The sequence below is a fragment of the Lissotriton vulgaris genome, chromosome 2_1, assembly GCF_964263255.1.
Source record: "Lissotriton vulgaris chromosome 2_1, aLisVul1.2, whole genome shotgun sequence".
Taxonomy (NCBI): domain Eukaryota; kingdom Metazoa; phylum Chordata; class Amphibia; order Caudata; family Salamandridae; genus Lissotriton; species Lissotriton vulgaris.
Genome location: NC_141687.1, coordinates 487,868,117 through 487,940,205, shown reverse-complemented (window position 1 = coordinate 487,940,205; position 72,089 = coordinate 487,868,117).

The following is a 72,089-nucleotide window of genomic DNA, read 5'->3' as shown; positions in this document are numbered from 1 at the left end:
TTACATGGGTGGATATCATAAACTCCTTTGTTTAGTTCTAGATAAAGTGTATCTTGTTACCTTGCCACAGAGTGATGGCCCAGTAAACTCTATCTTACACTGAGGAATACACTGCCAAAGTATTAGAATGCCCATCGTTATTGGGGCCTTATGGATACTCTTGAAAAACTGAAGAGAGCTTTAACAATGGGAGGGATGATTACGCTGACAGAATATGCATTCTTGAACAGACTACATCCCGAAACACCAGTGATTTTCACTATGACTAAAATACACAAAAACAGCCAGGAGCCACCTGGACATCCAATAGTCTCAGATTTAGAATAATTATGCAAATGTGTGGATTATTTCTTAAAACAATATGTAGTAAACATTACTTCTTATGTCTAAGACAGCATGAACTACTTAAATCTTATTGAAGATAGCTATTTTGTGTATAAGATACAGATTCTAGTGACACTAGACTTATGTTATGTTATGTTATGGGTGGTTTTATAGCGTGCTCAATTACTTACGAGTATCCTGGCACGATGGGGGAGTTGTGGAGAGGCAACACTACAGAAGAGGAAAGAGAATTACAACACCATTTGAAAAGATGGGTCTTGAGTGCTTTTTTGAAGAGATTAAAGTTCTGAGTAGCAGGAAGAGCCAGAGGTAGAGAATTCCAGGCAACTGCTGCTTTCAATGCAATAGACTGTCCACCAAGAAAAAAAAACCTTTGAAGCATGGTACAGCCAGCCGATATTGAGTGGCAGAACGGAGGGGGCGAGTAGGAAGGTATAACAAAAAATGTTTCCTCAGGTAAAGTGGGCCCTGTTCATAAACAGCTCTGTGTGCCAAGGTAAGTGACTTAAATACAATCCATTGAGAAACTGGAAGCCAGTGCAAGCTGCGCAGATGGCAACGGATGCTGCTCATTCCTGAGATGTTAAAAAGAAGTCTGGCAGCCACATTCTATATTATCTGTAGGCGATTAGTCAGATATGCCGGGATGCCGATGAACAAGGCATTAGCATAATCAAGGAGAGAGAGAATGAGAGCTCCCGTCACTGTTTCTTTCGCCACTCTGGGAAGAAGAGGAAAAAATCTGTGGAGGGCTTTGAGAGTACCAAAGCAACTGCATGTGAGTTTTTTAATATGTTCCTCAAATTTTAAATCTTCCCCGAACCATACCCCCAGGTTCTTTGCCACATTGCCCACTGAGCTGGGAGATGGAATGTCCAAAGGCCACAGAGATTCTCTGAAATGGGGGGAAAACTGCCCGTAGAGTAGAATTTCAGATTTGTCTTCATTACATTTTAGCTGGGCAGAAGCCAGCCAATTGAAGACTGAGGAAAGACAGGTCTGGGCGGATGAGGTGTCTAGATCCGTGGCCGACCAGGTGAATAGCAGCTGCGTGTCATCAGTGTAGGCTATTATTTTAGCGCCCAGTTGTTCAGCCAAAGAAATCAACGGGGTCATACATATATTAAACAATAACGGACTTAAAGTCGACTCCTGGTGCACCGCGGTGGAAAGAAGCTTGGCCGATGACGAAAAAGGGGGTAGCCATACCTGCTGCATCCGGTTAAGAAGAAATGAAGTCAACCACTCTAAGGCTGAACCAGTAATGCCAATAGTTCACAAACGGGTAAGGAGAAGTTGATGGGGAACCGTGTTGAACGCGGCAGAGAGGTCCAATAATATTAGAGCCGCTCTGCCTCCCGCCTCCAGACACTCCCTGATAGCCTCGGATATTTCCACCAAGGCAGATTCCGTGCTGTGTGCATCGCGGAATCCGGACTGAGCAGGATGAGGGCATGAGAGGTTTCCACTTACAGTCAACTTATACAAATATACCACAGAGGGCATATCTTGATGTAATAAGACAAACATTGGAGTCTGATTCAGATAAGCAGTATTCCATTAAGTTCATCATACAATTAATGGAAACTGCCAGCCTTGAATAAAAGTTGTTTTATGTTTAAGAACGGAGTTGGCATGGGAGCTTATTTTGTCCCACATATACAGAATCTGGTAGTTGCCGAATTTAAAAAAAATCATAAAATCCTATACAATTTAAACCTTTATCGAAAGAGCAACTTGACCTGGAAGTGGATTATAAATGTTTTAATGATATGGGAGGGTGACTGTGTTTTAATGATTTTGTCTCATGGCTAAATGCCCAAGATCCTGACTTGGGATTCACCAGTAACTACAGTAAAGGACAGACTAGTCACATGGACATTTCAGCCATGAGAATGATAAGATGTATACAACATTATACTGTAAGCCCACTGATAAGAATTCCCTGTTGGCATATCCGTGATCACTGCATGACAATATTCCATATAGTCAATTTCTCCAGATCAGGTGGAACAGCACCCGCAGAAATGACTATTTCAGGGAAGCAGAAGAACTTACCTTTAAACTAGTAACATTATTGGGGAGAACACTAAAACAAGCCTGGTACTGTCCGAGAGACACACTCCTTACACCAAAGAAACATAATGACACAAGCACAGATTGCATGAATATGGTCTCCACTTTCAGTCCAATGAGCAGTTCTCTGAGCAAAACTATCAATAGACATTGGCATTCACTAATGGAAGTAGATATCAACCACCCTTTTTTTGCTTGGAAAGAGAACAAAAGCATAAGGTAATATGTTGTGAGAGCATATGCGGAACCAGAAAGGACAATGACCATAACACAGTCAAGTTTGGTGTGGGAATTGTAAGACTTGCAAATTTACAAATGACTCAAAAGTAAGTGAAGTACAAGGATGCACAATACTACTGAGGGGTCAGTCAAATGTAATAGAATTAATGTCGTAAATTTATTAGTGTGTCCATGCGAACTAATATATGTGGGTAAACCACACAAATGGTCAAATTAAAAGTTTGCCAACATCAAAGTCCTAAAGGATCTAAGACTGAAGGCGCAATAATGGTTAAGCATTATGCTGAGTCACAACATACAGCCGACATGCTACAATGGTACATCATGGTAACGGTGAGATCCGACTTAATAGGAGGGATTCTACAAAAACTATTGGCAACTCGAGAATGCAAATGGTTTGATAGCCTAAAAAGCATATAGAAGGAACTAAAGGATCTATGCATTACAAGAGATAGCAGCCACATTGCTGTATTACTCCCTACATACTTAGATGTTTTTTTTCTATCTATTCTATGGGAATCAACTGAGTTCTTTGGTGATACAGACACCATTCCTGGTGTACTACTAAGGTTGATCACAATATTTACACTGATACAGGTGCATCATGTTAGATTTGTATCATGGCATCATGTTGATGTATCGTAAACACTTGGAAGAAGATATACACTTATATTCACTATGCCATACAAACTTTACTACAGTAACACTAATATTGTCTGGAAAAGATGAATATGACTACCTGCCTTCATGAGGCAATATGATGACTCCACGAGGAGCGACATATGGTTCACTCTATATATAAAAGATCTGGTCTAGCGCTTGATATTAACTTTGCCTTAACAATGGGTATGTGGTACATGTATGAAACAAATATTGCTTATGAATACCTGTTAGGATATGAGTCATAATATATGCCCAATGACATGGGTCTTATGATCTCTCCATGAGAGGCTCCATGAGAGGCTCTCCTCTCCAGAGGTCGCTCTCTGTTTCAATTTTTATCTTCTTATGTGCTGTTTCCTTTCTGCATTGTTTTTATTTCATCCTGATCACCCTTTTATGTCCCTATTCTTGTCACTTGTTGGTCAATTCTTTGTCTTTATTATTTTACCTTCATATCCCCTATTTCCCCTCTGCTCCTACTCCGCTCCTTTTCCCTACCTCCCTCTTGTTTTTCTCTTTTTTCTCTCTTTATTCTTTCCTAGCACATCTCCCCTCTTTTCCCCAGTGTTTTTCCTACATTTTTTTCTACTTCTTCCTGGTTCACTGACAAATATCGCTACCCAAAATAGCCACATATCAAAATATTGTGAACAAAATATTGTCATCCTATAATTATAATGGTACATACAAAAATATCCAAAATATATAGTAGTTATAAAAAAAATCAATGTATTGAATATCGTTTTTTGAATATTTATTAATTAAAATACTGATGGGGGAACTTACAATGCAGTAGGAAATAGCTCCAACCCTTGTTCAGAGCGGTTCCTATGGCATTGTTATCTCCTCTATGGATTCATTTCTGATCAACTCATTTTGTTGGAGTTGGTCAGAAATAAATCCAAAAAGGGTTTCCGAATAGCTTACGATTGGCTCAGAGAGCCTGCCTGCCATCTGGAAACCCTCCTGTAATCCCAAGGGTGGCACTTTCCATCTAAGGGATTACAATGTCGGACTCCAATAGCCTTTCTGTGCCATCCTTTCCGACACAAAGAGGCTGGAGGAAAAACTTTGGGGGCCCTCTGCAGGGCTCCCATGGGTGCAAGGACATAGAGGCCGATTGGGCACCTATGGTACCCCCCTGTTGATCCCAGCACCCAGTGACAGGTACCTTCAGGTGCCTGCCACAGGTTGCAGGGATGAACTGCACCTCAGCTCTTTTCAATGACAGCATGCATTCCTATAGGAATGCATGCTCCCATTGTAAAGAATGGGAGTTTGACCGGACAGTGTTTGGTTGCATCCTAAATGCTGGTTTGGAACTACTAACACAAAGTCAGTTGGTCTCATTTCAGGTCATTATCAGACGGACTCAGGTGTGTCCCACAGTGAAATTAGCCCTTAAATCTTAAATATATGGAAACGTAACATAAAATAGATTTAATATATATTTTAACAAACATATTAAAAAAGTTAACACACATATACATTAATTAATAAATATTTTCATATATCTACTTTTACTAATAATTTTGAATTATATTATAAATATTTTTGTTAAAAAATATTTTCAAAATATGTAAAAAAGAAAAAAAAAAAAAAAGATATATATATATATATATATATATATATATATATATATATATATATATATATATATATATATCCTACTGGCGGTCGCCAGTAGGAAGTTATAGTTAGGACCCACTTTCCATAGGAAATCCACAACGAATCTTTGCGAATATCTACAAGAAAACTGCCTGCTCGGCTCCGCTCCTTCCCTGAAAATTTGGGGGTGATTTGTCAAGTGGGGTCCGAGACAAAAGGGGAGTCCCCAAACGTGTTTTCCCCATGCAGTTTTCCATAGGGACCTTTAGCCAGGGCTACAGCCCGAACGGCTGAACAGAATTATGCCAAATTCGGCAGAGAGGTAGAGTTTGGTTCGCAGATTGTGCTTTCTGTTAAATGGTGTAAATCTGTTCAGTAGTTCCTGAGACAATCAAATGGAAAATTATAGTGATATCTAAAGATGAAGTACGGTTCGTGTATGGAAATCCTTTCAATTACGAGCACGAGCTGCATGCTGATTGGATGTCAACTGTTGGTCAACACTCAAAACCAGGAAGTGTTGGCGGCCATCTTGTGCCTCGGTAGAACCGAGTCACAAGAAAACAGTAAAACAAAGTTGAGAAATAAGGAAAGAGGCAGGGTAGAAACATCCTGACCCTCTAAGCCTGCTCAGGGGGTCCCACATGGATTTTTATGCCCAAAATATATATATTTTTAGAAATAAGAAATCGCGGGGTACGTGTATCGTACGCGTATGCCGTGGAAAAGGAAAAACAAACTAGAAAATCCTGGGGGCAATTTTTTTCCATCCTGACCCTCTAGGCCTGCTCTGGGGGTCCTAAATGTATCTTTAGGCCCCAAATGTATTTATTTTCTTAATAAGAAATCACGGGCTACGTCTATCGTACGTGTATGCGGTGGAAAAGGGGAAAAAAACTAGAAGTCTGTTTTATTCTTAGTTATCCCCCGGGGGAGCAAATCCCGGGGGCTATTTTTTCCATAATGGCGGGCTTGTAAGGCCCTCTATTCCCCGGGGAACGCCACCCATGGAGTTTTATTTTGAAGTGTGCGGGGGAGCTCACAGCCCCACCTCGTTGCCCCGGGGAGTGCTACTCCCCCAAGCTTCTCTAGGGGCCTCGTCCTGCCATCGTCCTGTGTAGGCTCCTACCAGCTGCCCGCAGTTTCATGGACCTGACAATGAGTTCCACAGCGTAGCGTCCAATGCAGTGTTCTTAGCTTTTTTGTTCTTTTGCTGACTTACCAGTTTGTTTTCAAGGTTCGCTGTCTTATTTGTGTAGCTTTCCTTTGTGTATCTTTTGTGTAGCCTTGTTTGGTGTATCTTCTTTTCTATCTGACTTTGTTTATTCAGTGCTTGATCCAGTGTTCTGAACATAGCAATACATCTGTTGAAATGTAGTTTACTCCTTTCCTTTCCCTCCCTCCACCCTACTTGACAACGTAATGGGGGGAGCGAAAGTAAGGCACTCCTGTCATCACTGTTTTAAGTTTGCAACATAGTAGGTAGGAAACAGGTTAAAAAGCCCAGCCTCCACAACTCTTGGACCCTCCTGGCTCTTTTTGCCACCTCGGTTGCTATGTCTTAAGTATTTAATCTTTGCACTTGACCGTGGTCTTCCTACAGTGTTTTCTCATCATAGTCCAAGCACATACAATCCAATATTTTATCTGTTCTTGCCCATTTTGTGTGGTGTTATTGTCAGCACTTATTGCACAATATAGAATTCCTTGAGTGTACCCGTTTTTAAAACGTCTCCATTGGGCATTGTACATGGAGATCTTGGACCATCCTTTTCATCCATTCTTGCATCCTGAGATGGAACTTCTTACCTGTGTTCTTCACCTCTTACTTTACCCTTTTAAATAATCAAATGTTCTCGGAAAGACATTACTAATCCTTATCATTGAAAAAGTAACAAGTTTCTGAAATCATTTTATATCTGAGTTGTGTATGATATCCTAATACACATCATTCCAATGAGATGCTTTGTACCATTATGTAATGTGCTTTATTTGCAGTGTTCTATCTTGTTTTGGTTGGTATGTCATTGCAATCAAAGGTAACATATTCCTGTATATCCTAAATAAAGCACTTGACACAATGCATAGTTACATTGTATTTATTCAAATGTTTTCAAAATAATATACACTCAAGTACAAAATGTTGTTGCTTCATTTCCAACAAAAAAGCTTGATAACTGTCTAATAACTAATGTTGAGGACAGCCATGCTCCTGTTTCTTGTTTTTGATGAGGTTTCACGTAACACAAAAGTTCATCACAATAAATGCATAGAAATTTAAGTTTACCAATATCAAGATCAATATGTGAGTATGGACTGTTTGCTGAAGATGCTGTTGCAGCAATTGATGTGCTTGGTGCAGCAGCAAATTGGTTGTCCTGCAATCTCTGTGTTGCAGCTCAATCAAAGTTGTTGGGGTGCAAGTTGTTTACGTGTTGCACTATATTTGCTGTGCCAAAGGAATATGTTTTGAATTGATCACATCTTGAAAGGTTACTAATGGTTGGTGTGTTTCAGTTAGTATATGCTGGAATCTTTAAGGGACACGTTAGGGCTTCCATAATTCAGAAATACTAAGCACTTAGTCACATCCAATTCTATTTTATGAAGAACGGTTGAATTCTACATCCGCCTTTAGGACTAGTGGGAGGGTAGCATTTCAAAGTGTTTGACAGGTTACACTAAATGTGTCCATGCAGCTAAAGAAAACTTAGCATGGTTATGCATGAACATCCTCTCACACAAAACCCAGCACTCAGCATTCAGGATTGTAAAAGCTTGCCATTGGAGTGACTGATGAGTTTATGTATGTCTATAACAAAAGAAAAGAAAAACAAGTACGTTTGTTTTATATTAGAGATATACAGACCTGAAAGACTATGATGGTAAATCCATGAAATCTTTTGAAGGTATGGAAGAAAGCAAGCAGTGACAGGGTGTTTGGAAGCAATACTTTCCAGCATAAAATTTGCATAGTTGTTCTTTTTGTTGACTCTAAACACACCTTTTGGATTATGACCATGAAATAGTGGTGTAACTTTATCATAGATCTATTGTCAGATGTCTACCTTGGTGATAGTGGAATTTCCACTACTTTTTAGACTACCATTGAACAATAATGTGAGGAGGAGCGGTCTTGCTTGTTGACCTTCAAAAAGGAAGAAGATTTAAATTTGTACATTTGTAACCAGTAAAAGGTAAGCAGGATGTTACATTTGGTTTTTATAAATTCAAGGTTGATCCATCTGCTGCATTCGAAACATTAGACCTGTTGGGAAGATAGTGAAAAGTAATTTGTTATTAACATTGCATTGTTTAAAGGTCAATAGCTTTTTGAAATGAAAACTTTATATGTATTTACATATTAAACATAGTGACCTCTCAACACTCAGTGGGAAAGTGGTATTTAATCCATAAGTAGTAAGGGTGCATAGCCAGCTTTCCAACATGGCGGACGTAACTCTGAAAAGACCCCTGCAAATGCCTCAGTTATCTGAGTCATACTAATATACACCCTGCATCAGACAAATGTGAACTGGAGACTTAATGTGTTCTAAACACCCCAAGGACTTATATCACTTGATTTTGATCTTCAGCATACACACTCATTGGAGGTATTTACCATAAACCTTTGCACATATATTGATGAAGTATCTTGGTTGCAGACACCACAATACTTTTCAAAAGACCCTAAATGTAAAATAAAGATGTACATAAGCACATCATAACAGCAATGCTAACAATTTAAAACGTATTTTGCAATATATCAAGCATGTGTCTAGGTGTTTTCAGATTCAGGAATAGAGACAGTTACAACTGTTGCAAACATATTCAAATGGCTTCACTACAAACATTATTGCAAATTCACAAATATAGTGACAATATCCTACTTTACTATGTTAAAAAGTAATGATATGTCTTTATCTATTATTATTATTATCATGTTTCTTATATAGCGCCAGAATTGACCCTCGAAGGGGTATCTCCGCGCTCGCCTTGGGAACCCATCCTGGCTTTTCCCTGTGAGATAGCCCCTACAGGGCTTCCCCAAGGTGAAAGCCAGGCATCCCGCCGCAGGGGGCCGTTGTGGAGATTAAGCAAGCTTAATGCCCAGAGTTGCAGAGTGTGAACCCATGATTAGGTCAGGCACCGAAGCGAAAATTATCGAGTCAATGGACATTTGAGCTCAAGACCCTGCCGCGTCGGGAATTGAACCCTGGTCCCGGGTCTGACCTCTGCTTCAGGGTCTGCCTGCTCTAACCAGTGAGCCACACTTCTCCACAAAAGATCTTCTATGAAAAAATAAAATATAGAATAATCCAATGTTCAGGACAACACTAGAGTGTGAGATCTTATTTATCATTGAACTGTTAAAGTCAAACGTGATGACTCCATTAGGTCCATTGCAATTTTCTGACGATAATTCCCCAGAAATATTACATTATTAAAAATCTGGGCAACTGGCTGTTGAGTTGGGTAGCATTCTGCAAACTGAAAACATATAAATGTATATATTGAGCAAAAGTCGAACCTGAATGTTAAAGCAATCATAGGTTTCAGAGCAGAGAATTTCAGAACACACATTGATGAGAAATTACTTAAAGATAAGTAACTGTATTAGGAATGAAAATATACATACATTTGGTCTTGAGAAACATATTTTTGAGAGGAAGGTATCGATTACCTGATAAAATATATGAAGGACATGACCTTTTAAAGAGGAACCAACATGTACATCATTCGCTATTAAACAAAAGACAGAAGCAATCAGCAGCTGACCAGGGTTTCGCACATCCACTTCGTCTGTTTCAAAATTATTAGGCGGTGCGGCTACTCTCACCATCCGCTGCCAAGGATGTATATCAGACCAATGGTTGTATAAGAGCAGAGAGGCGCACACAGTGAAGTCAATAATGTAAGAGAGTCCAAACAGTAATTGTAGATCTTCAGTTCTTATTTATAAAAGTATTCTTTATTTTCATGTACAACGGTACATTATTGACTTCACTGTGTGCGCCTCTCTGCTCTTATACAATCATTCGCTATTAGCCATAGTACACACAGTTTACATGTAGTAGAAACTAAGTTTATCAACTATCCATTGGTCAGTTTTAGGTGACCAAAAATAACTGTTGTATATTTTAAAGCTCCACACTATTGCTTCTAATTGCTTTTTACTGGTTTCTTCTACACATTCAAAACTTTTTTCAGGAATATAGGTTGACTAGATGCTGCAGATGGATAACATAGTGTACCTGATACAGGTGCTGAAGATGGAACATGTGATGAAGATGGAACAGGTCCTGAAGATTGAACGAGTCCTGAAGATTGAACAGGTCCTGAAGATGGAACCGGGCCTGAAGATTGAACCAGGCCTGAAGATGGAACAGGTGCTGGGAAATTATCACTCGTCATGCTTCCTGCAAATACATTTTGAAATGTTTTGAAAAAGTAGTTGAACAACCTTCCACAAAACTTTCTCAAACACAAAAAGTTAATCAGAAATACCTTTCTTATATTAATGTAGTTTGTAAAATATGTTGTGTGCAGAAAGACATAATCACATACTGTTTTTCAACCTATTAACTTTTCACCTATATAGGAGAGAATTACACCAGCCAATAGAACATTTTTAATCTAGACATTGAAATTATGTGCCAATACTGAAAAAATTATATAACGGTCAACAGAGAATTTTTTAGATAGTCTACGCAATCCATGCTTCTGGAATTTACTGAAACCATACGGATACACATTATGGCTTATATAATCGAGAAGCTCTTGGAACTTAGTGGCATCCATTTCTATGGAAAATTAAGATAAACAGGAAAAAAAACATTAAAAGAAAGCATTGTAGATGTAAAGAACACATTTTACATGCTCACATTCAATAACAAAATACATAAATGACAATAAAGGTGAGTGAATATACAATTAGTAAAAGAACTGTCACCCCGTCTTCACAGCTCAATACGCTCACAAAGTTTAAGCGAGGGATATAGAGTACAGTCCATACAAAGACACGGGTAAGGTCTATCAAATGGATGCAGTTTGAAAACATGGCAGTTTAACAAAGGGCGCTCAGGTACTGCAGTGACAGGCTTGACTTTTATATTTAAGGTTACTTGTGTGGATGGCACAATAACTGCTGCAGGCCCACTAGTAGCATTTACTTGAGCATCCCTTGTATACATAATATACATAACTATCAAGACTAACATTTTTTTCATGGACAAACCCATTACCATTACACTTTCAAAAAAGGCAGAAATTGCACTTAAAGACTGATCATGAAGTGGTGAAGTGTCAAAAACATCTATTTTGGCAAAAGCATGTCATAAAAATATGTATGATAGAGGGAAAAATAGTTAGGGAACCTAAGCCAAATAAAGGGCCAGTACAACACCGTAGTACAAGGTTACAAATCCAGTTTTTATCATCAATTAAAACTATGCTAGTCTGAGGAGGCAAAACTTTCGAAGGCCAACTAGACCACATAAAAAACAACTATAGGTCACACGAAGAAGCAAGAAATATTAAAAGTCAGTGGAGGATTAAAAGGGAGCAATTATGATGATTAGGAAAGAATACGTACTTTGAAACACAAAGCACGTGGTGGAGCACAAAAATGCAACATATATTTTCATGAAAGCACAATATATAGGAAAACAGGCCTGGGAAGACCATGTGAGGCACTAATAAATATAAAAATTCATGGGGGAATTAAGAGGGAGCAATTACGATGAACCACAAAGCATGTACCCCACATAAATAAAGCAAAACAGAACTGGAAGGGCCACGTGACGCAGAAAAAAATACCATCAAGCACGTAAAATGTATAAGAACAAACACAAAAGCACGTGACATACTTCACAAATACGACCCAGAAATTCATATACGCATAATTCATTAAAGAAAGGCTTAGGAGAGCCCTGTGACGCAGAAGAAATTAAATATTAGAATTATACAAGTACGATCAATAAGAATAGAGGCCTAGGAAGACGATGTTAGGCAGTTATAACTATTAAAAATCATGGGAAAATTAGGAGGGAGCAAATACGATGAAGCACAAAGAATGTATCCCCTAAAAAATAAAGCAAAACAGATCTGGGAGGGCCACGTGACGCAGAAAAAACACCATCAAACACGTAAAGTTTAAAAGAACATAGACAAAAGCACATGACACACTTCAAAAATACAACCCAGAAATTCATGTACGCATAATTTATTAAAGAAAGGCTTAGGAGGGCCCTGTGACGGAGAAGAAATTAAATATTAGGATCATACAAGTGCGATCAATAAGAATAGAGGCCTGGGAATGCGACGTGAGGCAGTAATAAATATTAAAAGTCATGGGAGAATTAGGAGGGAGCACATACGATGAAGCACAAAGAATGTACCCCACAAAAAATAAAGTAAAACAGATCTGGTAGGGCCACGTGACGCAGAAAAAATACCATCAAACACGTAAAATTTAAAAGAACAGGGACAAAAGCACGTGACACACTTCAAAAATACGACCCAGAAATTCATGTACGCATAATTTATTAAAGAAAGGCTTAGGAGGGCCCTGTGACGCAGATGAAATTAAATATTAGAATCATACAAGTGCGATCAATAAGAATAGAGGCCTGGGAAGGTGACGTGAGGCAGTAATAAATATTAAATGTCATGGGAGAATTAGGAGGGAGCAAATACAATGAAGCACAAAGAATGTACCCCACAAAAAATAAAGCAAAACAGATCTGAGAGGGCCATGTGACACCGAAAAAATACCATCAAACACGTAAAAAAATGTTAAAAGAAGGTAGACGAAAGCACGTGACACAAAAATATGACAAAGAAATTCATGCACGCACATTTTATTAGAGAAAGGCCTAGGAGGGCCGGCCCTGTGATGCAAAAGGAAAAAACTATTACGATCAATAAAAATACAGGCCTAGGAAGGCCACGTGAGGCAGTAATAAATATTAAAAGTCATGGGAGAATTAGGAGGCAGCAAATACGATGAACCACAAAGCATGTACCTCACAAAAATAAAGCAAAACAGAGCTGGGAGGGCCACGTGACGTAGAAAAAAATACCATCAAGCACGTAAAATTTTTAGGAACACACACAAAAGCACGTGACACACTTCAAAAATACGCCATAGAAATTCATGCATGCATAATTTATTAAAGAGAGGCCTAGCAGGGCCCAATGATGCAGAAGGAATACAATAATAAGATCATCCAAGTATGATCGATAAGAATAGAGTCCCAGGAAGGCCACGTGAGGTAGCAATAAATAGTAAAAGTCACGGGAGGATTAGGAGGGAGCAAATAGGATGAAGCACAAATAAACCAAAACAGAGCTGGGAGGGCAATGTGACGCAGTAAAAAAAAAATACTATCATGCAGGTGTAATTTACAGTGGAGGCTGATGTTTTGACGGCTTCTCTTATCTTTGCTTCTGTCGTCTTTTGTCTGGTCTTCAAATGCTGGCACTTTGGCTGTGCCTGGGGTGGGCCGCGCATGGGCGTCACCCCTTCCGCGCCTATTGTGGTCTGGCTGGGCGGCAGCAGCATTGCCACCACGTCGAGTGTCACGAGTCCTCCTCCGCTCCGTTCGTAGTAAAATCGACGACGACAGGCTGCCTGTCACCGCAGCACAGGCAGTCAAAAGAGACTGTGCTCACGGCAGTGCCCGCATTATATGGGAACCGCTTGGGCTGACCAAACCAAGCCAAGGGCTGTCATTGGTAGCATTTTCACACTCTACAAGAATGACGGCCCTGGGGACCGCCCGTTGGCTAATGTACTGGCTTTGAGGCTTAGTGATAGCAAGCAAGCTAGGTGGTGGCATCTGGGGAGTGTGGGCAGGTGTGCACTGCGCATGTGCAAGTGTGAGTGTATGCACCAACAATTACCAACAGAGAGAGACGGGGGTGGGGTTATGATGTGCGCAGAGGTAGGCCCAGAATCGGATCTCCAATGAGTGACCACTTCTAATCATTCTCATTAGCGCGCCCTGTGCTCTTATTTGTCACTGAGACAGTGATCACACCATACTTTGTATTGCTAATCTTTATTATTGAATATCTTTATTCGGCAACTTGATCACCATAAAAGAATACATATAAAATACATTTCCAATACACAATAAAATATTAAAATACAGTAAAAGAATAAGGTGCAACACAATCACCAATTTGCTACCAGCAGATATGGCATCAGACCGTTGGGCCCCCCGACTGCAGTTTCAGTAAGCGGGATCGCATCATCCATGCACTTCCCAAGAACTTTGCTACCCCACAAATCATAAAGGAAGATGATGAGTCCGTGGAGAGTACACGAAGAGCCTGTCTATGGCACCTCAACCCCAGTTCCCTGCAGACAGGTTTCATCCAAAATTTCCGCGCCCCTTTATAAGCTGGGCAGGCAAAAAATAGATGGGCCACAGACTCTGTTGGTGCTACACAGCCAGGGCATGAACGCAGGGGGGCACCAGAGTTTGACCTACTCACCATAAAGTCATGCACCGGAAGCGTCCCATATCGCAGTTTTAGGTATAGTGCGCGATCAAAGGGTTTAGTTATCAGGTCGAGGAAGGGTTCCAATTTCCTCACACATTTAAATAACAAAAATTGGTCCGTGAGTGAGCCCCCATCCGTGGCCCTCATTGCTAATCATATATGGTACATATATGCTTTGACGTTATGCGTTGCATCAAAGCTTCCGTGTGACATCATGTACAGCGTCCTGTACGCGAAAGGCGCCAATGTTTCTAGTTGTTTAAAAACATATATTTATGTATTTAATGTACATACTAAGGGAAGACATTATCTGCGATAATTATGAAAATAGTTTTTTTAAACTTTTACAATTGTATATTACTTTTAAAAACAATTACACAAATCGCGGGAGAACATCATGCGTACTCGTATCGTAAGAGCACCGTAAGCACACCATAAGTGTATGCAAAGCCATGTGAATTTAAAAGAAGAGATTTGATTTGTTCACAACACTTCCTATTGCAACCGTTGAAAGTTCCGTCCCATTTTAATCATTCTACTTTGACTTTCTAAGAAGAAGCATTTCTTCTGAGAATCTTGTCAAATAGAAGGAAAATCACCATAATATCAGCAATGGACTAATCTTCCAGCTATTCTTCCGAGGGAGATTTATTTCCTTAAGAACCTCCAAAGAAGAGGAAAGAAGCTCTAATTTGGACGTTTTTTACTTTTCCAGAAGGGCAAAAAAAGGTTAATGCTCAAAAAGTAACCCGTAAAATTTGCCAAAAAACTCTTTCAAGGGGTGATCAATCTAAAAAGTACTCCTTTGGCACAGCAAATGTGGTGCGACACGTGAAGAACTTGCACCCCAACAACTTTGCTCGACATGCAAGACGGAGGTTGCAGGACAACCCACCTCCTACTGCACCAAGCACATCAACTGCTGCAGCAGCATTTTCAGCAAGCAGTCCTCACCTACAAATTGATCCTGACCTTGGTGAAGTTAAAATTGTATGCATTTATTGCGATAAACTTTTGTGTTATGAGGAACAGTCTATCGACCTGATAAGACGCAGGAAGCAGGAGCATTGCTGTCCTCGACATTCGTTTTTTTTTTCATTCTTTTGTTCCTGTTGGACAATTTTGGGGTTCCAGTTTCATTTTTTTGGTTTTAAAAAAAATTGTTGTAAAAACACAAAACAATAGAAAACTAAAAACTCAAAAAAAACAGTTCTTCTCAGAACTACCTCCACTAGTCAAAGAAAGAGGCACATTTCTATGATAGTGCATAAATGATGAATGAATACATTAATAGTGTATGGTGAATGTGAAAGTGCAGAACTATAAGGAACTGCTACAGCATAAATTTATAGGCAGTTTACCTATAGTATACCGTAGTCCCTCTGAAGCACTTGAATGTAACATATGCACATAAATATGTTAAAAGTCTATGCTTCAATTTACACTGCTGGTGAAACTACCTGTATGAATTTCTATGTGTTACGGATGGATTTACAACCCCCTTGTGCCTCTTTTAACACAGCCGTTGCGTCACTTTTGTGATGCACCGGTGGTGCAAAAGACAGAAGAAAAAATCCCATATTTCTATGTGGTCCCAAAGATGCATAAAAACAGAACACCACCTCCGGGTAGACCAATAGTTTCCGGAATAGGCTCACTCCTCGAACCACTGTCCAGATTCTGTGACTACTTCTTGAAACCGATTGTACAGGGGACCTCAACCTACCTGAAAGATACCAAAAGCCTCCTCAGAATCTTGGAAACCATCAAAATGGAGGATGACATGACCCTGGTCAGCTTCGATATAGAAAGTCTCTATACAAATATCCCCCAGGACGCCACCATCACTGTACTAAAAGAAACCTTGGAACACACCACATGGGAATACAGAACACCCAAAAGTTTCATCATTGATTGTGCCACCTTGGCCCTCAAAAGAAATTTCTTCGAATTCGAAGGATCTCTTTATTTACAAATAGGGGGCACATCAATGGGCAGTGTTTTTGCGCCTAGCATAGCAGGACTCTATGTCTTTGAGTTTGAGAAACAACACATACTCTCACCCAACAACCCTTATTTTGGAAACATAGTGTTCTGGCGCCGTTACATTGACGACGTGCTAGCAATCTGGAAGGGCCCGCATGAAATCCTCACAGCCTTTATCGCTTGGATCAACACACGTGATCAACATCTACACTTCACCCATAGCATAGATAAAGAAAAAATGGTCTTTCTAGACATTGAAATCCAAAAAAACTAAGAAGCCCTGACCACCAAGACACATTTCAAGCCCACAGCTAAGAATAACCTCCTTAGGTTTGAAAGTTTTCATCCCCGACCTTTACGGGAGAATCTTCCCTATGGTCAATATTTAAGACTACGGAGGAATTGTAGCAACCTTCAGGATTTCAAAGACCAAGCAGGGGATCTGACCACCAAACTGTCTCAACGCGGATATCCAACCAAGATCACCAAGAAGGGCCGGCAAAGAGCAAGAAACCAGCCACGCCAAGCGCTTCTAGAGGAGACCGTTAAAGACATTGGGAACATACCATTGACCTGTGTGACAACCTACAATGTGATTTCCAATGACGTGAGCAAAAGCATCAGAAAGCATTGGTCAATAATCAACTCTGGGTCATTAAACTGGGAGAAACCGCTCTTCTCATACAGGAAAGCGAACAGTCTGAAAGACACCTTGGTCAATACCAGACCCGAGTACAACATCAACACCAATGAACCAACACTAACTCAGATATGGGGTCTACCACCAGTCACTGGACATTCACGATGTGGGGACTGTAGTGTATGTCACCTCACAGAAAATACCAAGACCATCAATTTGGAACCAGGCAAAACATGGGAACAGAGATCCCATACGAATTGCAATAGCATCAACGTGGTTTACTTGATAACCTGTACCTGTGGAAAACCCTACGTGGGTATGACGACACGCAAGATAAAGCAACGAATTTGCGAACACAGGAGCACGATAAGATGCAAGAAGAACATGACTAAACTTACGGACCATTTCCGCTCTGCCCATCATACCATCAATGATATGAGGTGGACGGTCATTGAACAGTTACAAGCGGGCCCTAACATCCAGGCTCGCTTATTTGAAAAAGAACAGAGATGGATTTATAGACTTTCCACTCATATCCATGGGCTCAATGACAATATCCCGTGGAACTCTGTATTCAAATAACTCCCAGTAACCCTGACATTAGATCCTTGTACTCTTGGTTCTCATATAAAATCCTCTACAGTTAGAAACGATTTCACATCCCAGTCTGTTCCCCGCATCTATCTGTAACAGCCCCCAGGATCATATAATAATAATAATAATAATAATAAAACCATTTTTAAAGCGCCTGGTTACACCTATGACGGTGTGTCCCCGCGCTGAAATGCTGCTACTCCCAAATGAGACAGAAAGTATCAGGGTACTGATTATTTGGGGAAGAGATAAGTTTTTAAATATTGTCTGAATCTTGTTTCGGAGGGCTCCATTCGAAGGTTCAGGGGGAGGCTATTCCAGTGTTTGCAAGCCAAAAAACGGAAGGAGCTACCTCCCATTCTGGTCTTGTGAACTCGCGGAAGTTGAAATAACATCACTCCGGCGGATCTGAGACTTCGGGTGGGGCGATGTATAATGAGGAGTTTTTGCAGATACTTCGGGCCTTTTCCTTGGGCAATGCGGTGAGCCATACATAGTGCCTTAAATTTTATACGCTCCACAATAGGGAGCCAATGAAGTTTACGCAATGCTGTCTTACCGGATGCCCTGCGTGGAAGATTAAGTACCAAGCGGGCCGCGGCATTTTGGACACCCTGTAGCTGTTGAATGCCTTTTTTGCTCAGGCCTAGAAGAAGGGCATTGCCATAATCCAGATGTGGCGTAACCAGGGCGTGGATAAGTTTCTTCCTGGCACCAAAGGGGAGCAGATCGAGAACTTTGCGGAGAGTTTTCAATATTCCAAAGCATTTTCCAGTGATCTTATTAATCTGTTGCTTGAAGGAAAGCTCCGCATCGATCATAATTCCCAAATTTCTGACAACCTCTGCTGAGCGGGGGATTGGTCCTAATTCCGTTGGCCACCAGTCCTGTGACCAGGTGGAGGGGGACTTACCGACCACCAACAACTCAGTTTTATCGCCATTTAGGCGAAGGCAGTTGCTATTCATCCAACCTGCCACAGCGCGCATACAATTGGAGAAGTTAGTGGCTTCCTCAGGCTGGTTGTTGGCAAGTTGGATTATTAATTGGGTATCGTCAGCGTATGTGACGATATCCACGCCATAGGATTCCACAATATGTGCCAAAGGCTCCATATAAATGTTGAACAGCGTGGGGCTCAAACTTGAGCCTTGTGGAACTCCATGCCTCAATTTACGAGGAGATGATTTATAAGGAGGACAGTGTACCTGAAAATTCCTATTTTCCAGAAAAGATTTTATCCACTCCAGGGCTGGACCCTTTATTCCCATATCGGAGAGGCGCGACAACAGCGTTGAGTGCAGCACGGTGTCAAATGCTGCACTAAGGTCTAATAGCACCAACGCTGCTGTCTGCCCTCCATCAACAAGTTGTCTCAAGCGTTCTATGGAAAAGAGGACCGCAGATTCGGTTGAATATCCAGCTCTGAACCCTGACTGGGTTGGGTGAAGACAGGAGTTCTCTTCAATAAATTTCATAAGTTGCTTATTCACAACCATCTCCACAACTTTCCCGCAAAAGGGAAGGAGGGATATAGGGCAGAGGTTTTGTAGTTGGGAGATATGAATGTTTGCTTTCTTCTTCAGGGGTATAACCTGTGCGGTTTTCCAAGCCTCCAGCACATGGCACTCCCGAAAAGAGAGAGCAATAAGCTGTTCGATCTGCTCTATCATACCATCAAGAACTCCTGTGCAACGGTTGGGGGAGATTACATCCAGAGGGGATCCAGAATGAATTCCTCTCATCATGGAAAGCAGGTCTGATCTCTTAGGGACTGAAAAGCTTGTTAACTGGAGCTTGGTAGCTGGAGCATTTCTCACTATTAATTGATAGTCATGTGGACTGTCTGTGAAGGTGGCATGTATTAAGTCTACTTTATTCACAAAAAAGTCCGCAATCTCATCACATAGCTCATTAGAGTATGTATCTTGAGCCTCAAGTCTAGTGGGAACCGTGAGCTCTTTATATATTGAAAAATGTTCCTTAGTAGGGTTTTTTTGCACCTATCCTGGCCCACTCAGTCAGTTCCCACCTTTTGGATGTACCCCATCCATTCACCTGACCTTCCCCGCAGCAACATAATTTAAACTACTGGGCTTTAGTGATGCCCACTCTGTCCCATTCCGCTATCCATAGCCCAAGCGCGACTGAGATAAATCCCCGAACTCGCTCACGCCACACACCGCTCAGTGATCATATCTTTATGATCATTAGGGCGCACATACTGCGCCCGGCGGTTACAACGCCCACCTTTCCAGGAGTTACAGCTTCACGCTCACTACGGCGCAGGCGCAGCGCCTAATGGTTACCATGCCTACCACCCGCCCCTTGGGGCCGACGTAGTATACACGTGACAACCCCGGAAGCAGCCAAGCGCTTATACACGCTACGCTCTCATTCATTCATTGCTACCAAGCAGCGAACATGGAGACCTAGGTGATCCGCCTACATTCGCCATACTGAACTGTAAGTTATACCTATTCCCCATCCCAGCAGGACTATCCGCTATCTTTTGCTTTGGAGGTTAACCCTCATTCAACAACATATGCCTTTCCCACTAGAATATGTTGTAACCGGCGAAGAGCCCTCCTCCTGCTTGATGCAGCTCTACTAGAGCGCTACCTCTGTAAGCCTTTTTCTTTCCCGCCATGTCACATGTCGTGATAAGCTCTTTGTTATGTGTTTGTCAGTCCAGTTTGTTTTTCCTAATTTCCTAATTAGGACTCATAATGTTATAAGCAACTACCCAACTGGCACACGCTGAACCACGGCGGTACTCATAAGAGCACTCAAGTTCAGTGCACTCTAAACTACGGCGCCAGCATGTATTTTCAAGGCACGCACTGAGGACAAAATTCAAGATTCCATAGCCAGTTATATCTCGTTTTATAGAATTACTACTCCCACGGTTATGAGCACGTTTGCACACCACTTGTAGACACGCTCTATACCTACGGAGGCACTGAGTCATTCACCACTGTGGAAAGCAAGAATATCTGCACGTATTCTGCACCCTATGCCTGCACTACGTTACAGGAGAGTAATTATTTTATTCACTCTCTTTCTTTCCTACAGGAGAGTAATTATTTTATTCACTCTCTTTCTTTCCCACAGGTTTTTATCAGCACCCTAGACTCTAGGTGTGCTTACCCAGAAGTACATTTTTCTTCTGGAAGACCAAGGAATTAGGACTGGGTGTGTCTTTTAGGGGGCACACACCACCCACTTCCTTGTTTTTGGTCCTGAGGAATACCGGGGACTTTCCCCTTATGGTAGAAACATGTCGACCAACACATAAACAGAGATATGTAGGTCGTAACTTCCCTACTACTATCTCACCCACAATTTTAATTTTGTCCAGTTACTTTTTTATTAAAAACTGTATAAAAGCATTAACCAGGACAATTTTAACACTCACACTCTTTTTTGTTCGCACCCCCCACTTCACTACCTGCTCCACTGCAACTCAGGTGTTGAAGCACACCCAAGTGACGCTAGGCCACTTGGGTGGGCCCCGATGATGAAGCAAGTCACCACTAGGTGGTGAGTGAGGGGTTTATTAACAAAGGAACAGTGCTTCCTTAGATTGGACAAAAGCCTTCATTTACCCTCATTGGGTAATACTCCTCTATTTGTTCTTTTGGTGCAAAAGATGTGCCATGGTGTGTAATATTTACAATGTGTCACATCTGGAAGGGGAATCACATTAATAAGCCTACGCCAGAAGGAGGTGATATCACAGTACACAATAACTGACATATCTGTGGGGATGTACCACTTATTGTACTTCTGCTGATTAGTGTTTTAATGTAGTGAATGGATTCTTTTAGAACAGTGTATAGATAAGCACATAGTGCTGTATGGTCACTACAATACTGAAACAGAAGTGTGATAGTGTTTACTGGAAGTGTAAGGATACAGATTGGGGAATTGAAGATATAAAAAGGCAAGTTTCCCGGTGCATAGAACACTACGTGGATAGTTTATAAGGGATTTCTCAGGAACTACTGAACAGATTTACACCATTTAACAAACATCACAATCTGTAAACTGAAATCTACCTCCCTGCCAAAATTTGGTGTATTTACGTTACTGTACGCGTACGATACGATTACCCAAAAAAACTATGAAAAAGGAATTATATAGAATTCAATTTTAATATATTGGAAAAAAAATAATCCCAAAAATAATTTGCAATTTTGTTTTGTTATTATTTTACAATAAGAATATGAAATATAATTTACAAAATAAAATAAACATAAATATTTATATTAACAATTTAAGAAATTAGTATAAAAAGAAAGAAATATAATAATTAATACAGTTAATAAATAAATTTCATTTACAAAACCTTTGAAATTCACTAAAAAAAACATAGGTTTCACAAACGTTATAGTTAGGAATTAGCATTTAAAAATCCTTGCAAATTCACTGAAAAAATTATAGGTTTCACACACGTTATAAGGAATTAGCATTTAAAAAACCTTGCAAATTCATTGAAAAATCCATAGGTTTCACACATGTTATAGTTAGCTGGGCATTTCACTCGTAGAAAACTATTAAAATTCCCTTGTTATAGTTAGGTCAGCTAACTATAACTCACGCGCCCACAATGCACTGCTGATGACGTCACATATCACATCACTCATGACATGGTCTGTTACATGTCAGTCAAAAAAAAAGGGGAATGAATGTTAATACTCCCATTAAAAATATAGTAACCTATAGAAATGCTTTAATATTAAAAAGGAGTTTAAATAAAGCATTTTAGATATTATACGAAAGTTAGAAAGTATGAAAAGAGGCACATTTACATCAACATGTGACACGCTAAAACATTGGAAATGAGAACACAAGTAACCAGAAAGTATATAAACCACACCCGTAGGATGATTAGTTTTGTTTCAGAGAATCAATATGGGCGAAGAATCTACAAGCAAAGGAATGATTCGGAACTGCGGAAACATTTTCACATTATCTTTCATTTCCTCAGAGAGCACATATTGGTAAAGTATTTTTAAAAATACATAAATACCGTACGTACTTTCCAGAGGAGTTGGATGAATTTCTACGGATGATGGAAACATTATCGAAGAGAGGTACATTATATGAATGGAAATATAAGTTATTTAATGAATTAGTACGTGTCATAATCTTCAATTTATCTTTCATTTCCAGAGAGGGATCATATTGTTAATGTATATTTAAATTTATATTAAACTGTTTGATCCTTCAACTGGAGTTGATTGACTTACAACCGACAATTTTTTTTTTTTTAGTATGCAAGTATTTCTTTATAATTGAAAAATGTACTAAAAAAAAACTTTTATCTTCTAGAGTGAAATTGGACTAAAAGTATTTATATTAAGTAGTGCTTTTTGCAAATTTCACTCGTGAAAAATAGGAGGATTATCTTCGGAAGCACTTTTTTTGAAAAAAAGTAACATAATTGTGGTTTAAAATGTCATGATTGTTAAATGTATTAATGACTTGAATTGTACATAAAAAAGAAAGATAAAGTAGTGAGGGAGTGTTTGTCGTAGCACTTCTATTCTACTTTATCTGAAAGTAAAAGAAGCCCAAACATTTATAACAACACTTATATAATGTAAACATAAGGAATTAGTGCTTATGTTAAAATAAAATAAATGTGGTCGAACGCGTGATACCAATGAGTGTAAAAGATTTTTTGTATTCCACCCATATGATGAATATAAAAGACTCAATAACAATTTTTTGAAAACATGAGCATTTTTATTTCAGGGATGGTTTGAAAGTTATACATTTTATAAAAGAACATAGTACTGCACACTAAAGGAGAAAAGTCAGCACAATTATGATAGAATATAAAATAGAATAATGTTTTAAATACTTTTACAGTCAACAAACTCGTAAGCAGAGTACACAGTTTAAGTTAAAAGCACCCTCCCACAGCTAGTTTTTGAAACGCATAGTAAAATAACATGCGTCACAAAATGGGCTACATACATGGTGACTGTATCGTAACGTCACAAAGAAAAGAGAATGCCAATCAGAATTACCATGAGGAAGGTAGACGTAAGTACACAACAGCCAATCAAATTTTTTTCAAAATCTGCGCAAGGAAAGGATTGGTTTCTAATACGTTTTCTTACAATGCTTCACAACCAAACAAAAAGAGGTGTTGAAGTTTCTGTTTTTAACATATGAGTAAATGAGACATGTACGAGAGGGAACTATTAAAGATGACTTGCTTTCGCAAGACCCCGAAAGGCTTCTTCCTGAATAAGTATGCACTTCACTGCCAGACCCAATTTAATGATTATCCAGGCTCTCAAGCCTAAACACGTCAGAAATCCTCTCTCATCACATCTCTTCTATTTAGTGTATTGTGTGTGGCAGACTGCGTGACCCTATGTCCAGAGCCCTCGAAGGCCCTGGGGACTGCCATAGAAAAGACCAGCTCCTGCAGTGTCCCGGAGCCCTCCTAACATTTAAAAGCCCCGGGGGGTGTAAATTATTCAAGACTGAATAGGTTGGTACAGACCACTGTGCTTACGCTACCAGGAAAACACAACAACACTATATGGCCCAGATTTCCATTGTAGTGATTTCTCAGTTCCAGGTCTAGTTGTCAGATCGGCATACACAGTCCCTCATGGAGGGTATACACCCACACCACACCCATCCAGTGCATCTGCCACTACACACATGACCCTATCTATAAAAAAGATGGAGCGTATAATGCCCCCATGGTCCCGGCAACTCCTCGTGTCCTATTGGAGCCGGCATTGCTTTTACACATGCGGAGATGCTAAGTTGCATGTGGAAATGCAATCTTGTTTGGATTTTGAAAGTGAGAACAGATTTCATGGCTGTGTCTTTCTAAGTTTGCAAGACTTCCGCCCTCTCATAGCAAACAGAAGTATCTTGGGGGTAGGCACCCCGGGACACTGCAGAAACTGGCTCTGGGCGTGGTGGTCTCCAGGGCTCTTGAGGGCACCAGGGAGAGGGCCACCGAGCCCCTGTCACACAATACAGAAATCTCCGGGGGTGGTTGTTCCCGGGGTTTGAGGTCCACACACTTTTAATTTTGTTGGGGGGGTGTGGACGCGCAAGTGGCGCAAGGGGGTTGTAAATGTGGTACACAGTGTTTTAGTTTGCTTTCCTTTCTGTCTTGTAGAGGATCTAGGGTAAATAAATGTTTTTTTTTACAGCCAGTACCTTTCAACGCTACTCTCAAACGGCTTTCTGCCTGTTACCATAGTAACAGTTCATGGAACACATGCGTGAGCACAGAGGTTAGAAGTTCACCACAATATGTTCCTAATTGAAATAGTTACTGTGCTGGAGATTTATATTTTTTTTCATAGGAACCGTTAGTCATAGAAGAAGTCAGTGGAAAAGTTTTGTAAGCGATTTCTTCCTGTTCAGGGAGTATTAGGGTAACGTGCTCCAAGCGGGACTTTACGAGGGCTTAATGTTCATTGGCTATGAAGTATTGAAAGTATAAGTTTTGGCAGTCATTCCATCCTCCTCTGCGGAACAACATGGACATTTTATTGGCTAATGTGTTCCGAGCACAAGTTTGCTCCCTATTGGGTGGGAACAGTTCGCTGTTCTCAGTGATATTGTGGCCCATTTCCAAAGGAGTATGGGAAAAGAAAGAAGTAGAGGGCAGGTTAGGAACACTATTAACTCTGTCCAGTGCCCATTAGGTGGTGGAGAGGGATTATGAGGGGAAAAATAGTTTTTATATGTTTCAAGGGCCATTTATATCATTGTTTTTTTGGTGTATAAATCACGGTGGAAAAATTACAGTGTCTTGCGCTGTTTTTTTTAATCAAGTTTGTGGGTGACATAAATCTTAGGAGTACTATTTACTTATAATGTGGTGTTTACTTTCCTGATGGGGAGGTGTGGTTGCGCAGCAAAAAATTCGGTCTAGGTTTGAAAAAGTTTTTATTAAGCAAATACAAATAAACTTTCTTCACAAACTTTCGCTGTAGATATGAAAGGGGTAACAATTAAAAATGGAATTTCAAAAATATCAGTTAAGTATGACTATATCCTTCTTTTTTCTGCTACAGTTTATAAAAGTGTTGCCCCCCATTCTGATGATGTAAAAGGGCATCGGTTACTTTTAGATAAAGTAGAATAGAAGTGCTACAAAAAACACTCCCGCACTACATTATCTGAGATCAAGAGAACGAGTAAAAAACAGTTAAATACAAGTGACTTCATATTGCATAGAAATGTAGGCATTATTATTTTTCAAATTTGTATGCTGTACAATTCAGGAACATGCTGTCGTAGTGCTTAGGTTGCAGACTGTTCCGCTAACAAATCACATACTCACTAAAGAATATATAGGATGGTACTCTTATAATATATAGTACAGGTCCTATTTATTCTTTACGGAGAAGGTGAATAGGAACCACAAATAGGAATAGAAATTAGAAAATAACATTCAGAAATGTAGGGTTTATTAAATATTTAAAGTAACAAAGTATGCATGGTAGCTATATTTTTTTGTTCTGCAGTTTCGTAAAATATGTTTCTAAAAAAAATATCTGATCAAATACTTTTTAATATTTGAAAGTTATATTACAGATGGCGCTGAAAAATCTCCCATTCCTCTACTGTAGCAATAGGACAATCTATTATAATATAACGGTTGATACCATTGTAACAGTAAAAAGAAAAGGAAAATAAAGTTATGTATTTAACAGAACATCCATATTGAAATACTTTCGAGCAGTAAATATTTACTGAACTTCTTTTCTCCGGGAGGTGAAAAAGTTTGGTCTTCGTGGCGACGGGTCATAAACTCCTCTAAGATCATGATGGTGAGAATATTAATATGTATATATTTTCACAGCACATGATCACAAGGGGAAAATAGACTGAAAACCACACGCCGGTAACGTTGTATACTTATCATTACTCTTTGTGATGACGGATCGTGAACTCCACAAAGAACATCATCACTGTTTATATTATAATATACATATTACCAGTATTTAATCTCTAGGGGAAAACAAAATAACAAGTGGAAGATGGTGACATTGATTGTAAATGTTTAGGGTTTACGTTGACGGGTCACCAACACCTCTCAAGCTAAGTACAGTGTTAACATTATAATATAAAAAGTCATATATATAAGCTGAAAGGAGCCAGAAAAGGAGCAATGTTTGTTTTAATCTACCTGTGTCTAAAAACAAGCTGCTGACGTTACAGAGAAAAAGCGAAAACATGCAATAACATTTTTTTCTAGATATACATTTTTAAATATTGACAAATAACCACAAATTATAACTAAGTACTATGCCTATGCCATATTGAAACAACTTACAACTCTGGAATATGTTTGTTGACGCAAAAAGAAAACCCGATGCTAGAAAACACAGATTGGCGACTCAGAAATAACTCACGAAAATGAAACTATATGCACAGTAGGTGTGATTTCTGTAGTTTTTGGTTGTTTAGTAGTCTACAGAAGCAAAATGTGGCTCCGCCTATTTAGATGGCACGTTTTGCAGTTTACACGTGCTCATGTTTTAACTGTTTTACTTCTGCACGTGTTGGGAAAAGTTACAAACTGTGAAGCTGTAAAGGTTTTGTTTTCGATAGTAACACGTATAAGGTATTATTATCTACATATGTTGGAGAGTTTAAAAAGTGTTACTCTGTAAACTGTGTTCTAAATAGAAGACATAAAAAATATTGTTAACATTAGAAGAAAATAAAAGGATTAATATTTGTCATTATTATGCTTCTTAATTAAAAAAATGCTACCATTTTAAAAACATAAACCTACCCTCGGAAAGGTGTGCTGGCGCTTGGGGCATTGGGAAGATTAAGCAAGGTATTACTTACAGTGGGATAGTGGTGGGCTAAGATGCTGAAGGAGTATTGAATCGAACTGTGAACGGTGTTGTTGAAAGTCAGGTATTATAGGTGCTGTGTCATACTTTTACCACACTTATATGTTAATTACTGCTAATTAAGTTGAAACAATTCCTAAATTATAAGTAGGGCTGCTTGACTTATGTTTTTACTGATGTTTACAGATAAATACAAACAGAAAAGTATTTATTTTCCTCTTTGTATTTATTTTAAACTGTGCATGAATACAGAAATTGGGTTATTTTTTAAGCAATTGTAAATGCTGTCAATGATGAGTAGTAGGGCAATAGGTCTGTTGTTCTAAAAGTAAAGGGTCAAAACAATAAAAGACTTTTAGAAAAGATCCTTAAAGAGCAATATATATCCTCGTGTAATAAAAGTTGCACATTTTAATATGAAAATTGTGTATAGTTTATCATGTAAGAGTGTTTACATAAGTGAAAAACTTCAGTCTTTCAGCCTTAAGGGCATATTTATCAGTAAAATAAATGTGGAAATATACTAATTTCAGATTTTTTTTTTACAAAATCTGAAATATACATGTGTAAATAGATATATAATTATTCTTTTTAAAATATGGATAAATATAGATGGAAATGTCTCAAAAATAAATACCATAAAACCTGGAGGTATAATTATAAGTAAAAAAACACTGCTGTTAATTTATTTTTACTATAAAAAGTATACACATGTTTTTTTAAATTTTACTTAAGAAACCGTATAGGTTATAGGGATATTGTACTTAGATATTAACATTTAACAAACCTTTGACAGTCACTGAAAAAATCATAGGTTTCAGTTACGTTAAAGTTAGAAATTATCATTTAAAAAACCTTTAAAATTCTCTGAAAATACCATAGGTTTTAGCCATGCTATAGTTAGGAATTAGCATTTAAAAAACCTTAGAAATTCACTGAAAAAAACATAGGTTTCACACATGTTATAGTTAGCTGGACATTTCACTCATACAAAACCATTGAAATTACCCTGTTATAGTTAGTACAGCTAACTATAACTTGCGCGCCCGCAATCCACTGCTGATGACCTACCCTGTATCCCTATAAACACCACAACTCACACTTACAGTTTACAGTAAAAAAAAAAACATGTAACATAATTATCACTTAAATAAACATTATTAATTAGAAACTATTAATTGTGTAAAATTAATTACCTTTTCACCCTTCACCCCTATAGACCCCACCACCTGCATCTAAAATTGAACTTACGAAAATATTAATTACACATTTAAAATAACTAATTGTCAATTAAATAATTAATGCTGTGTATCAACTAATTAAGAATTAATTAAATACATTTACTCCTGTTATGGATAACATCATGGTTGCTGAGGCTCACCGTCACTAATCAGTAGAGGATTCATGGGCCTTAACTGTTGAACATTATAGTATGTCATTGGTAGTGTCCAATTATTGTTTGCCTTAACCAATGCTTATTGAGTATATTTTGCTTGCAGTGCTCATTTTTGATTTGCTTTGGGTGTGAAACAACCATCCACTATTACTCTCACAATTGTGGAAGCAGCCAATGGCTGTTAATTTGTACGTCTGGTACTGATCTTGTGTCAACGGTCATTATAACATTGTGCACAACGTGCACACCTCCAGCCAACTGTCTTTTCCACTAATGGGCCCCATCACATTAGCCTAGATACCAACGTCACACCATGAAAGACAAAGGAATATATTTAAATAACATGTGCCGGATAAACGATATTTATTTCCCTAACTGTTGTGGCAGAAGAAAGATTAGAAGCGGTGATGGAACAAAGGGGCATATTATCAAGGGGGTTTATCTCCGCTTTTTTTGGCTTTAAAAGCCAAGAACGCAGAGATAAAATCATCTCCCTATTATCTAGCTGTCGCTAACACCAGTTAGTGACCGCTAGTAGGAGATGGCGACCATCTTGGGCCCCGCTTTGCATGTCAGTGATATTTATCACTAATGACATGCAAAGTGGGCGTGCCGAGATGTTAGCGACTGGAAACAGTCGCTAACATCGCTATATCCAATTACCAACTTTTGGAGATATTCGCGCTCACCTGAGCAGTTCTTAGCCACGCTATCCAATGGTAGGTGGATAACATGGCTAAGAGCATTAGCTTCGTAATGCATGAATATCGCGGACTTTTCAGCGATATTCATGCATTTCGGCCGATTTTTATCGCTTAGGAGATAAACCTTGATAATAGCAAGGTTCCTAAGCGATAAAAATTGCCACAGCTCGGCGATAAAAATATTGCCGCTAACCCAACATAGCGATAATTATCGCTAGTTGATGGTAATATGCCCCAAGCCTTTTATTAGGTAGGAATTACAAGGGCCCAGGAGAGGCAATTAGGAAGTGAAGCGCACCGATCAGAGCGGACAGCATCTGACCGGGCAAGTACTGTGACATCACATAAATACTCTCTGAATATTTGGAGATGACAGGCAGTGACGTAAATAATAAACATGAATAACATACTTTAATTAACAAGTCGTACTGCTGGTTAAAGCTAAACACATTAGTACATGCTCAACACTTACTTGTGTTTCCTGGTAAGTTTCAATTGTGCCAAAATGCTCGCTTCAACTAGGCCCAAACACCCCTTTTCTACCATGGATTTTCTTCAAACCACTTGCAATCAAAATGAGACCTTCCCAGCAGGGCCCCCAGACCCCTCAACCCTAGATCTTTGGGGTGAATTTAGGGGTCTGGGGGCTCTGCTGGGAAGGTCTAATTTTGATTGCTAGTGTTTTAAAGAAAATTCATGGTGGAAAGGTCGCGACCATGTTGTTTCTACGTCTGGTTCATCACAGCACCCTCTGTTTTACCACTGCCACCATCTGGCTCACCCAGGCCACCCTCTGGTATATCACTGCCACCCTCTGGTTCATCACTGTGGGGTCTGATTAATGTGTCACTGAATTTGAGCAGGCACCTTCTTCCTTAGCTGTAAGTGCTTCCTGATTAGTGATGAGCTTGAACTTTTGCACCTGCTAAGTGCTTTCAGTTTTGCAAAATTCGTTAGCACACCTGCCCTGCCTCAACTGACATGAATGAATTAGGGGTTGATTAATGTTTCACTGAATTTGAACTTCCAGCCTGGCACCTGCTTCCTTATCTGTAATTGCTTTCTGTTGCAGTGTAATTTTTTTAACAGGACCTTTGTTGCATACTTGTAGCTATTCCCTGAGCCTACTGTGAGGGTCAGAGCAGGGTCATAGAATAGTTGCAAGTAGGCAACTTACCTCTGGAGGGGGACCTCAGAAAGCATTACAGGGAATGGTTACTAATGATGAGCTTTAACTTTTGCACCTGCTGAGTGCTTTCAGTTTTGCAAAAATTGGTTTTCTGCAATTTCGCGGGATTCGCGGGGCGCGAATTTATGCAAGATCGAATTCGGAAGCCGCGAATTCGTGCGAATATGCGATTTGTTTTTTTGCGGCGTGTTAGTTTGCGTGTTTTTTTGCGTTTTCGCAAGCCGCTGGTAGCTCAATGACGCCAAGTTACCCTAGCGGTCGTACATGGCGTGGCCATCTTGTTTGGGTGATGTGTTTCCGTTTCCGGCCGCTATGTGTAATCTCACAAAGTGTGCGGCTCTCTAGTACAAGTTTGCGTGTGATCGTGTGGGAAATCTCGCGCGAACTTACCCACGCGGTCGTGAACCGGCGCAGCCATCTTTTTTTTCTTTCATTGCTATGGTTCTGGGCATGCTTTCTGTATCCTCTCTCAATCTCTGCCATCCTTTGCTTGTTTGAATTTTTTTTTTATCTATTTTACTTATTATCTATCCCTTTATTATTCTAGCTCTATATTTTTGTGTTTTCTCCTACTTTTGGTTAATTTTAAACTACTTTTTTAAACTATTTTCTCTTCTTCTTCCCCATTCTATTTCTTATTTATTATTTACCTTCCTTTCTGCCCAGACATTGGTAAAGGGAGCCAGGAAGCATCCCGGGAAGGGGAAGGGTCCCGCACCCCATGCCCGGCTCCTGTGCGAGCATTTGAGGGGGAGCTAGTGATGCCACAGGAGATCTTTAGCGCGGAAGAGGTGGCCGCACTAGTGTTCTATGTACAGCGCCGCCTCACCAGGACCATCATGGCAGGCGGCAAGATCGCAAGCGGCTACGGGCTCCGGGAGCACCGGAAGTGGTGGGAGAAGGTGTGCCGGGCAATGTATTCTCACTCTCGGGTCCGGCGCACATACAACCAGGCCACACACTGTTGGACGGATCTCCTGGACCGGAAACATGACTTGGTCGACCAGCTCGGCATCGAGATCCCCGAGCTTGGTGAGTAGTAGAAGCCGGGTCTGGTGGCTCAGTGGACTAATGCGTCCACTGCAGGGGCCTGTGTTCGACCTCATGGTCACAGGTTCGAATCCCGGCGGGTCCACTCAGCCTTTCATCCATCTGAGGTCGATAAAATGAGTACCATTGAGTTGGGTAACAACAAACATCTGTTATTCAGCGCCAAGATACCCGTAGTGGTGAACGTGCGCTTTACAAATACACATGTTATGTTATGTTAGTAGTAGCTATTTCATCACTACTCTGTTTTCTCCTGCTCTGTGTATTATTATATTGCAAATTTTTGTTTTTTAACAAGAGCAATAATGCTGCCGATTACTCAGTAGGTAAATTATACTTCAAAGTCCTCTGTGCATTTCAGGTGCACTGCTCTCCTTCTCAGTAGCGTTGCTACTATGATTATTTGTTTTCGATTTTGTGTTCATTTCATTGGCCTGAGAAATTATGTATGAGTGTAGTTTACAGAACTGCGTAATGCTAGACACTAAGGGGCAGATTTGCAATTACTGGCGCATCCCTGCAAAGTAGCAGGGATGCGCCAGTAATTATGTGCTACGCCACCACCACCCATCGTGCGCCGAATCAACAATGCGGCGCACCATGGGCCCAAAACGTCACTGAAGCGTTACGCATCTGTGCCGTAAAGGCGGTGCATTGCTGGAGTTGCGTCGCAACGATGGCGCCGCTCCAGCAATGCTCCGGGGTGCCCTATCTCCCCAATGCTGCGTCAAGCCGTACATCTGCTTCAAGCAGGCGCAGGGTTTGAGTGGCGCATCATTGTCTTAAAGTGACTGATTGAAATCTTGTAGATTTCCCTCAGCTACTTTTAGGATGTGTTCCTGCACAGAAACCCCCTCCCTTGCGCCGGAACGCCCCCTGATGGTGCAGGGCTTTACAACGTGATGCATCTACCATATGTATCACGTTGTTCATATACGCCAAACCATGGCACCGCTTTTGTTCTGCCGCTGCGTCACAAAAGTCACGCAACAATGGAGCAAAAGAGCCGCAAGGGGCTTGTAAATCTGCCCCTACAGACTCAAGTCCAGTCCTTCCTTTGTACACCTGGCAATAAGAAGAAATAGTGGTGGTGGATTGATAGTTTGAGTATTTTAATGACTGGTTGATGTAGTAGGAAACTTTTTAGTGTTGTCACTGATCTGCAATCACGATGGAGTTTGTCTGTCACTTTGCGTGCTGCGGACTGCTGCCTGCCAGTCCTAGGCAAACCTTTTAAGTAGTTTGTTTAGTGAGTTACATAACTTTCCAAGTCGACGGTCCACAAATCAAGCAATACTAATATCGTAGTAGACCATATGAGATAGGTCAACATATCCCGTGGAATAGTTGTCTATTTGCTATTTCGCCAAAATATTTTGTTATTGTTATTTTGAAATGTTTCATTTGGTTGACAACAATAATCCATGTTTTCGGGTCTTTCTTTCTTTCATGTTGTACATCAGCTCCCTCCAGGGGCAAGAGGACAGAGGAGGAGGGGATATCGGCTGCTGCTGCTGTACAAGGCCAGGATCGGTCAGGCGAGGGTTCTTTTGCTGGGCCCAGTAAGTTTTCATTTTAATATAGAGTACCTATTTTTTCCTAGCGTTCCTCATTCTATTTTTTCTAAATCGTCTTTGATCTTCTTGTAGACTGTATCTAAATTCTTATCCTGCCTCTACTATGACTTCCTGTGGTATTACTAGATTATTCTTATTAGTCTGTCTGTGTAGCTAACTAAGATTGCACATTTGGCAAAAGGTGTTAAACGAAACTCCCATTCTAGTCATCAATAGCTCTATGCAGTCCTCTGGGATTGTTCATAATGTCTTTTCCAGTCTTCTAAATGTTTATGCGTTGACAATTACCAACAATAAAATGTGAATGACCACCAAGAAAGAATAAGATACTACTTAACTTTTGGTTTGGATAGGAGGACAATCCATACTACTACTGTTGCAGGGACAAATCTGCACAAACAGAACTATGGACACTAAATAGTGCATTGTTTATCAATTATAATAGGCGGAGGTAGACTTTCCACATACCTCAGTGATATCAGACTTTGAAGAACCCCCAATCTCCTTACCGACTAGATAGTGTGGTAGAGTCATTTAGCTCCCGAATTCATCGATGATTGATCCCCAATGATGATTATCCAGTGCAGGGCAAAAGTATGGAGTCAGAGTCCAGAAGTGTCAGAGGCACGGACTCATGCATGCAAATTGCAAAACCTTTTGCTCATTCACTCTTGACCAAAACCTACAGAGTCTATTTAAGTTTTAAAGCTTCATTAAAAGTAAAAATATTTATTAAAATCAAGATTGTCATGAAACATAAACGGTTGATTAATAATGGAAAAGTGCTTAGTGATTTATTTCACACATTTATTGTGGGCGAGCCGAGCCCTCACCTGGTTTGAACTTTATTTTTCTTTTTGGTGCTGAATCGTTGGTTATTCCGTCCTAGTGATGATGATTTGTTCTAAGAAGTGAAGCTTCTGTCTGTTATGAGAAAAATGCTGCATGTTAAAAAGCAAGCATTCATCAGTTGTGCCAAAATGTGCAGCAAGACAACAACCTTCCCTGGAAAAACGGACATTTTTACTTTAGAGTAGACAGTCAAAAATTATTAGATTGGTTTCTGTATTAACATTTGGTATGTCTATGATATCTAACATTCTTAAATGTACTTTGTAGGTGGAACATCTGGTGCTGGGCCCAGCGCGGAGGTGGAGGAGGACACTTCTGGGGAGGAGGCGGTGCAAGTGCCGGAGGAAACTGCTGTGCGGGTTGCCAGGGTAGTGGCGGGCAGTGGTAAGCTCCTATATTCCTTACTTATTGAGATTGCAGACTGCAGAGTGTACTCTCTGCATGGGTGTAGTATATATGTTCTACAGTTAAGTTATTATACTGTTAAGCAGACTTTCAAATTTAGAACAAAGTTTTTATTAACCATTTAGTAGCCTCCTCTAAATTTACTTCAACTCAGCGGTGAATTTTTTTTCGAGAATCCAAATCAGATCTGAGATGAACTTGATGGATGAGAAGAACGAAAAGCGAAAGAAGGGTGTAAGTAAGTGTGGAAGGACGAGCAAGTTAAAAGTAATGATGACTGACAAAGAAGAATGATACGTGTTTGATTGGTGCCCGAGGTGGCTGGGAAGGAATATGATGCATGGCTGGGTGAAGGATGAAGCAAGGATGGGTGGAAGGAGAACAGACTGGGTGGGTGAAACAGAAACTGTATTTGTGCACAATATATGCTTTGGTTGAAATTCAAATGCAAGTCAAGCACGGATGTATGGCTTGCGGTCTCCCAAATTAAATGAAAACGTTGTTTTCCCGTGAGAAAACGTAAGGTTTGTCCAGATGAGAGACATGAAGAAGAATGATTGACATATAGTTTGAATGGATGGATGTCTGGATCATGGTACTATCTGACTCTTAGAGAGCATATGTGTATCTAGAGAGAGTAGATGGTCACTGGATGAACTAAGTGTTACTTTGAAGAGCATGTAACACCGCACCCGCACGTCCGTCCCAGTGTAGGAAAGGCAAGGAAAAGAAGTTGTAATTTTGTCCGAATACTACCATGAATAGTAACAGTAGTTTGTATTGCAAGCACAGCATATATCCGGCTATTACGATGGCCACTCACTACCTCTGCTAATAAGTTTAGTAGAACTCGGTCATTCATGTGTGAATGTATCACTGTTCACTCAATAAAAAGCAAAGCACCTAAAGTCATCCCATATGTAAGAAAATACATACCATGTGCAGTGATAGATAATCATATTATTTATCTTCTTCATTTTCCTTTTCTAGTATTTATTGGCACTGTAGGATGAAAGTTAAATTAATTAAGCAGTAGCCCTTGTAACAGAGTATTCTCAGTGCCACCTGTAATAGAAAAGTAAGAGCATCACCACCTGCATGTACTTGACTGGTACAGTAACGCAAGTCTGTTCCACTCATCATGGTGGGCATCTGTTTTTCTCGGGTGCAAATTGACTGCGCTGTCATTATGCCGGCTTGCAGAAGTTAACGTACCAATTTTGGTAAACAAGAGAGAAGAAGAAGAATAAGACTAGTGTACTGTCATAGTCAACTCTAATGGAGTGAGTTCATAGTGCTCGTAGAATTGATTCCTTAAACTCCCACTAATGTTAGAGCAAGGATGAAAAAGTGGGAGGTTAGATAGATACTGGCCACAATAGTTATGTAAGGCGCTTGCAAGTTGCTAGTTCTACTGTGACACAACTTTCTACTGAATCATTTTGTGTTAATCTTAAAGATCATTGGTTACAGACTATGTCTTTCTTTCTTCATATAGATGCTCCTTCCAAACCAACACGGAAGGAGCTGGCTAAAAGGGCCCGGCAACGGAGGCTGGAGGCAACTGTCGCCGAATATTGGCTGCTGGTAGCCCAGGAGGAGGCGGACACGCAGTCGACCACAACATCTACCGGGACAGCTGTATCCTCTTCCGCGCTCCCTGGGTCAGCCAGTCAGCGCAGCAGGTCTCCAGCGGTACGGAGCCGGGGTACCGCAGCCACCCGCCACCGCCGAGCAGCAAACAAATCAGCCCCCCCCCACAGCAGTACCAAAAAAAGCTTGCACGGCCTTTCACTTAGGGTGTCCTACCTCGAGCAGGAGCTGTTGAACACCAAAACCCTGCTTGAGACCCTCCGCAAGGAGCATGCTGACCTGGCCCAAAAAGTGAACAGCAGCCAGCAGTAGGAGGGGACTGTCCCTTGCCCCTTTTTTAAAGACTTTTGGGGGTGGGAATTGGGAGTTGGGTTTTTTGGACTTTTCACAGACATTCGTTGGGGTTAGCGATGGGGGGTGGGTTGGGTCTTGCGGGAGATTATTTATGTTAGGGATATTAGTATACTTTAAACTTTATCTTAGCATACGTTTTTTTTTACTGCTTTTGAGGCTGGTGGGTGGGGGTTTAACAGTAAGTTTGTTTTCCTGAAACGTAAGTGGCATCTTGATTCAAGTTGTGTAAGTAATTACTAATTGCCCAAATGTTTTAAAAACTAAGTGCCTCTCACAGAGTAAGTGAATTCAGTAGTCCTAGGACTTTAGTAGTACTACTGTCAGTCTCTCGTCTCTCCTAATACTCCATTATACTACCTCACCCCAAACGCTTATCTTAACTGTAATTGCACGGGAAATGGCGATTAAGGTTGGCAATCCTGGGCGGATGAAATGTCATCATTGCGGTGGTACTAGTGGTGTTACACAGTGGCAGTTTCAGCATATGAAAAAAAAAATGAAACCTTGTTTGTCCTTACCGTAGCATTAGAACGGTACGATAGAGAATATAGCAGCTGACAGTACACAGAACAGTGCCACAATGTAGCCTAACAAATGGTAAAGTATTGAAAGTATAACTAGTACTTCCGTTGCATTTCTTTGACATTGGCTACTACTACAAGAAATAGTACTGAAGGTGAAGGACACAGCAGCGTAATAATTTGTCACGTCTAGGAGGAGGATGTTCTTGATGACCAATCAAGTTGATGGCGCACATGAAAATCTGCTTTCATTTGCCAAAATTGGCTCTGTGTGAAGCTAAGTAAGAATATATCCTTGGATTCCTTCACCAGCCTGTTGCTATGACCTTATCCTCCCCAGCAAGTGTGTGGAATTATTGCTTTCATTTAGTCACAAATCAATCAAAACCACACAGCCCGGGGGAAGAGGGTTAGGGTTTGGAAAATGGATGGGAATGGGGTTTTTTGGGAAAGTTTTGTTGAGAGAAGAAAAAAAAGCACAGCATGGACAAACAATAATTGAAGATAAACAAATCTTTGGGTACAAAGCTATCCGTAAATCTTTTAAGTGACATAAAGGAAGTGCATGCACTACTGTATGCATGGTTACTGAAAACTAAGTAATACTTTCGACAACCGTGAATGAAAGAATGCGACAGTACAGGGCTGCAGTAATAATTATGCGTTTTCACTTGCCTATCTCTGCACTCAGAGAAACACTTTGTACATTAAATTAGGTTTGAAAAATAGCAGAAGTAAAACCTATACAATGGCTGTAGGGATGAAGTTAGAAGCAGAGATCAAATAAATGCAGAGTGACACTCATAGAAGTTTCAGAAATAACATTACTTAAAAGATAATTAGAAAAGAACGGATACTGTATCTGTATGTTGTTGTAGTTGTCCTGCTGAATTTGGTAAGTTGCATACATCCAACCATTCCTCTTATTAGTGGGACTCCTCCATTCCATCTGACGCTCCGTCCATCAATTTTGGTGACCAGAAGACACCCTGTCCACTGCCTGCCAGGCGGATGCTGAATTTCGGCTTGCTAATGTGAAGCCTGACTTTATCCTTTTTTTCCCATTGCACAGGCTGAAACCCGGCCTGTAATTATTGATGGAAAAACAGGAAGTGATATTAGAACACCACTGACAAATAAATATCAGGTATGTACGCTGTGTGGTGCAAAAAGTCACACTTTGAGTTTCCTAATAGACAGTACAATATTTTTGAAAGTGCGTACTCTGTCTGAGTCTCCTTTTGAAGGATAAATAAGTATGGGCGAATTAATTTAGCGGATCTTTCCCCTCATGCTAGGTGTACTGTAAACTGTGTTTTAGAACAAAATCAGACCTTCTCAGCAGTGCTCCCAGACCCTTACTAAACCCAGTCGCAAAAATGTAGAAGACCCCCAATCAGATCTCCAAAAACGAGGCCTAGTAGAAAATGGTGACAAAACGTACCTTGAAAGTAAAGTAGGCCCAAATCCACCTTTACCCACCATGGATTGTATTAAAACCACTTGCAAGCAAGGAAAAGTATCTATACCCAGCATTGCTCCAAGACTCGCAAACCCCCCCACAAACACCAGGAACCCCCACAAACAGCCCCCCGAAAACGGTAGAGTGAGCGAAATCTCAGAAAATGCTAAAACTTTTTCCCAAGGGATTGTCTCCAAAACACTTTCTTTCGGGTATTAGACCTTCCCAGCAATGGCCCCAGAACTGTCAACCTGAGCGAAAACAAGTTTAACACCAACAAGCCAAAAGGCAAAACCCGGAAAAAGCCACACTTAGAAAACTTTGGGCCTACCTGGAATTCAGTCCAAATGCGCTCTGCAGCTAGGCCCCAATTCCCCTTTTCCACAATGGATTTCCTGAAAAACAAATGCAATCAACATTAGACTGTGCCAACAGTGCTCCCAGACCCCAAAACCCACCCCAACAACCTAAAAGCCCCCCAAACAGCACCCCAAAGACAGGCAAGTGATCAAAAGCGCAAAAACATTTTCTGCTCCAATTTTCTCCAAACCACTTTTATCCGGTATTAGACCTTCACAGCAATGCCCCAGACCTGTCAACTCACCCGCAATGAAGTAGAACACCCCCACAAGTGCAGAGTCTTTCTTCATTGGGCGTAATCCAGCCATCTGCTTTGAGGGAAATAGGAGTCTGGAGGAGAAGGATAGAGGAGCATGTTCTTGTGAACTTGTGCACCTGAGGAATGCAGATTGCAGCACCTTCAAATCAATAAGCAAATAAGTGAAGACAGTTCTGCTGATGGGCTTGTTTTTGTGATTAGGTGATTAAAGTTTTTTTATATAGATTTTGCAAAACAAAGAAAGACAGACACACAGGAATAAAAGTGAATAAGGACGAAAAAGAAAGTTAGTGATTCATTGACTCATTTTCAGGGCTCGGTGTCAGGGAAGAAGAGCTCGTCCTCAAACTTTGCGAATTCAGACGGGAGTAGGTCAGTTAAAAGAGAAGAACTTCCCTCATCTAAGTTGGTGTCCTCCTCGACTACCTTTTCCTTCATTTTCCTGCCGTTCTCTTTCAAACCAACTGGCTGACACAGCTTGTAACATCTGCGTCATCAAAAGGAAAGAATACACTGGCTGCCACTGCCTTTTTGTACCATGGATCCAGAATAGTAGCAGAAATGTAATGCTGTTCTGTGTGGATCTTTTGAAGACGTTCATCGCAAAGTAGGCGCTGTAATAACTTCTCCGCCAACTCAAATGCTTCTTGCTTTCCATATTTTTGAAACGTAGACACCATGCTCTAGCATGCGCAATATTGGGATAGCTTTTCCCAAATTACAGTCCTCCCTGCTGACTGCACGCGTGAAGACCTCAAAAGGATGAAGTATGTCTGTCAGGCTTTTAACTAGCTGCCATTGCTCCACCTGTATCCTCAGGTCAAACCTAGGTGTACCCAGTGTAAAGAAATACTGATCAACTACCGCATACTGCTCAAACAGACGCTCAAGCATGTAGAAGGTAGAGTGTTACTACCTCCTGGATGAGTGTATTCACAGGCACCTCAGCTGCTTCCGGGCCTTAGAGGAATGGTTGAAATGTGTGCACATTCTTCGGCAGGTGGTCAGTAACTCGTGCACTTGACTTTCTTCACTCAAGAATTTTTTAACAACCAGGTTTATACAGTGCGCCAAACACGGCACTCTGAAATAGTTACCCTTATCTATAGCCTTAACTACATTGGCGTCATTATCCGTGGAAATATAACCAATCATGCGTTTTCTTGGGGACACCCATTGAAAGACCTTTGTGTTAAACTCATGCAAAATGTTTTCTCCTGTATGATTTTTCTCCATGGCAAACATGGCTAGTTTTGCATGTTTCCGAGCAGCTTTATAAACTTTGTCCGTGTCAACAACTGCGGTTACCTTTGCTTTAACCCCTGAAAAAGAGACCCAGTGTGCAGTGATGCACATGTAATCAACGGCTTAGCAACTGGTCCACATGTCTGTTGTCAGATGTATAGTGTGCATGCACAGCACCCTTCTGCAAAGCTGCCCCAATCACCTCCAGCACATCTTCATGTCGTGCTGGGACCGCAACTCTGGCAAAATAGAACCGGCTAGGAACCTTCCATTTAGGGCAGAGCGTTGCCACTAATTCAAGAAAACCCACCCCTTCCACAAAAGAAAAAGGGAGAAGGTCAAGCACTAGCATTTTAGCCAGCTTAGAGTTATACAGACGTGCCGTTGGGTGGTTGCGTTCAAATGGTGCATCTGAGAACAACATGCTTCTAATGGTGGGCTGGACCATTTTACGGGATGATGATGACTTCTTCGACCAAGTTACGCTCAGTGATGATGAACTTTTTTGCATTGGTGTCTCACTCTCTCCCACGCTCTTTGTGTGGCTCATATATCTTTCAGGGGGTGTGCTGCTGACAGGGGTACTGGGTGTAAGTGAAGAAATGTTTGACACTTCTTCCTCCCCGTCATCATCAGATGAAACATCAACGGATACAATTTGTTGACTTGCAATTTGGGCTGCCTTGATCTTCTTTAGGTGCGTATGCCATTTGACAGATTGCTGTCTCTCAAGATGACCTCTCAGGCCTCTGGTACCATAGTTGGTACCAAGCTTACCACGATTTACTCGAACCTTACAAATGGTACAAATGGCTATGTTTTCCCTTGTTGGGCTAACACCAAAGAAGTCCCAAACTGCGGACTTCAAATGTCTGTGGGGGCGGAGGAGGCGATACAGGGAATGCTAATGCCAGATGAAGTGGAGGATGTCTGTTGCCGAAACTTACTACGTTGTGCACTTATAGCACCACTAAATGAGGAAATGGAGGTCGAGGTGGATGGAGGTCCCTTCTGGCGAGAAAATATGGAAGCGGTAGGTGGTGGTCCCATTGCCACGTCGCCAACATCACGCTCAGCAGAATTTCGGGATAGGGTAAAAATGTCTGTTTGCTGCATGCCCGCTGAGCCTGGAGTGATGTTTATGATGACTGCGTCGTCGTTGTGAGAGTCTTCATCAGCAGGAGTGTGCGCCATTTCTTGTTCAGCATCATCATCACACTCCATAACTATGAGACTTTCGGGGACCTTCCTTTTACGCTTAGCTACCTTTGTCAGCTCATGGTGTGCCTCACTCTCAGACAGCAGTGGTGCTTCCCAATTTTGATCCATATCATCAGAAGGAAGGGGGCTTGAAGAAGATGTAGACACCATCCTTGATCTTTTCCTTGCTGGGGATCTGGAAGACAATGAATCATCAGGAGGAGTGGCTCCCTCAGATGATTCCTCGGCTTGAATTTCGATTTCCTGATGTGCCCCTACTTCGGGAGGAACAACTATTGTGGGCACTTGTGCCGCTCCATGCACCTCTGCTTGTGCATCTCCTTGCACCGCCTTCCTTCCACATATACTTGGGCTTGTACTTGCAGTACTTGTGGTTGTTGTTGCGGCTGTGGTTGTTGAACACTCGTCAGATGAGTTACAACAACCGGTGTTGATTGAGGGATGCTGCTACTTTCTTGCGATGAGCCAACATCACTGGTCGATGGTGATTGAACAACTAGACTGGCTGCCTCTGCAGCACTCAAGGGTTTGGACCTAAGTTGGCGTGGTGGTGGTGGCACTGAGCTCAATGGAGCAGAGGTGCTGCTCCCAGCTTGGTTCCCAGCAGACCCCGCTGCTGCTGCAGGCACACCAGTCTCCTTGGTAAGTGGCGCCACTTGCTTCTTCCACTCCTTACTGGCAACTTTCTTGCTAGAGGAGCTACGGGCAACTTTTTTTGGGGCCATTTTCTTCGGATGTCAGAACAGCAGGCCGCAGTTGAACAAGTTGCAGAGTTGTCTGTGGCCACATGTGACGTTGTGCTGCACACACCACAGCAGGACTTGTTCCTGGCACTGATGAGGAACGATGAGGCTGATGATTTGTCTTTCTGCACCTAAAAGCAAAGGAAGCCAGAGGAACATCAGTTAAATCAATGTTGCATATGTAGCACTTCAATTAATAGTTTGCAAGTAAGCATTTTATTATACCCACCCTCCAAAATGGAAAGACCAATAAAATGCACCACTGACAGAGTACCCCTGGGCATAATGGATGAAAGCATGGCAGACTGGGTGCAGGCCTATGGCACAACAAAGCACACTGCCTGGCTTCAAAATGGCCCCTAGATCCCCACCCACATGGCCAGGTCCTGCCTGGACCAGGCCTCAAAATGGCCCCCACCGACATGGACAGGCCCCAACACCACCCCAAAAAAATCAAAAACACATAAAAATCACCACAATCCAATGCCATCCATGCCCTCAATGATGTTTACATTCAAGACACCCCACAGAAAGATTCAGTCCATGCACCACTGAGTACCCCTGGGCAAAAGGCCCCAACAACAGCCAAAAAATCGAAAAACACACAAAAATCATCACAATCCAATGCCATCAATGCCCTCAATCATGTTGAAATTCAAGACACCCCACAGAAAGACTCGGTTCATGCACCACTGAGTACCCCTGGGCATAATGGATGAAAGCATGGCAGACTGGGTGCAGGCCTATGGCACAACAAAGCACACTGCCTGGCTTCAAAATGGCCTCTAGAACCCCACCCACATGGCCAGGCTCTGCCTGGACCAGGGCTCAAAATGGCCCCTACCCACATGGACAGGCCCCAACAACAGCCAAAAAAACAAAAAACACACAAAAATCACCACAATCCAATGCCATCCATGCCCTCCATGATGTTTACATTAAAGAGACCCCACAGAAAAACTCAGTCCATGCACCACTGAGTACCCCTGGGCAAAAGGCCCCGACAACAGCCAAAAAATCGGAAAACACACAAAAATCACCGAAATCCAATGTCATCCATGCCCTCCATGATGTTAACATTCAAGAGACCCCACAGAAAGACTCAGTCCATGCACCACTGAGTACACCTGGGCAAAAGGCCCAAACAACAGCCAAAAAATCGAAAAACACACAAAAATCACCACAATCCAATGCCATCCATGCCCTCAATCAGGTTGAAATTCAAGACATCCCACAGAAAGACTCGTTCCATGCACCACTGAGTACCCCTGGGCATAATGGATGAAAGCATGGCAGACTGGGTGCAGGCCTATGGCACAACAAAGCACACTGCCTGGCTTCAAAATGGCCCCTAGAACCCCACCCACATGGCCAGGCCCTGCCTGGACCAGGCCTCAACAACAGCCAAAAAAACTAAAAGAACACAAAAATCACCCCAATCCAATGCCATCCATGCCCCCAAACAAACAACATCAACTTACTTGTGACATTTCTAATCCAAAAGTGATCCAAAGAAAGTCAAAAAGGCCTCAAATCCAAATATCCAGCAGCATCCACAAAAAGTAATCCTTCCAGGTCAAGATCCAAATCAAAGTGACCAGGACATGAACAAAGCACTGGGAGGAGCCACAGGAACAGGAAGTTGGAGACTGTGGGGCACTTTCTCCCCCCCCCCCCAAAATGGACTCCTTGCAAAAAAAAGTGCAGGTAAATGTCAACCTGAGGAGTTATTCTGATAAAAATCATAATTTTCAGAAGGTTTATGCTGCCTGCTGGTGGATTTCTTGTGCAGAATTGCAAATTTTGCAATTTTGAGAGTGCGAGATTGTTGCTGCCCGCCGCATCTACGAGTTCGCAATTGTTTACTCCCGCTTTACGTGATCACGAGCCTTTATGACGTACTCACAATGACAAACTCTCGCTGTGCAAGGTGGCGAGCTGAGATAACGTAATCACGGTCGACAAACTCCGGCGGGATCACGCAGCAAGATTCAAAATGGCGCAGTACACACAAACATGGAGAAAAACAACTCTTCAAATGCTGAATGACGGTAAGTGAACGCCGCGCGCCACAATATAGTTTTTGTCAAGCGCGACCAAGCAAAAAAATCCGCTGCACGCGAATTTGCGAATTGTCGGCAAATTCACGAGAATTCGCGGATTGCAAATTTGCCGAAAATCCACAAATTCCGCGAGCTGAATGGATTTTACGCTCATATTTACTTCCCAGCAGTGCCCCAGACCCCTCAACCCACCCCCAAAGATCTAGAACACCCCCAAACAGCCTTGCAAAAACATGCAATACTGCTAAGTGTAAGTTTCAATTGTGTCAAAACGCTTTCTGCAACTAGGCCCAAACCCCCCATTCCTACAATGGATTTTATTCAAACCACTTGTGAACAAAATTAGAATTTCCCAGCAGTGCCCCCAGACCCCTCAACCCACCTCCAAAAATCTAGAACACCCCCAAAAACATGCAATACTGCTATCCCCAAAACATGGCAAATCGCGCCTTGACAAAAAATTGCTGTTTTCAGCACTTCCTCTACTTCGATCCTCTTGAAACTTACCAGGACACTTGTTCCAGTGATTCCAAGAATCTCAGCAAGGCAGAACAAAATCAATCCACTGGAAGTTGTACGACTAGTTCACCCAAACACACGCGCCCACAAAACACCAAAAAACGCCAAAATTCGGCCAATGCTGCAATAATGCCAAACCCCTCTAAAAGCTTGCCAACATCATTATGAATGAGCCTGCATCGGGCCCTGAGCCCTAGACTCCGGGAACCCTACCAAATTATTTATTAAAACCAAAAACCTGAGTAAACCGCACTGAACCCTAAACCCTAGATATGCTATGTCTGTCTGCGACAAAGAGCCTAGGTATGCTACACCAGGTTTCTTCACTCAGTGGTGCCTGCCTTGACCGTCTGCATGGCCCTGCAGCAAGCATGGGCCAAAAATCCATTCTTCTTGCAGATTTTGCTGTTTTTCGGAAGCAAATTCGCAATCCGCGAATCTTGCGAAATTACCGAAAATTCGCAAATTCTTGAGCGTAATACATTTTTGGCCCATGCTTGCGGCAGGGCCATGCAGATGGTCAAGGCAGGCACCACTGAGTGAAGCAACCTGATGTTGCATACCTAGGCTCTTTGACACAGACAGACAAAGCATATCTAATTGTATGCAGCAAGTCACATAGCCCCAATTTTACATGAACTGCTGTACTCTGTACTCTGCCTGGCATAACAACACTACACTGCCTCGACCACTCCATACCACGACTAGACAGACATGTAGTTCTGCTCTAGTAGTTGTTGTAGACTGGTTTACCTGTTTGCCACTCACGAATTGGCCATAGTTCTTCCGTAAACCGACGATGATGATCCATCCATCCCAGTGAGTGACTGTAAAGAAAAAATATATATTATTTAATCAATCATCATGGTATATTGGCAAACAGTAAGTCCAAGGAAATTTTGCACATTGAAAAATGCAACGTAGTGGCCCCTGCAGTTGAAGTACAATTTGAATTAAACAAGGTAAAAAAAAGCAGAGTAGACTTGAGTTACATTTAGTGTGTAAAAGATTAAATAATAACAGAAGACATATGATTCTTTTCATGCACAACAAACAGCAATTGCTTTCATCAGTGCCAGACAGCCATTGCTGTCCACTGCATACCATCTTCTTCTCATTATTCATTGCCTGTTCCACTTTTTGTCCGCATCTTCTTCTGAAAGTGAGGGACCACAGGGCAGCCTCTCCTGTCAATTTCAGAAGTATCTGTCAGCAATCAGCAAGCATGTAGTCAGTAATTCCAGTCCCACTTGAGGGGACTCATCTACGAAGACAAAGTTTCTTTAATCTGCGTAATCCAGCCATCTGCCTTGAGGCAAATGGATAGGGGGAGTCTGGAGGAGGAGGATAGAGGAGCATGATTGAGTTGTGAACTTGTGAACCTCAGGAATGCAGACTGCGGCACCTTCAAATCAATAAGGAAATACGATGAAGACAGTGCTGCTGATGGACTTGTTGTGATTAGGTGATTAGAGTTGTGTTGTGGTAAAAGTTGCAAAACAAAGAAAGACACACAGGAATAAAAGTGAATAAGGACGAAAAAAAAAGGAAGTCATTTTCAGGCCTTGGTGTTGGGGAAGTATAGCTCATTCTCAAACTCTATGAACTGAGACGGGAGTTGGATAGGTAACATAGAAGAAGTTCCGTCACCTAAGTCGGTGTCCTCTTCTTCCTGCGTGCATTCACGTATTTTGTAATCTGGTGGTATGAAGTGCTGATTCATCTTGATCAATGTTAACCTCGCCCCATTTTTGGGCGAGAGGCGGGTCCTTTTTGAAGTTACAATGCCACCAGCAGCACTGAAAACACGTTCAGAAGACACGCTTGCGAGTGAGCAAGACAAATAATTTAGAGCCAGGTTGGTGACTAGTGGCCATGGAGGCCTTTTCCTATACCAATACAGCAATGGGTTCTGATTAACAAAGACCTCTGTTGTGTCATCCAGATAGTCCTGCACCATCGACTGAAGGTTCTCCAGTGTTGCTCCACTTTGCGTACCATCTGTGGCCTTTGCATCACTGGAACGAGCAAACCCTTGATGAGTTAGCCAATCCGCTTTCGACAATATTATGGCTGGGCCTAGTGCAGGTGAGGATGATGATACGGTTGCTGGTGTTGTTAACGGCTGTGAGGGAAAGCGACTCCCTTCGGCCAAAGATTCAGAAGTGGAACTTGACGCCGGATGGCCTGCTGATTCAATTGTACTTCTGCCGGCTCCTTCAATTTTCTGCTGCTCTTTTTCGAACCGATTGGCTAACACAGCTAGCTAATGTTTGTACTTTGAAACATCTGCTTCACCAAAAGGAATGTATGCTTTGCTGGCCACTGCCTTTTTGTACCATGGATCCAGAATAGTGGCACAAATGTAATGTTGTTCTGTATGTATTTCTTTAAGCCTTTTATTGTCAACTAGGCGGCTTAATAACCTCTCCGCCAACTGATATGCGTCTTGCTTTTCAGCATTATCTCGGAACGTTGAAGACACCGCCTTCAGTTGGTGCTCTAGCATGCACAACAATGGGATAGATTTGCCCAAAGAACAGTCCTCCCTGCTGACTTCAAGCGTGAAGACCTCAAAAGGACAAAGCATGTCTGTCAGGCTTGCAACTAGCTTCCATTTCTCCAACTCTAGCCTCATGTCTTTCATAGTAGAACCCAGTGCATAGACATACTCATTGATTACCCCCCACTGCTCAGACAGACGCTCAAGTATGTAGAAGGTTGAGTTCCAACGTGTTGCCACCTCCTGGATGAGTCCTTTGACTGGCAGTCTACGTTCATGTTGCATACTCGTCAGCTTCTTCCGGGCCTTAAAAGAATGGCTGAAATGTGTGCACATTCTTCGGCAGGTGGTCAGTAACTTGCTGACAATGTTAATACTGAGCGCCAAACACGGCACTCTGAAATAGCCACCCTCATGCATGGCCTTAACTATATTACTGCCATTATCCATGGAAACATAACCAATCATGCGATTTCTTGGATGCAGCCATCCATAGACCTTCCTATCAAACTCCTCCAAAAGGTTAGGTGCAGTATTAGTTTTCCCCATGGCAAACATCGCTACTGTTGCATGTTTCCGAGTAGCTTGAAAAACTGTGTCTGTGTCAACACCTGCTATTAACTTGTCTTCAACCCCTGCGAAAGAGACCCAGTGTGCCTTTATGCACATGTAATCAAGGGCTTGGCAACTGGTCCACATGTCTGTAAACAGGTGGATTGTGTAAACAGCACTTTTCTGGATAGCTGCGCCAATCACTTTAGCACATCTTGATGTAGTGTTGGAACAGCAACTCTGGCAAAATAGGACAGGCTAGGAACCTTCCATATAGGGCAGACTGTTGCCACAAATTCTAGAAAACCCACCCCTTCCACGACAGAAAAAGGGAGAAGGTCCAGCGGTAGCATTTTAGCCAGCTTTGCGTTATACAGATGTGCCATTGGGTGGTTGCGTTCAAATGGCGCATCCGACCAAAACATTCTGCTAATGGTGGTCTGGACCATTTTACGTGATGATGATGATGATGCAGACTTCTTCAAACCAGTTAGGCTCATTGATGTACTTTTTCGCATTGGTGTCTCTCCCAGACTCTTAGTATGCCTCATACATGTTGCAGGGGTAGAGGGTGTGGGCGCTACCACTGCAGTGCTGCTGCCAGGGGTACTGGGTGTACCAGCAAAAATGTCTGTCGCTTCTTCACTTCCCCTCCTGCACGATAAGCCCCTCGTCATCATCATCAGATGCGATATCAATGGATACATTTGGATTTGTCGTACTTTTGGCTCCCTGTATCTTCCTTAGGTGCGCATCCCAAACGATAGTGTGGTGTTTTTTCAGATAACCTCTCTGGCCTCCGGTGCCATAGTTGGTACCAAGCTTACCCCGACTAACTACTTGTCAACAAATCAAACAAATTACCATGTTTTCTGCCTTTTGGCTAACACTAAAGAAGTCCCAAACTGGGGAATGGAGATGTCTGCTGGTGGTGGAGGTGCTAGTTTCAGTTTCAATGCCAGATGAAGTGGAGGATGGGCGTGGCTGAATTTGACTCTGTTGTTCACTTACAGCACCACTACTTGAGGTAATGGAGGTCGAGCTGGATGAAGGTCCCTGCTGGGCCTTCTGACGAGAAAATATGGAAGCTGTAGGTCGTGTTGCTGTTGTAGTTAACTGTGCTGGTGGTGGTACCAGTGCCACGCCGCCAACATCCCGCTCAGCAGCCATTCGGGATAGGGTCAAAATGTCTGTCTGCTGCATGCCCACTGGGGCTAGAGTGACGACTGTGATGACTGGGTCGTCGACAGACTGTTCATCAGCAGCAGAAGACACCACTTCTTGTCCATCGTAATCACCCATAAGTGGAAGCCTTGCAGGAACCTGCCTTTTAGGCTTAGTTACCTTTGTCGGCTCATGGCATGCCTCTCCCTAAGACTGCATTTGTGGGTTCCAATCAAGATCAAGATCATCAGAAGGAAGGGTGCTTGAAGAAGAACTTGTAGTAGCCCCCTTGATCTTTTTCCTGCTGGGGATCTGGAAGACAATGGATCATCCTCAGGAGGAGTAGCTTCCTCGGCTGATATCTCCGCTTGAATCTCGATTTCCTGATGTGCCCCTACTTATGGAGGAACAAGGATTGTGGGCAGTTGTGCCGCTCCATGCGCCTCTAGTTGCGCCTCTCCCTGTGCCTCTCCTTGCGCCTCTCCTTGCGCCTTTCCTTGCGCATGTACTTGCTGTAGGAGAGTAGGGTCTGCTATCCTATGGTCACCCCAAATTTTTGCTTTTTGCTTCACTGGTTTATGACTTAATGTGGCTGTGGGCCTGCTAATCAGACCCACAGCCTGCTGTTATCTCTCTAAAGTAATGCCAATGCACTCTAGGCGCATTACGAATTGGAACTGGTTCACCTTATAGGCCCCTGTAACAGTGCACCAACAGTGTGCATAGGTGTAGCGAAGGTCAACCAGGGGCTGCAGCATGTATTGTGCCACCCCTGGCCTGGCCTACATATTTGGCACAACTGGCTGAGCACTCAGCTGGGGTAAGTTGGTGTAATCACCTCTTACTTAGATATAGTATCCATATATCTAACCCTATCTGGACACATGTGAACCTATAAGCCACTCCTATGGAAGGCCTCAGCAATCCTGGAGGCAGAGTGCGTGGTTTCATGTGAGATGGTGCTCTGGCACGAGCTGAGCCTGTCGTAATTGGCATAGCCGCGTTAGCGATTAGCTGAAGCCTACACGTTGTCCTCCTTAAATTGGCTATATTTGAAAACGCCATTTTGAATGTTGCGGCGGCCATCTTAGACCATAAGCGGCCTCGTGGCCGGCGTGCCCTTTAGTCCGTTGTCCGTTCCAATGACCACTTCAGTCTGCCCAGCAACAGGCTATTTTTAGTACTGGTCAAGCTTGCACATGCGCAGTCCCAACTGATCAGTAAGCCTTTAGGAATGTGTGCCAAACTGACCAGCGGAGTTGTGCCCCCACCAATGAGCTGGCAGTGTTCCAAAACATGACCATATATGTACATAAATGTGTCCTAACTTGTGCCGCCTATCTTTTATTGCCCCAAACTGTATATAAATCGGGGTCACACCGGTGTTCGGTGTGATACCTCTTGCATTACCGAAGGGTGCTGTTTGAGTGTACCACCACCCCATGGGGTCTTAATAAACTTGTTCTTTGCCTTTTACAGTTTCCGTGCCAACAGTTCTTGAGTGTAAGTGGGCTATCTTCGGAGCATGTAGGCCTTGGGAACCCTGATTACTTCAAATTGGCGACCACGAAGGGACTCATCGGCGACTCGGATGCCCGAAGGAGAGGTCGTGACGAAGGCTTGGAAACTCGCCATGGACGCGCGCTGCCACGAGTGACCCGAGTCTTGGCTGCCACGGTGTTTCTTCCTTTCCTTCCGATCTGACCTTCCAGGTGGCGCCGGTCTCCGACTGAGTTTTCGATCGTCTGCGTTGCTGAGAAAGTGCCGTTTGGCTGATTTGGCTTACAAGACCTTGGCAGTTGGAATCTGGACATTTGAGAAATTGGGTAAGAATTGTGTTCGGTAAGGTAGTCTTCGGACGCTTACTGAAGTTCTATGATTCGTGTTCGGTAAGGTAGTCTTCGGACGCTTACTGAAGGTCTATGATTTGTGTTCGGTAAGGTAGTCCTTGGACGCTTGCCGAAGTCCTACGATTTGTGATTTGACTTGAGTTAGCTAACGTTTGTGAAATTTGTGTTTTGAATTTATATGTGTAGTGCACTTCACATAGGCAGGCATGTAGAGATGTTTCTCTAACTTTGTTTTTTTCCTTTGAGCGGCACAGTTGTGTGAAGTACTGTAAGTGCCATTTTGTACGGTGTCACGCTTTCGTGATACTTTTTGAACATGCCTGTTTTCAGCACACTCCGAAGGATGTGCTGTCTTGGAGAGGGTACCACAATTAGGTTAGCGGAAGCACAGCCGGCTCCCCCAGAGGGAACACCAAACCGTGAGATGTATATAAAATTTGGCCTTCCCCCTATAATGTACAGCAAATTATGGCATAAGTATACAAAGTCGGATCCTGAATTGCAATGCCCTCTACATGGGTCGTTCGATTTACGCAAAGTACAGTTTGTGGAACAATGTTTGTTTCAACGCAGGTCTAGACAAAATATGTTTGATTGTGTGCGAATGTGGGAGAAAGCGGTGCGTGAGCGAATGAAGCGTGAAGTTGCCTTGGCGGACAAAGAGCAGCGCAAGGCTGCTCGGGATAAGGCTTTACAGCTTGAGGAAAAGGAGGCTCAGGAGAAGAGAGAGAGGGAGGAACGGGAACGTAAATTGCAAACGACTGGTCAATTTCCTATCCGTCGACCGCTTTATCCTGTCCTTAATAATGAGACTGATGATTTTTCATTGCTAGATCGGTCACCGCCTCCGTACGTTTCGCCGACGGCTCCAGCTGAAGATCCGGGAGATGATGGGCAGGATAAGACGGAAAAGAAAGGTGTATCTGCTCTCAGGTTTACTGCGGAGAGGTCCGCACATTTACGTAGTTGGGCTCGTAAAGTGAATAAGAAGTGTGTCTCTCAGGATCAGTTGCTTGCGGAGAAAAAGGCATGGTCGGATCTTGAATTAATGTATTTTTTATCTAGTTTGGCAGATGAAGTTGTTGCTGCGTATCGTGAACTTTCTGTCACGTTAGAACCTAAATCGTTGTCAGTGTATCGTGAGAATTTGCTTCAAGGTGTATTTGATCTTGCAGATGTTGACGACCTATTCACGCAACTGATCCAGCTGCGGGACGAAACGACGAGATTGCGGGAGGAGCGGAAAAGGAGACAAAAGGAGTCCGAATTGGAGAATAACGGGCAGGCTAAGGAGTGTTCTCTCCGTGGTTCAGATAAGAGTTCTGCGTTGCATGTTATGCCTATGCGTGAAGCTGCGCCCTTGTATGTTCCACCAAAAGGGGAAGGTACAGATGATGATAAATTATCAAAAGATGCGAAAGGGTATTTTGTATATAACTGGGTATACACGCCTTGGAATAGAGCAGATGTTATGGCTTTGAAAAACTCTTTACCTGATTTTCGGAAAAATCCGGCGGCATTTTATGAAGGGGTGGAAGGGGCTCTTTCGTCTTGTGTGATGACTCTTGTGGATATAGATTTGTTCTTTGGGCTAAATCTACCACCTGATATGTGGAGACAAATTCGTAAAAATAATGATGAAACGATACTGGGGGGCACATGGAAAGAAATAAATGCTGCTGATTTGGATAGGGAAACGGCGTGTAAGCCTTGTCAGTTAATTCTAGATCTTCCGGCGGCTATCTTGAATAAATTAAAGACGCTTGTTCCCTCTAAAAAAATTGATTGGACAATGCTAACGTCGTGCAAGCAAAAATCCGATGAAACGGTTTCAGATTTCTTTACACGTTTTTAGGAGGCGTTCCATGATTACAGTGGTCAATCTTTAACAGACAATACGGGTCGGCATTTGTTTGTAGATAAGTATGTGACTAATCTCCTACCGGAGATTGCAAAGAGATTGAAATCGAGCGAAAGTTCCTGGGCCACGGCGACCCCTGCGTCCTTGTTAACTATGGCTCAGTATTATGAGCGGCAGGAATTGGAGGCTAAAGAGAGTGTTGAGAAAAAGGCGAAGGAATTGAAAACGAAGGTGATGTTGGCGCAGGTTCGGGGACCACAGGGTAGAGGGAATGATAGAGGTAGACGGGGTGGAGGAAATATGTCGTATGGTCGTACGGACATTGCGGAGGATCAGTGTGCTTATTGTAAGGAGTTTGGGCATTGGGCCGAAGATTGTCCGGTACTTCGTGAGCAGCGTAGTCAGCGTGGTCGAGGAGGTGGAAGGTCAAGAGGAGGTTATACGGGAGCGAGAGGTAGCGGAAGTGATCGTGGAAGGGTTGAGGAGAGGGGCCGTGGCCAGGATGAACGAAATACGTTTGATAGGCGGAATCAATATCAGATTTCGGAGGGAGAGAATGTGGAACACCAGGATTATGTGCATGCATAGGACTGCGTAGGATGGGGTAAGGAATCAGTTGAAGTGCCGGTAGATCAGCAGGGTCCATATGTAACAGCGGGTATTCTGGGTTCTACTGATCAATTTCTTGTCGACACAGGGGCTACACGTAGTGCCTTGTCGAAAAACTTGGTTCCGAGGGCTCCCCTGTCTGGCGAAATGATTACATGTGTAGGGTTTGATGGCACACCCTCCCCCAGCCCATTGTCCAAGCCCCTTGCCCTATGTCTTGACAAATACTTTAGTTTTGGTCAATTCTTGTTATCACCCCATACACCAGACAATATCTTGGGTATTGACTTGCTTAAATATTTTCGAGCAACGATACGTTGCGCCCCTGAGGGAGTGCGGGTTATCCTGAATGACAATTATCCTGACCCCGATAGGTTTTACGCCATCTTAGATGTTCCAGCTTTGGCCTCTCTACCGCATACGTTATGGGCGACCTCAGATACGGATGTGGGAGAGATGCGTATTCCACCAATACACATTACTGTTAAGGAGGGGGCCCCTCTACCACGAGTGCCACAATATAAGATCTCGAGAGAGGGTGAAATTGCATTGACACGTATTGTTCAGGATTTGATTTCTGCAGGGGTTGTGGAGGAGGTCCGTTATAATGTTTGCAACAGTCCTATTCTTCCGATCCTTAAGAGAGACACTGACGGCAAAATCTATCGCTTTATTATTGATCTGCGAGAGATCAACAAAATTGTCATTCCCCAATACCCGGTGGTGTCCGATATTACGACCCTGCTTACCTTGGTTCCACCAACGGCCACCACGTTTAGCGTAATTGATTTAAAAAATGCGTTCTTTTCCATCCCAGTCCATCCTGATAGCAGATACCTGTTTGGCTTTACGCTAAATAATAAATCGTATAGATTTTGTCGTGTTCCCCAAGGTTATACTGAAAGCCCTAGCATCTACAGCCAGGCTTTGAAAAGGCAGCTTGATTCGTTTAAATTGCAGCCTGGCGTTGCCCTCATCCAGTACGTGGATGACCTTCTGCTTGCTGCTGACACTTATGCACAATGTGAAGAAAGTACAATTGCGTTGCTTTCCTTTTTGGCACAGAACAATCATAAGGTTTCGAAAAAGAAGCTCCAATACTGTAGACCCCAGGTGACCTACCTTGGTCATCTGTTGTCTAAGGAGGGGCGTGCATTAACATCTGATCGAATTCAAGCAATTCTAGACACACCAGTCCCCTGCACGCAGAGAGATGTACGTGCCTTCATAGGGTTGATGTCCTTTTGTAGACAATGGATTATGGGTTTTTCACACATTATAAAACCCTTGCTAGCGTTATTGTCCAAAGCTACACCAATGCCCTTAGCATGGACAGATGAATGTCAGAAGGCTTTTGAACAGTTGAGACAGGCCCTTTGTTCCGCACCCGTGTTAGGCACACCAGACTACACGAAACTTTTCACATTGTACGTGCACGAGAATGATGGGTGCGCGTTGTCAGTGTTAGTGCAACTACACGGGGATAAGCAGAGACCATGTGCATACTTCTCTGCCATCTTGGATCCTGTAGCATGAGGGTTGCCTGGGTGTTTTCGAGCGGTAGCAGCAACAGCAGTTGCCATACGACAGAGTGAGGGAATAGTGTTATCACACAAACTGTTGGTGTTAGTTCCTCACGCAGTAGATGCTCTGCTAAACCAAACAAAGACCCAATACCTCACGAGTGCACGGCTAACAGGATATGAGCTGACACTTTTGGCGCCACATATTACACTGAAAAGATGCGCTACTTTGAACCCTGCCACTTTATTGCCCTATCCGGCCGAGGAGGGTCAGGAGGAAAAACATCATGATTGTGTTTTCCTGACTGAGGAACAGACAAAGGGTCGTGTCGATTTACAGGATGTCCCACTTCCAGATGTGGATGGGGAACTGTGGGTTGATGGATCGTGTGTAAGGCTGCCAGATGGTACGACTTCCGCAGCCTATGCGATCACGACACTTAAGACAGTAGTAGAAACAACTAGGATACCACAAAAATCGGCTCAGGCAGCAGAGCTGATAGCCTTAACAAGAGCCTGCGAATTGAGTACTGGTCTATGTGTGAACATATACACGGACAGCCGGTATGCCTTCGGAGTGGCACATGACTTCGGGCTACTCTGGAGAGAACGTGGGTTTTTGACATCACATGGAGAGCACATTATGCACAGAGAGCTAGTGCGTGATCTCCTAAATGCGCTGCTTGGCCCAAAGAAAGTAGCGATAGTGAAGTGCAGTGCCCATAAAAAGATCACGGATAAAGTGGGCCAAGGAAATGCCTTTGCAGACAGCATAGCAAGACAAACGGCTATGTCCCGAACTAGCTCCCCCATGTACGTGATACAATCGCAGGCTGAGCGATGGAGTGATGCTAGAGCAGAAATATTGGATATTCAAAAGTCAGCTACTGAATCTGAACTTGCGGCATGGGCAGCAGATGGGGTACTAGATGATGAGGGTTGTTGGAGAAGCAAAGACATGGAGAAGTGGAAATTGCCTGCGGCCTACTTGCAGGCGATGGGCCAGATGACACATGGACTGGCGCATGTCGGAGCTCTTGCAATCACTCGGCTTTTAACACGAGTTTGGGAACATCCTGAGATTGCTAACACTGCGAAGAGAGTAGTGCAGACCTGCTTGGTTTGTTTACAGCACAATCCTGGAAAGGGGACCCATACTCCGAAAGGAGGGTTCGTTCCACCTTCTGCACCATTTGAGGTACTCCAAATGGATTATATCCAACTCGAGCGCTGCAACAACCTGAAGTACGTCTTAGTGGTGGTATGTTCTTTTAGCAAATGGGTTGAGGCCTTCCCCACGAAAGACAATACGGCTTTGACAACAGCTAAGATGTTGCTTAAGGAATTCTTTCCTCGCTTTGGAGTTTGTAAATTTCTGTGGAGCGATAATGGGCCTCATTTTGTTGGAAAGATTGTGGAATATGTACTGAAGGGGTTAGGGATTCAGCAGAAGTTCCACGCTGTATTCCACCCTCAGTCAGCAGGTCTGGTCGAGCGGTATAATGCTACGCTGAAGCTTAAACTGGCCAAAATTGTGGCGTCTACATCGTTGAAGTGGCCAGATGCTTTGCCGCTAGCACTACTCTCTCTTAGATCAGTACCCCATTCACGAACTGGCCTTACGCCCTATGAGGTGGTGTTTGGGCGCCCGATGAATATCTGGGGGGTGCCTAAGCCGCGACTAATACATGATGTGCCTTGTGTTATGATGAACGACTATTTGGCACGATTAACAAATGATTTGCTTTCTATTCATCAACAGGTTCGAGAAGCGCTCCCTGATAACTCTACTGGAGAGGGCCATGATCTCCGTCCAGGGGACCATGTAATGGTCCGGTCGTTTGAGAGAGCAAGCAGTCTGGAGCCCAGGTGGAAGGGCCCCGAACAGGTCCTCCTTGCAACCCGAACCGCTGTACGAGTGACCAACAGGAAGCGGTGGGTGCATTCGACACACTGCCGCCGTGTCTCTCCGGATCTGGTGACTCCTGCTGTGCTGACCGACCACAAAGAGATCTTGGATAAAGAAAAGAGCCCAGCTGTGACGTCGGCCGAAGTAGAGGGAGCCTTCCCGGACCACGCTGTTGCCGGACGAGAGCGCTACAATTTGCGCCCTCGATAAGAAGATTTTTTTTTATATGACTGGTTGGTTACCGCTCCAGGTTTGTGAAACGGAAACCGGGAATTCCAAGGGGGGGGGGATCAGTTCTGCCAGAGTAGCGACACCCGTCTTGGCCCGGAGAAGAAAACAACGGCTACCTCGGAGTTCAGCACCGTATTTTTCTTTTTTAGGTATACACGCACGTGTATCTGAGACTTTGCGAACAATTTGTGCTATTTGAGACTTTGCACGAACATTTCTGAACTATGGCATCCACAACATCACGAGATAAAAAAGTATTGGGTGCCTTTCTTTTTGTTCTGACTATTGTGGTGATAGCTGTTATAGCCTGGGTAGTTGAACTTGTGGTGCCTGTACGTGAACATTTGCTGCCGACTACCCCGGCTCCGTCTGAACATTTTCATTTTACATTACCCTTTCATGAAGAACGTCATAGGCAAACGTATCTAAATAACAGCTTCATTCAGATTCTTCACCACACACATAACATGACCAACGCCTCAAACTGTTGGGTGTGTGGGATGTTGCCAGGGCACCAAAAGAGAGGGGGCACCCCACTTATTCCACTCCCGTTTTCACATAATGGATCATGCAACGCCTGGTACACCCTCCTCTTTACTTTGAGATGGCCAACCAAAGGGGGGGTGCTTTTCCGTTTGAATAAAGTATGTTCCCATGACAAGGATGGGTTTCCACGGGCTGAGGGTACTCGATTTGAATGGGAAGAGTACAGGCCCGATAATGTGTCTGCCCCACGTGTGTACAGCAACCAGAGGAATATTAATGTATCAAGTGCACATGTCATTAATGTCATTGCCACAAAAGCCGATTTATGTATCAGAAACAAGGGTTCGATTGCAGTGGGGAAAAGCGAATGTAATACTACTCTCACTTTTGATAGCCTGAATGGCATCTCATTTGTTGCATCACGGAATACGTATTTTATTTGTGGAACGAAGGGTTACCATCAGCTTCCATTGGGGTGGTTGGGCACATGCTATGTATCGTTTGTACTACCTCCTGTATTTATTGCCCCACCAATGTATCACAATGATTACACGTTATATCATGACTTCATCCTGAATAGGGTTAAGCGAACTGTTGTTCTGGATGACATTGACCAGACTGATACTGCCTTGCAACAGTATGTGGACTTTAATTTGGGACTATTCTCCTTTGTGGGGGCCGCACTGAACAGCCGGAAAATTAGACGACTGACACGTGTTGTTGAGGCTGTAGCGAATGACACTGCCATTGCTCTGGGAAACATTACCGAGGAACTACAGATTTCTAGGATCGTTACGCTTCAAAACAGGATGGTGTTGGACGTAGTGTTGGCTGATCGTGGGGGGGCATGTAGAATTATCGGAAGCAGCTGTTGCGTATATATTCCGGACAATTCTCCGTCTGTTTATGATGCAATATCCAAGCTTCATAAGATTGCAGCTGAGATACATCCGGACAATGGAACTTGGACACTTTCAGGATGGTTCTGGTCCATGCTTGCTACCTGGGGCTGGAAACTGTTGACGATTCTATGTATAATTGTGGGAGCAATGTTTTTCATATGCCTATGTATTCAATGTGGTCCAGCCTTATGTTCTATGTGCCTATCAGCCTGCATACCATCAAGACGAGCTCTTGCTCATGACAAAATGATGCTTCACAAAGAAGTAACCCAAATAATGTTAATAGACATCGAGGACGAACATCCTGATTATGTTCACTATGAGGTAGATTCAGCTAAACGCTAAAAGGGTCGTCTGTCGTAATTGGCATAGCCGCGTTAGCGATTAGCTGAAGCCTACACGTTGTCCTCCTTAAATTGGCTATATTTGAAAACGCCATTTTGAATGTTGCGGCGGCCATCTTAGACCATAAGCGGCCTCGTGGCCGGTGTGCCCTTTAGTCCGTTGTCCGTTCCAATGACCACTTCAGTCTGCCCAGCAACAGGCTATTTTTAGTACTGGTCAAGCTTGCACATGCGCAGGCCCAACTGATCAGTAAGCCTTTAGGAATGTGTGCCAAACTGACCAGCGGAGTTGTGCCCCCACCAATGAGCTGGCAGTGTTCCAAAACATGACCATATATGTACATAAATGTGTCCTAACTTGTGCCGCCTATCTTTTATTGCCCCAAACTGTATATAAATCGGGGTCACACCGGTGTTCGGTGTGATACCTCTTGCATTACCGAAGGGTGCTGTTTGAGTGTACCACCACCCCATGGGGTCTTAATAAACTTGTTCTTTGCCTTTTACAGTTTCCGTGCCAACAGTTCTTGAGTGTAAGTGGGTTATCTTCGGAGCATGTAGGCCTTGGGAACCCTGATTACTTCAAGCCCGTCTGCAGCTGTCGGGAACAACTCCCTTAGCAGTTCCGGTATATTGCCATACCATATATGCTTAAGTGCATTGTAATCCTCGTGTTTACTTGCTAACTTTGTTTGGCTGTATCAAAAGATGTCGAGTAAGGTGTCATACGAATTGGGATACTACCCCCTCACCAGTTCTGGCGACAGGGTAGCACTCCACTCTTCTAGAGGGACACAACATTTACATAACCTGAACCCCGGTTAAAGTTAAACTCGAGCCTCAGCATCACAAAATGGATGCTGCCACCACAGACACAAGTCTGACCTCCTGCTGCTGTGAGTCCTTCCTGCGAGGGAGGCTTGGACAAAGGGTTTCCTGCCTTGGGAGGTGTAAGCATCACCCCAGACAGGATTTTATGTATTGGGTAGGACAGGGCTGAATAGAATGAGACATGCCTCGGGCACACAAGGTGTCCCCGTGCATAAGCCAGTCCAAACCGGTGCTGGGGATTTCCAGCCCCAGTCCTGGTGCGGAGCTGGACAAAGGAAAGGGGGTGTAACTGCCCCCCTTCCTGGTCCCACCCAGAGGAGGAACCTAGCAGGTGATCCGGCCCCCAGATTTGGAATAAGAGTAGGAGCTGTGTCCCAAGACTTCAGATCATCCTGAACTCGACTTGAAACTAAGAAGAAAACTGGACTTCAACATTCTGCTGCACAGAAGACTGAAGAGCATCTCCCTTGGAGTGACCACCCTGTGAATACAGGCACCATCCAGCAACTCAACATCTGCTTTGCCGCTGCCTCCTGCCAGAGCCCGAGCCCAAAGCCCAATGAGACCCAAACTCCCAGACATCTCAGAGCCCGATTGATAGTCCCTGAAAAGAAGAGACCCGTGGAGGCACCGAGAGACGTGGGACCGGACATCTCAAAAGACCCCCGAGAAGCTAACTGCGCAGCACCCGAGGCACCCTCGATGCTGTGCTTTGGGGTTTGAGAAGCCTCACCATTGAGCAGCATTTGCACCAAAGATCAGCCCCCCAGCATCTCCACGATCTGCGTGGGGCCCTTTTGAACTTTGCCACTTGACACGCCATCCCAGCCACTTGCCACATGGCTAGCGGCCATCTAGACGACAAAACCTACAAACAACACCGCTGGTCTGGTTGCTCCAGACTGGCCTTCACTCCCCTGAAAAGGAGCACCCGCTCTGACCTTGCTGGTCTGAGTGAGAAGCTTGCATCGATTCCTGCGCGGCTTGCATTAGCCAAGGCCTGTTTGCTCCGATCAAGAAGCCAACACCGCCATCAGCTAGAACCTTCATTGGTCAGCTCGTGACCTATGCCTGGACGTCCTCTTCGTGTCCACGTGGCTGCAGAGACAATCTTCACCTCTTCGCCTGTTTGCACCCGACATCGCCTGGTTCCATCCTGGTTCCACGGTAGTCACTGGCTAGTGACTTTAAACATTGTCCCCTCTGCTTTCGGGTCTTCAACTCTTCAGATCCACCCTTGGATCCACCGGAACTCTCCACGACGATCCGCCTGCAGCATCTTCATCTACAGGCTCCATAGACCAGTGCGACGAAACCCGACACACTTTAAGACATATGCACCCGCTTCCTGTGGGTGAGGTAAACCTGGCACTCCAGTGCCCCTGCGTAGCAATACACCTCTAGTGTCTATGTTCCAAGTTGCAAGGTTCTCTGTCATCCGGAAGGTTCCTGTTTCACTAACTTTGTAACTTTTACTCACCATTGACATTGCATTGGTGTATGCATGTGCTTTAAGCGCTGCACCCGAATTACACGGGCCTTTCCCGACTTCTTCACTGTTAGTCCCGAACAGCTCCAGCGATTCCCCAGGCCCTAGGCCTACTTCCTTTTCGATTTGTGGTACTTATATCACTATTTTAGTATATGGTTTAGGTGGCCCCTAGGGCTCAACCATATTGTGCAACTTTTGTATATTTAAACTGTGTTTTGTTTTAACGCATTTGCTTCTGTGCTCATAAAGAGTATAGGGGATTTGTAGTAAATAAATATATATATATTTTCAATATATATCTGTGTGGTGTCCTTTTATTTGGTATTCAAGGGGATTGTGTATGGTAAAACAGCTTGCTTCACATGCCTTTACAGAGTTTAGCCTAAGACTGCTTTGTCCACGCTACTAGGATAACTGGTCTATAAGGTTGACTTACAACCAATCATCATAAGGGTTGCTTGGCATGGTAAGAGGTGATCACTAGAACTAGTGAGCATCATATACCAGGCCAACTTCTCACACTTGCGCCTCTCCTTGCGCATGTACTTGCGCCTCTCCTTGCCCGTGTACTTGCGCTTGTACTAGTCGTACCTGTGGTTGTTGTTGTGGCAGTGGTTGTTAAACACTCGTCAGTTGAGTTACACCCTGAGTTGATTGTATGCTACTTTCTTGCGATGAGCCAACATCACTGGTCGATGGTGATTGAACAATTAAAGTGGCTGCCTCTGCAGCACTCATGGCCTTGGACCTAACTTGGTGTGCTGGCACTGAGCCCAATGAAGCGGAGGTGCTGCTCCCAGCTTGGTCCCCGGCGGACCCCGCTGCTGCAGGCCTTGTTTTTTTCCCAGAAAAAAGTGTCTGTGGGCACACCAGTCTCCTTGGTAAGTGGCACCACTTGCTTCTTCTGCTCCTTCTTACTGGCAGTGGTAATGGCAACTTTCTTTGTAGAGGAGCTACAGCCACCTTTCTTTGGGCCCATCTTCTTCAGATGTCAGAACAGCAGGCCATAGTTGCAAGAGTTGCAGAGTTGTCTATGGCCACACGTGACGTCACGTGACGTTGTGCTGCACACACCGCTGCAGGACTTCTTCCTGGCACTGGTGGTTCTCTTGTGCAGCTAAAAGCAAAGGAAGCCCGAGGAACATCACTTAAACACCCCAACATCACCACAATCCAATGCCATCCATGCCCTCAATGATGTTTAAATTCAAGAGGCCCCACACAAAGCATTGGTCCATGCACCACTCACTACCCCTGGACATAATGGGTGAAAACAGGGCAGGCTGGGTGCAGGCCTATGGCTCAAAGCACACTGCCTGGCTTCAAAATGCACCCTTGTCCCCCCGCCACATGGCCAGGCCCTGCCAGGACCAGGCCTCAAAATGGCCCCCACCCACATGGGCAGGCCCCAACAACACCCCAAAAAGTTGAAAAACACACACGTGACGTTGTGCTGCACACACCGCTGCAGGACTTCTTCCTGTCACTGGTGGTTCTCTTGTGCACCTAAAAGCAAAGGAAGCCAGAGCAACATCAGTTAAACACCCCAAAATCACCACAATCCAATGCCATCCATGCCCTCAATGATGTTTAAATTCAAGAGGCCCCACACAAAGCATTGGTCCATGCACAACTCACTACCCCTGGGCATAATGGATGAAATCAGGGCAGGCTGGGTGCAGGCCTATGTCTCAAAGCACACTGCCTGGCTTCAAAATGGCCCCTTGTCCCCCCGCCACATGGCCAGGCCCTGCCAGGACCAGGCCTCAAAATGGCCCCCACCCACATGGGCAGGCCCCAAGAACACCCCAAAAAGTCGAAAAACACACAAAAATCACCACAATCCAATGCCATCCATGCCCTTAATGATGTTTAAATTCAAGACACCCCACAAAAAGACTTGGTCCATGCACCACTCACTACCCCTGGGCCTACTGGCTAGTGAGGCTTTACAGGCACCCCAAAATAAAAAAAAAATCCACATATAACAGTGAGCTAAAATTCCATGACATAAATGAGATTTAAGTAAAAATAAACTCACAGAAACAGTTGTATCATGCACCCATGACTAACCCTGGGCCTACTGGATACTGTGGCTACCCACAATATATATTTTTTAAAGTTGTGAAAAAGTTTTAAAATTTTAGCTGCGGCAACTGCAATGCACCAAACAAACAACCCCAACTTACTTGTAAAATCTCAAATCCAAAAGTGATCCAAACTCCAAAGTCCAAAAAGTCTTCAAATACAAATATCCAGCAGCTACCACAAAAAGTAATCCTTCCAGCTCCAGATCCAAATCAAAAGTGACCAGGACATGGATAAAGCACTGGGAGGAGCCTGCTGGATAAAAACAGGAAGTTGGAGACTCTGGGGCTCTTACTTCCTCCCACCCCCTCCCCCCCAAAAATGAACTCCTTGCACAAAAGGGTGCAGCCAAATGTCAATCTGAGGAGTTATTCTGATCAAAATCATGATTGTCAGAAGGTTTATGCTGCCTGCGCTGGATTTCTTGTGCAGGATTGCAATTTTTGCAGGATCGAGAACGAGGGCTGTTCAAATCTCCCGCCGGAAGTCAACTGCGCGCCGCATCTACGGCGATGCGTGATCGCGGGCCCTAATGACGTACTCCCGTTGTCAAACTCTCGCTGTGTAAGATGGCGGGCTGCGATGACGTAATTGCACTCGAAAAACTCTTGCGCGATCATGCAGCAAGATCCAATATGGCGCAGCACACGCAAACCTGGAGAAAAACAACTCGGCGAACACAGAATCACGGTAAGTCAACACCGCACGCGCAATATTTTATTTTTTAAGCGCGACCAAGCAAAAGAAATCGCCAGCTTGCAAATTTGCGGATTTTTGGGCAAATTTGCACAATTCGCGGACCGCAAATTTGCCAAAAATCCACAAATTCGGCGAACGGAACAGATTTTGCACCCACGCTTACAGTTGATCTCTGTGGATTCAGAGAGGGAAGGAGGGAGTGTGACCCTTTGGGTTCTTCCTGTGAGGAAGGAGTGGAGCCAGTCGACTGCAGTTCCCTGTATGCCGGCGTCAAGGAGTCTGGCTGCAAGAGTGCGGTGGGAAACGGTGTTGAAGGCTGTGGAGAAGTCTAGAAGGATGAGGGCTACTATGCGGCCTTAGTTCAGGAGCATGCGGATGTTGTATGTGGCAGCGAGGAGGGTGGTCTCGGTGCTGTGGTTACTGCAGAATCCAGATTGGGAAGAGTCGAGGATGGTGTTCGATTCAATGAGGTTTCTCATCTGGTCGTTAGATGATGTTCTCGACCACTTTGCCTGCGTAGGGAATGAGAGAGATGGGTCGGTAGCTTTTCAGGTCTGTGGGTACTGCAGAGGGTTTCTTGAGGGGAGGCTTGACTTCTGCACGTTTCCAGGCATTGTGGAAAGTACCGGATTTAAAGGTAGTGTTGATGGTGCATCATACCTCTGGCACAATGGCAACGGTGGCTCTGTGGAAGATGTGCGGCGGGCAGGGGTCAAATGTGGCTCCTGGGTGAGTGCTCTTCATGGTCGTGGTGATATCTTCGGTGGTGAGCGGAGTCCAAGTGTGTATAGTAAGCTGGGTGTCATCGCTGGGGAGAAGGATGGTTTCTGGAGGCTGTTCACTGACGTTGTCGTAGAGGGCCTTGATTTTCAGGTGGAAGTAGGAGCCGAGGTGAGCTTGTTGCAGAGGTCCTGGGAGGGTGTGACATCTGAGGCTTTGCTGGGGGGGTTTGGTGAATTGATGGATGATGCTGAAGCATTTCTTTGAGTTGATGGAGTTAGTGAGGTTCTTTTGGTGGATCTTATAAATTGGTGGTATTCTGTCATGGCGTTCTTGTAGAAGTTCTGGTCTTCAGTGGTTTTGTTGTTTCTCCATAATTTTTCGAGATGTCTGCAGATGCGTCTGGCTTCTTGGAGGTCAGTGGTGAACCAGCTGGTCTTCTAGGGGAGTTGTCTGTCGGGGTTGCGGAGGGGTGCAAGCTTGTCTACGCAGTTCATGATCCAGTGGTATACTTCATTGGCTGCAGAGCTGGCGTCGGTCGAGGGCTGGGGTGGTCATGGATGAGGGTGGAGTTGAGGTGCTCCCTTGTAATCTTGCTCCAGTTCCTTTGTGGTGGGCGTGGAGTGGGTTTGTGAGTGGTGGCAGTTTTGAAAGAGAAGTGTGCGCAGTGGTTGTCCATCCAGAGGGGCTGCATTGTGTGGCTGAAGATGTTGTTGCCTCCTGCAAAGATTGGGTTGAATGTGTGTCCTGCCTTGTGGGTAGGGGTGGTGACTAGCTTTTTCAGTCTGATGTTGCACAGGTTGTCCAGAAGGGCAGCGGGTTTGAGGTCACTGAGGTTGTTGAGGTGGATGTTTGATTTTGAGGTTTAGGTGGATGTCCGATGAGTATGTAGTCCATCAAGGTGATGGCGTGGGCTGTGATGAAGTTTGCAATGGTAGTGGTGAAAGAAGTGTGAGGCCCAAGGCATCTGTAGGCAAGGGTGCTGGGAAGCAATGTTCTAGGGCTGGTCTGGATCTAGAAGTGATGGTGTTCGGTGGTGGAGGGGGAGTCGCTTGTGCTGGAGACGGAGAGTCAGAGGGAGTTCTTGTGTGTGATGGCGAGTCCTCCTCCTGTGTGGTTGGGGTGGTCCTTCCTCTGGATCTTTCATCCGTCAGGAATTGCAGTGGCGATGCCATGTGCAGAGGAGGTGTTGGTCGGGTTTCTGTGAAGAAGATGACGTCTGGCGAGAGGGTGTCAAGGTGGTCCCAGATCTCTACAGCATGTCTGTGCATGGAGAGCACGTTGAGGAGGATGCACTTCAGGGCTTCGGTGGTGCTGACGTCCGACGTGTCTGCGGCAGTCATGGGGGTGCAGAGGATGGTGAAAGATTGTCAGCATTGTCGGCAGGAGAACTGGCCGTGGGTGGTGTTTGTCAAAAAAAGATGGCAGTTGTTGTTCCTTCTGGGGTTGAGTGCGAGGAGGGCAGCAGAGTCGAAGTGGTGGGAGGTCGGGGAAGGGGAAGGAGGGTTTCTGGTGCTGGGCGCGGACGGGTCACAGACGGGTGCAGAAAGGCTAGGCTGTGGTGGGCTTCCACTGCGCGGCTGCCATTAACTAGGGAAGGGGGAGGGAAGCACAGCTGGGAGGTGGGAGCAGGAACCCACAGGGGGAGGGGCTACAGGGGCAGCAGTGGCAGGAAGAAAGCAGGCACAGTGGAAACAAACAGGAACAAGATGAAACAACAGGAAAAACAAAAAAACCAGCACAAAAGGCACAAAGATAAAAAAAGCACAATAACAAGACACCAAAAGGCCCAATAACACTAACAAGACAGAACAAACGGGCACAAACACAGAGACAGAGAGCCTACAGCCCACCGGAAGAGCAGGGCTCTTCCACTCGACCACCAGGGATGAGACACAGGCAGGAGTCTGTGGGTGGAAGAGGGCCTCGAACACTTACCAGCAGAGGTAAGCTGGGTCATCGGCAGCAACAGAGAAATTGCTGGGAGAGAGAAAGCAGGTCTTTGACCAGGAGGAGTATTAATGTGCAGGCTTTCCAAATAGGAGAATGGTATTCTTTTTCTCTCTTTTAAATCCCCTTCCCCTTGGGAACTTATGAGGAAGCAGTGTTACTACTCATTGCTGCCACGTCAAATTCCAGAGGGATTTGGGAATTTACGTCTCTCGAGGAGAACAGCTGGATTTCAGGTGAGTGACTTACAACAACTCCCCACCCTTTACCTCTATAAACCCCACAACTCACACCTAAAAAAACAAATTAACTTAATTAATTATAAATGTATTAATTATTATTAATTAACAACAAATAAATAAATAATTAGAAATAAAGTACTTCCTTCTCGTTTACCACATAAACCCCACAACCTGCACATCAAATTTACATAAACAAATTAATAGTACAATTAATATAACATAATTATCAAGTAAATAAATTATTTCAATGAAACATAATCATTAATGTCTTATAATTAAATTAATTCCCACCCTTTACCCCTATAGACCGACAACCCGCTGCAGCACTAAAGTCACAAAAAATAGTAAATTTAAATGTATTAACTACAAAAAATGTAACAAATATATTAAAAAAACAAAAATTATACAAATGACGTACATCGTATACATTTAAATTATATACAAAAATACATAACAATAATAAAAAACAACATTATATTCAACTATATTTTTGTAAACTATATGATTTTGATATAAAATCAATATCCTTGACAATAATATTCTTGCTGTTGATATTTCTATGCAAACAAAACAGGTGATGGACCGAATGTGGATCAATGTCACACATTCACCCCAGTCCAAAGATCTGGGCCCAAATCCATCGTTTTTTTGCACTCAACACCACCCTGGGTTAGACAATGGCGATATGCAAATCAGCTCTGACCCTGTGCCCCATGGGAGCAGTCCAGTCCGAACTACAAAAGCCATGTCCTTCCCAGAACGGAATCAAGCATCCGAGGACCGGACCGGTTTCGAGGTAACACCTCTCATCAGCCCGGCTAGCTTGACTCCAGTGGTGTGGAGTGACTGGGACCCACGTCTGAGCATCCCCAGTGCACTTATGGCGGTATTGCAAACAAAACAGGTGATGGACCGAATGTGGATCAATGTCACACATTCACCCCAGTCCAAAGATCTGGGCCCAAATCCATCGTTTTTTTGCACTCCACACCACCCTGGGTTAGACAATGGTGATATGCAAATCAGCTCTGACCCTGTGCCCCATGGGAACAGTCCAGTCCGAACTACAAAAGCCATGTCCTTCCCAGAACGGAATCAAGCATCCGAGGACCGGACCGGTTTTGAGGCATTACCTCTCATCAGCCAGGCTAGCTTGACTCCAGTGGTGTGGAGTGCCTGGGACCCACGTCTGAGCATCCCCAGCGCACTTATGGCGGTATTGCAAACAAAACAGGTGATGGACCGAATGTGGATCAATGTCACACATTCACCCCAGTCCAAAGATCTGGACTGGGGTGCAAAAAAACAATGGATTTGGGCCCAGATCTTTTGACTGGGGTGAATGTGTGACATTGATCCACATTCGGTCCATCACCTGTTTTGTTTGCAATACCGCCATAAGTGTGAGTGCAAAAAAACAATGGATTTGGGCCCAGATCTTTTGACTGGGGTGAATGTGTGACATTGATCCACATTCGGTCCATCACCTGTTTTGTTTGCAATACCGCCATAAGTGCGCTGGGGATGCTCAGACGTGGGTCCCAGGCACTCCACACCATTGGAGTCAAGCTAGCCGGGCTGATGAGAGGTGTTACCTCGAAACCGGTCCGGTCCTCGGATGCTTGATTCCGTTCTGGGAAGGACATGGCTTTTGTAGTTCGGACTGGACTGTTCCCATGGGGCACAGGGTCAGAGCTGATTTGCATATCGCCATTGTCTAACCCAGGGTGGTGTGGAGTGCAAAAAAACGATGGATTTGGGCCCAGATCTTTTGACTGGGGTGAATGTGTGACATTGATCCACATTCGGTCCATCACCTGTTTTGTTTGCAATACCGCCATAAGTGCGCTGGGGATGCTCAGACGTGGGTCCCAGGCACTCCACACCACTGGAGTCAAGCTAGCCGGGCTGATGAGAGGTGTTACCTCGAAACCGGTCCGGTCCTCGGATGCTTGATTCCGTTCTGGGAAGGACATGGCTTTTGTAGTTCGGACTGGACTGTTCCCATGGGGCACAGGGTCAGAGCTGATTTGCATATCGCCATTGTCTAACCCAGGGTGGTGTGGAGTGCAAAAAAACGATGGATTTGGGCCCAGATCTTTTGACTGGGGTGAATGTGTGACATTGATCCACATTCGGTCCATCACCTGTTTTGGTTGATATTTCTATATCATGACATTCTGGACACAATATGTTGGTATGAAAATATATTTGATGCAAAATTTTAAAAGTAAGTAAACTGCCCAATTGGTACACCCAGATGGCCGCCATTGTGATGGTCCAGAGTTCATGGAACAACAACAGGGGATGAGAGCATGACACTCCCATCGTGTATTTTCGGACCCTTTAGCTTTCGGTTGCATGTGTGTTGCATTTTCTGCTCTGCAGAAAGACGACCGCATGGATCGTGATAAAAATGTATTTCCCATATACAGATAAGGTGAGGTGATGCCTTATTGAGGTCCCTTACTTTGCAATTTGGTCAAACAAATGCATCAATCATATTTTAAAACAAAACAGTATTAGTGTTTACAATATTGGTTGATTAACCACTTGTTTTAAAATCACTTGGGGAGACCACTTGCAAATATATTGCCCCACACTACAAATCATTGGAGGGAATAATAAGGTGCTCATCTATGGGTAGTAGGTTTTACAATACACAGCCTGTAACTATATTGCGAAGTTTTGAGGCACAGATGATGTTTCACACAGCCCTTCACCTTGATTTGGTGATATCCTTGTTTCTGAGTCTTTAACCCCTTCGCTGCTAGGCCCTCTCCCCCTGCTAAGCTTATTTTGGCTATTTGAGGTACTTTGTGCTTAAGCCCTTGTAACCTTTTGTCCACATAAGGTCTCAACATCAAATTTACGTCTATTTTTTTCAAACACCCTGAGGATTATCTGTGGACTCTATGAGTACACAGGATTTGTCGATTCCCCTGGAGGGGACGCAGAAATGAGCCAAAATACAGCAAACATTATTTTAATTGGAAAAAAGTGCTGCAGGAGAAAGCATACGTGTTTTCCCTGCAGATGGCATCAACAAATGGTTTGTGGTGCTGAAATCACCATCTTCTCATCTTTCAGGGGCAGGCCGACTTTTGCCAGAAAAACAACATTTTTTACACAGTTGTGACATTTTACTGGGAAATAGCTTATTTTTTATATTTCAGAGATTTTAACCTTCTTCCAGTTAGTGGTAGAAATGGGTGTGAAAGCATATTATTGTCAGGGATATTGATTTTATATCTGAAAAGTAGACTAAATTCTGAATACAGCAAGGGGTCATTTGTGTAAATCCTTCACAGTTGAAAATAAAAAATATTGAAATTGAGTTCAAATAAACTGCCATTTGTACCAACGTTTTCACCTGTAACTTCTTCTAAGTATGACAGATTTTTAAAAGCAATATACTCTTACATTTGCTGGACCCTTTTAGTGGTGGGATATATAGGACTTGTAGGTTCACCAAGAACCAGAGGAACACAGAGCCAATAACTGAGCTGTGTCTTGCAATGGTTTTTCATTGTATGTATCAGATGTATAGCATTTCATTTGGTACAATGTAAAGAGAAAAAATATAGGTACCAAGGAACCTATATATTTCTGAAATGAGAACAAAATATAGAGTTTAGAAGCAGAGGTTATTTGCACATCTCCAATATTGTGGGTACCCGTACAAGCATGTGAAAAAGAGTAATTTTTTATAAATTGTCTTACATTTGGTAGGCAGATACGCAAAGAAAGTCAATTGGTAATAACACTTGTTCTACTATTCTGTGTCCCCCTAAGTCTCTCAATAAAAATGCTACTTCACTTGTGTGGGTAGGCCTAGTGTCCATGACAACAAATGGCATAAAACGCAATGTAGACAAATCACATTTTTCCACAGAAAATGACCCTATTTTTTGCAATGTGTCTGGCTGTGGAGTTTGGACCCTAGCTTTGCCAGCACCTAAAGAAACCTAGCAATCCTATACATCTTTGAAAACTATACACCCAGGGAAATCCAGGATAAGATAACTTACAACGCTCTCACCAGGGTCTGTTAAACCAGAATTCCTTGCAAACCTCAAACTTTGTAAAAAACAAACACATTTTCCTCACATTTCTGCGATGGAATGTTCTGGAACCTGCATGGATCCAAAAACTTCCACCCACCTTGCCCTCTGCAGCATCTCCCAATACAAATGGTACCTCACTTGAGTGTGTAGGCCCAGTGCCCGCAACTGGAAATACCTCAAAACTCAACATGGACAAATCACATTTTGCAAGTGAAAACTGACTCTTTTTTGCAATGTGCTTAGCTGTGGATTTGGAACCCTAGCTCTGCAGGCAACTAGGTAAACCTAGCAAACTATACATTTCTTAAACCTAGATACCCTGGGAAATCCAGGATGGAGTGGCATGCATGTCTCTCATTAGGTCCTGTTAACCAGAATCCCTTGCAAAACATAATCTCTGTTAAAAAAACATTTTGCTTATATTTCTGTGATGGAAAGTGCTGGAATCTACTACTACTCACCCAACATTCCCCAAAGTCTCCCAATAAAAATGGTACCCAACTTGAGTGGGTAGGCCTAGTGCTCTTGACAGGAAATAGCTGAAAACGCAACGTGGATATATCACATTTTTCCAATTAAAACTGACCTTTTTTGCAATGTGCCTAGGTGTGGATTTTGAACCACACCTCGCTGGCCTTGAGAGAAAATTAGCAGACCTATACATTTTTAAAAACTAGACATCTCCCAGGATGGGGAGACTTATGTGGCTCTCACCAGGTTCTGTTAACCCAGAATGCCTTGCAAACCTCAAATTTTGTCACATTAACACATTTTCCTCACATTTCTGTGATTGAAAGTTCTAGAATCTTAGTGAATCCACAAACTTCCACCCATCCCGCATTCCCCAAAGTCTCCCAATAAAAATGAAACCTCACTTGTGTGGGTGGGCCAAGTACCTGCTTCAGGGAAGGATTCAAAATGAATTGTGGAGACATCAAATTTACCTATCACAAAACTACATGGTTTTGCAAGGGGGGGCACCTGGGTTTTTTCCCCTGGGCTTGGCAGCCATTCTAGGGAAG